Raw genomic sequence first — 72,089 nt, 5'->3', positions numbered from 1 at the left:
TTCAAGGATTTGACATTTAGACAATGTGACCATCACAGATGATGGACATGCTTTAGCCTTCAATGATCCCACTTTCCAAATCTTAGAGATGGCATCATTTAAATTTTCAGGGGGATCACGAATGTACACAGTGGAATACCAAACTTGTTGGTTTTGTAAGATGGTTCTGATGATTCTACCCAAGGCTTGATTTGGGCTGAGGAAAATTATCTTGTAATCTTGTAAAAAAATCTTTCAAACCATTATGATCATTTTTTTCTTCTTGAGGTTCTCTGAAGACATCATGCCTCCTTTCATCATTTGTAGAACTGCTGGAAAATTTACCATGAATTGAATGGAATTCCCATGGATTGGTGTCAGAAATACAATCTAAAAGGCAATCTTCAATGTTACAGGGGAGATGTTAAAAAGCACTGTACTATTTTTGCAGTGTAGATTGGGGCAACCAAAATTAAACAGAAGCCTGGTATACAAATCCAAATTTCATGGCACTATTGGAATTCTGCTGGAGCTTAGCATGCTCCAAATATTGGCCATGTATATTTTAAACCCCATATTAAACATTGTAAGGGTTAATAAGAAATTTCCAAACACGAGGTTTAGACAATCATTGCCAAAATACCTCTTCTAATTTGCAGTACAAAATAGTGTCATGCAAAAATACATACAGGGAATAGTTTGTTACATTTTACCTTCCAATCTTTATTGTTCAGACATGTTCCAACCATGAGGTTGTTTTAAATAAATAAGGTACGTTGCAGTATTAATCCAAAGTTAGAATTAAATTGAAAATAACATATTGCACACCTGCTTAATGAATGGCAATTTCTGAAGAATAGCAACAAGCTATGCCCTGCAAGATGCAAAGCTCAGCAAAGCAGTAACTGAACAAATGCTCTGGTCTGTAGTGAAGACTGATTAGGATCTGCATTCCTGTCTGATCTCAGGAGTCCTGAAGTCAAGTCTCCTCACATTCAGGCAGGGTTAGGGAGACTGAGAGATGCCAGCCAAAGAGATAATATTTCAGCACGTCGTGTGTGAGCAGATTAAGAATATAATGTGTTCTCTTGTTTAACACTTGGGGTCTGATGGCATGCAGTTAGTCATTAATAACAACTTCCTGAACTTCTGTCAGTTTGATGGAGCAGGCAGCTGTCACAGAAGTGGCATTTTGTAAAAATTGAAGAGCTTTAAGCAGAACATTTTTGCACAGTGATAAGTCATCTGGCATAAATGTATGTGCTATGTTATGAGGTCAATTCCCTTTACCAGATGCTAACGATGGGAAGTTATGTGCTGATTTATTTATGTAGATCACCATAATATAAACAATGGATCTACTTTATAAAAATAAATTACAAACATATAACTTACCCAGAATTCAGAAATAATAACAAATAAACTAAGAATCTCCAAGGGTTGGATTAATATTAGGGGAGTAGATTTGCAGTCTGTCAACACACTACCCTGTCACATAAGGTGCCTGAGTTCAGGTATGGTCAGAATGCTGCAAGCCAAGATTCTCCCTTGGTTCTGAGGTGCTTTTCTGAGATATGTACCTTAGTAAGACACCCTGTGCCATAATGAGTAAGGTGATAACAAGCCCTTACATGACAGTGAAAGTGCACAAATGAACCATTATCTGAAATTGCAGATGACACGTGAGAGAAATGAACAAACATTACAGAAGTGACCTCATCATTATAAATCACTCAGTGACAAAGTAATCCTCACTCTTTCCGGAATCTTTTCTGGCTTTGCACAAATTGCCAGTGGTATCAACTCGACTTGGGCATGTAAAATTGATTTATTCATTCTTCACAGGAGTATGTGGCCATGCATTAAAAAAACTACAACACATAAAGTATAAGGAACCCTGTGATAATGTTTTTGCTATGTTTTGTCTCATACCTAACATGCCAATGCACCTTCAAAAGACATGCTCATGATTTCATCATGGTATAATAGCATGTGATCTGAATATATAAAGGTCTCGGTCTGTATTTTAATGGGACCATTTGCAACAGGATAGACTGAGAGAAATGTGTAACAGTTTGTAATAAAATTGCTGAGTACTTTTACAGACATGGCAGTGCCTTGCTTGGAACATAGGCAGATACCAGGAGTTGCAGTAAAAGTCTATGAATCGTTCAGTACCACGTTATCCACGTCTCATGCTTATGTTCAGAAGACTATTGCCTCATCAGGGATAAATACTGTGTTGAAGGTAAACAGCCCAACAATGCATCTATAGTCGATCATAAGCTCAGATCAATTCAGTCTTCAACTGTGTAATTAACTTGTGCTGAAAATGAAGAAATAATTCACACCAGAATCTAGATTATTATGGTCTTACTGCAGACCAGTAAGTGGAGAAGCTCTTTCTTTCAATATTTCCACCCTCTCCTTTCAAGCCCATGTGATACATGGATTATCTACACTGATTCGAAGATGTCATGACTACAGCATAGAACCCTGAATTACTGTAACATTTTTGACATGTAATTTCAAAATGTACTTTGTAAAAGAGGAATTATACAGCCAGAAATGGCTACAATGTAAATTAAGTAGCTGACTGGAGTGAAAGACCCACAAACATCCCATTTATGAATGCAGAGGAAACTTCAAACAACAGGATGAATAGCCAAGGTATTTTCCCTGGGGTGGGGCAGTCCAAAAGCAGAGGACATAGGTTTAGGGTGAGAGAGGAAAGATTTAAAAAAGGCCTGAGGGGTAACTTTTTCACACAGAGGGTGGTGCATGCGAGGAACAAGCTACCACAGAAAGCGGTGGAGGCTTGTACAATTGCAACATTTAAACATCATCTGGATAGGTACATAAGTAGTTAGGGCTTAGAGCAATATGAGCCAAATGCTGGCAAATGGGACTGGGTCAGATTGGAATATCTAGTCAGTTCGGATGAATTGGACCAAACGGTCTGCATGATTTTATGACTATAACAGCCCTTCAAGGGAGGAAGGGCAAGTTAAAACAGACTGGACTATGATATTTGTGAACACAAAGATAAAGAAAAGTTAGTGACTCCTGCTGACCAGTAAGCAAACATTGTGAATTATGTTCTAAACTGCAGCCATTTCAGTTTACTTTGAAAAATATACAAGGATAGGTAGTAACTCTACTAGGGTGTACTAGAGGGACTCAGTGCTGTCATGTGTACCAGCCAGATTCAAAATCACACAACACCAGGTTATAGTCCAACAGGTTTAATTGGAAGCACACTAGCTTTCGGAGCGTCGCTCCTTCATCAGGTGATAGTGGAGAGCTCAATCCTAAAACACAGAATTTATAGCAAAAATTTATAGTGATGTAACTGAAACTATATATTGAAAAATTGATTGTTTAAGCCTTTCATCTGTTAGAATACCGTGATAGTTTCACTTCTTTCATGTGTAAATCACAAAACCTTTTTTTAAAAAGTTGCATTCTCGGGTTAGCTGTTAACAATGGTGATAGCTCCAAGCCAGCTTCAAGCATTCACATACTCTGAAACAATCAGTAGGTCATGCCATAAATGAGGAACTAATCAAAGCCCTAGTGATGTTCTGAAGATCTTGCCCAACCACATTGTAACTGGTGTTCAAAGGTGGAAACCTATATATGCAGTATTGCTTTTCAGACTGTACCAGTGCTCTCAATTACAAGGTATTCGGATAGACTGCTGGTGGGAAAAATAAAACCATGGAAGTCGAAAACAGGAGCAAACTAAGACTCAGATTCCCTGAAATCTTCTCATTGACCCCTAAGGCTGAATTGAGGAATAAGGAAGGAGCAATCAGTCAGTCTCAGTGTTATCAGTGAGGTCAGATGCAATGGGTTCCTTGAAAGTCAGCCTCATAGTGCTGAGAGCCAGCTCTCATGCATCCACACTTGTCCATCAGCCTTGCTTTACTCCATTCTGTCTGCCAACATCTCTCAGAAGGTTGGGAGTCTTGAGAACTTCTTACCACAGAGAGCTGTGGGGGCAGAGTCCTTGTGTAAATTTAGGGCTGAGATTCTTAGTGTCATGATGTGTAGGAGAAACAAGGGTATGGGGAAATGGCAGAAAAGTGGATATGAGGATTAGGACATGGCAGAGCAGACTCGACGGGCCAATTGGACTACTCCTATTTCCAGTTCTTAGAGTCTCTATCATCTAATCAGCTAGTGTTGTGAGAGACAGGACATTGATACTGTGGCATGATGTTCATATAATGTAACTCTCATAGCTGTATAGCTGGAGGTATTTTAATTATTTTTTTCACGGGTTGAGAGTGTTATTGGTGAGGCCATCATATCTCGCCCAAGCCTGATTGTCATTGAGAAATTGGTGGTGAGCTGTCTTTCTGAACCACTACAGTTGACTTGTGGAGAGAATTCGCACTGCTGTTCCAAAGGAGTTACAGGATGGTGACCCAGTGACAGCGAAAGAACAGTAAGAAGTCAGATACTGTGTGAACCTGCTCCCATGCACAGCTTTAGAGTTCTAGTCAGAGACTCAGACAGTGTATTAAAGCAGTGCACTAGCTCATCAACTCAGCACTAACCCACCTACACTATCCCACTTTCCAACACCTGGCCTATAGCTTTGTATCTTATAACATTAAAAGTCCAAGTACCTTTAAAGGTTGTGAGCTTTCCTGCTTCAGCTATCCTTCCAGGCAGTGCATTCCAGATTCCCACCACCCTATGGCTGAAGGAAACCTTTTCTCAAATTCGCTCAAAACCTCCTGCCCTCCCCTTTAACATTACGCCCCTTATTATTCACCATTCAACTGTGGAGGACAGCTGTTTTCTATCCATCCTCACCATGCCCCTCATAATCTTATACAGCTAGTGAGTAGCACAGTGGCTCAGTGGTTAGCATTGACTGTCGCATCTACATGGGAAGTCCAAAACAGGTTGTCAGTTATCACCACTCTGAGGAGGTTGACGGTCTCCACCTTCTCAAACTCAGCTCCATTGATGTAGATGACAGTTCTCCTCTTCTCCTCAAACGTGTTCTCCTCTTTTCCTTCTGAAGTCAATGATCAGTTCTTCAGTGTTGCCAACATTGAGAGAGAGATTGTTCTCATTGCACCACATCGCCAAGTCCACTATCTCCTTCCTGTATTCTGACTCGTCGTTGTTAGACGTCCGTCCTACTACAGTGGTGACATCAGCAAACTTGTAGATGGTGCTCATTCAGAATTTGACAACACAGCCATGGGTGTACAGGGAGTACAGTAGAAGGTTGAGAACGCATCCTCGGGGTGCTCCAGTGTGAGTGCTATTGTGGACGGGATGCAGTTACCAACCTTCACTGATTGCAGTCTGTGGGTCATAAAGCTGACGATTCAGTTGCAGAGGGTGAGCCAAGACCAAAGGTCATGGAGTTTTGAGATCAGTCTTGAGGGGATAATGGTGTTGAAGGCGGGGGTCTAGTCAATGAGCAGGAGTCTGACGTAGGAGTCCTTGTTGTCCAGATGTTCCAGGAATGAGGGCAGGGCTAGGGATATGGCATCCGCTGTGGACCTGTTACATCATTATGCAAATTGTGGGGGATCAAAGCAAGCTGGGAGACTGGAGTTGATGAGGGCCATGACCAGCCTCATGAAACACTTCATTATTACTGATGTCAGAGCCATTGGGCGGTCATGATTAAGGCACATTGCATGTGCTTTCTTAGGTACATAGATAATGGTGGTCTTCTTGAAGCAGGTGGGGACTTCAGCTTGCAGAAGGGAGAGGTTGAAAATGTCGGTAAATACCTCCACCAGTTGGTCTGCACAGGATCTGAGTGCTCGGCCGGGAACACCATCTCGGCCTGTCGCTTCCCTTGGGTTGACTCCCAGAAGTCTGCAGCAGTGACTGAGTGTACTGGTATGTCCAGGGCTGTTGCAGCGGTAACACCGCACCACTGGCATTCTGCTCAAACCGAGCATAGAAAACACTGAGCGGGTCAGGGAGACTTGTGTCTTTGGGAAAGGATTGAGCACGTCAGGCAGGAATACATCTTTGCTATCTTGCTCTGCTTCATTTTCTATCTTGTAATGTTGTTTCAGCTTTGCCACAGGCAGCAGGAATCTGAATGGTTGGCTTGGGCCTCTAACTTGGTCTGGTACTGGCATTCCTGATGGTTTTGTGGAGGTCATATCCAGATTTCCTGTAAAGGTCTGGGTCATCTGACTTGAATGCTACATACGTCATCTTCAGTAGCCAGTGGATTTCCCAGTTCATCCAAAGTTTCTGGTTGGGAAAAACTTGGATTTACTTCTTAGGTACAGAGTCCTCCACACATTTGCTAATGAAGTCATGACTGTGGTGACATCCTTGTCCAGGTTTTCTGCTGAGTGCTTGAGCATGGTCCAGTCCACCATTCCAAGCAGTCCCAAAGACAGTCTTCCACTGCCTTGGACCAGTGTCGAAGATCTTTCTCCGAAGGATCCTCCTGTTTCAGCTTCTGCTTATCAGCTGGGAAGAGGAACACAGTGCTGTGATCTGATTTTCTGAAGTGTGGACAGGAACTGGAGAGATGGTCCAGGATATTCAGTTCTCTAGTGGGGCCGGAGGTGTGTTGATGGTACTTTGGCAGCATCCTATATGTTTTCTTAACTATCCAAGTGAGCTGTCCTGCCACTTTCAGGGATCTGTGGATAAGCATCCCAAGACCCCTCACTTCCTCTGAGCTTCCTAGTGTCCTGCTATTCATTGAGCACTCCCTTTTCTTGTTCATCCTTCCAAAGTAGCCAACATGTCTATATCTTCCTGTAACCTAAGACTTCCTTCTCATGATTAATTACCTGACTAATCCTCGTGTCATCTGCAAGCTTATCATTTTACCATCCCCACCCCCAAACTTTCTTCTAAATCATTTATATATGCCATGAACAGTAAGGGACTCAGCACTGATCCTTGCAGTTCACCACTGAGCACTGGCCTTCAGTCACACAAAAAGCCTTCTACCACCAGCCTCTGTCTCCCATCAATTTGAAGCCACTTGCCAAGTTCTCTTCAATCCCATGTATTTTTATCTTTTTATCAGTCTCCTATAAGGGACTTTGAACTACATCAACTGCACTGTCCTCACCTACACACCTGATCAACTTCTCAAAAAATTCAGTTTTTTTAGGCAGAACTTTCCTCTGACAAAACCATGCTCACTTCCACTGCTGAAACATTGACTTTCCAAGTGGAGATTAATTCTGTCCTTCAGAACTTTCTCCAAAAGTTTCGCCATCACTGGTGTGAAACTCACTGGCTTGTAATTCCCTGGTTTATCTCTACTACCCTTCTTGAAAAGTGAAGTCACAACAGTTGTCCTCCAGTCCACTGACACCTTCCCTGTGATCAGAGAGGAATTAAAACTTTGGGTGTGAGCCCCTGTAATTTATTCCCTTGTCTCCCACAGCAGCCTGGGTTAGAACTCATCCAGACCTGGGGATTTGTTAAATATTAAGCCTGCCAAAACCTCTGATGCCTCCTCACTCCCTATATCAATCTGCATACAGAACCTTTCAGTCTCTTGTCCTGAATTCTGAGTGAAAAAGTGCTCATTTAAACATGATATGGAGGAGCAGATGTTGGGCCGGGGTGTACAAAGTTAAAAGAAATCACACAACACCAGGCTATAGTCCAACAGATTCATTTAGAAGAACTAGCTAGTGCTTTCAAATAAACCTGCTGGATTATAATCTGGTGTGCAATTTTTAACTTCATTTAAACAACCTGCCAATGTCCTCCAACTCTATGGACAGATTGTCCCCGTGGTCTTTAATGGGCCCGATTCTTTGCCTGGTTCATAGAATGCCTACACTGTGGAAGCAGCCACTTAGCCCAACAAGTCCACACCATCACCTGGACAGCATCCAACCCAGAACCCCCCTTCCCATAACCCAACGATTCCTATGGTAATCCAACTAATCTGCACATCCCTGGAGACTATGGGCAATTTAGTATGGCTAATCCACCTAACCTGCACATGTTTGAACTTGTGAGAAAAGCAGAGCATCCAGTGGAAACCCATGCCAATACCGAGAGAATGTGCAAACTCCACACAGTCACCCAAGGGTGGAATCAAACCCAGATCCCTGGCACTGTGAGGCAGCAGTGCTAACCACTGAGCCACCATTCCACCCTGTTATTCTCTTCCTCTTATAAAATTTCTTGGGATTCCCCTTAGTTTTACCCACCAGTGTTTTTACTTGCCTCTCGTTGCTCTCCTAACTGCTTTTTGAAGTTAACCCCTATACTTTCTTTGCTCCACCAGGACCTCTGTTAATTTCTTTCATTCCAAATGCTAAAAGCCTCTATTCCTTTTTATCTGAGTATACCCAGATATCCAAGTTTCTCTGGACTTGTTGCTCCTGCACTTCTCTCTAAAGGGAATATGTTGGGCCTGCAATCTCCCATTTCCTTTTTGAATGCCCCTCTCCCCTATCCATCTGCTCTGCCGTGGAGTTTTCCACAAGTAGCTGACTCCAGTCTACTTTGGCTAGATCCTGCTGTACTTTAAAGAAAGCTGCCTTCCCCCAATCCAGAACCATTCTTTTCAGACCATCTCTTTCCTTTTCTATAACAAACTTAAAATGCATGGGATGTTGTGGTCATTATCACTAAAATCCTCCCCTGCTGTCACCTCAAACATTGATCTAGCTTTGTTCCTCAAAATTAGGACCAGCATTGTACGGTCCCTTTTTAGACCACCAACATGTTGATATAAAAAGCTGTCTTGGATGTATTTCAAGAAATCCACCCCCTTTAAACCTTTTACACTATGACTATCCTAGTTAATGCTGGGAAAGGTGAAATCCCTAATACAATTACCCTATTATTGTTTTTACACACCTCCAACAAAATAGCAGCATAATCTAATCTTAGGCCCTTCGATACACGAGAAAAGTCTTGTATAAGATGTTCAAATTGGTTATCATAAAGAAGACCAAATAGATGTGAGTGATCAAACAGGTGAAAGTGAAGAGTTTTCCAACAAGATGGGCAAAGGCGAAGTATTGTTGAAGAATGGCATGGTCAGCTGTAAGGAAGGCTGTTAACAGCTTGAGGAGAACAAGAAAAGATACAGTCACAGGTGGAGATGGTGCTATTTCAGAGCTGCAGTAGTGAAAGAATTCTGACTGTAGACTGACAACATTTTTTTAATGAGTATTTGTAATCAAAAGAAGTTTAATCTGTTCTGGAATATATAGAACGTATAAAAATGAATCTCAAATTATCAAATCTTCCTCAAAAGATTACAGCATGGATGGTGTAAGTAATGCAGCAGAGGTTCTTTTCTGAAGTTAGACTGAAGATACGTCACTTATCATGTTTTATCAGATATCCAATAAAAAGGATCACAAATTCCTTTTCTCAGTAATTGTCTTCAGCTCAGAATCACTTCGCTGAGATCCGACTAAAATTTCACACTTCATGTTTTAAATTCACCCACAATTACAATTATCTCCAAGATATCAGTCAGTTCTCTCATCACATACTAAGATCCACATTTACCATTGTGACACAGACTCTGCATCTGAAAGGTGACAGGATCTACACTTTAATTTCAAACTTCCTCTCATCCTTCACTTGAACATAACACATTTTTCCCTTTAGATGTCAAATCTCCTAAATTTTAACAACTCATAGATACCAAAAGCCTTCTTCGTCTTCACTTTCCTCTGACACCAACCTTCTTCGAATCTCACCACTTGCCGTATTTTTATGATTGTCTCTGACCTTTCCCTCTCTAATGCTGGACAATCTTTCTTCAGCAGAGATTTTAATTTCTGTCATCATTTCTGTATATTCCAATATCCATAATAAGTGACTATCTCAATTCCCTGGTGTAACACTCAATGAAGTAAAATTCGGTAAACAAACAAAACGCTAAAAATATGCCCTTGGATCTGAAATAGAGGAAATAATTACTGAAGTGTGGCTATGATCCAGGAGTACAATGGCCCTTTTCAGATCCTCATCTATTACAATGTATTCATTTTCTATGTTAGAATGTGTTTAATCAGATTTGACCCCTCCACCTGGTCAAATGTATTAGCATCACTGGGTGCATTATCATTTGTTGCCCCTCCTTAATTGTCCTTGAGAGAGCGGTGCAGAGCCATTCTTGAACACCCGCTGTCCACCTGGTGTAGATATTCCCACCATGCTATTAGCAAGGTAGTTTGAAAATTTTGACTCAGGGACAATGAAGGCACGTTGATATAGTTCCAAGTCAGGATGATTTGTTTTGAAGAAACAGTGCAAGGTGAGCACCAAATCACAAAACTGTAGTCTATTGTTGTGCACCACTAAGAGGCATAGAGGCATAGAGGCATAGATAGAGTCGATAGCCAGAGACTATTTCCCAGGGCAGAAATGACTAACACGAGGGGTCGTAGTTTTAAGTTGGTTGGAGGAAAGTATAGAGGGGATGTCAGAGGCAGGTTCTTTACACAGAGAGTTGTGAGAGCATGGAATGCATTGCCAGCAGCAGTTGTGGAAGCAAGGTCATTGGGGACATTTAAGAGACTGCTAGACATGCATATGGTCAAAGAAATTTGAGGGTGCATACATGAGGATCAATGGTCGGCACAACATCGTGGGCTGAAGGGCCTGTTCTGTGCTGTACTGTTCTATGTTCTATGCTCTATGTTCTATTGCTCTTTGCTGTTTGAGATGCTAGCTAAGATTGCAATGCAGTAAGATGACAGACATGGCTGAAATATTTGCAGATCAGTTTTAAGTGCCAATGAATGAACTTCCCTATTAGGAACATTAGCCTATATAAAATGTGAGAAGGTCACTAGTCTCATCAAATGTTCCTGTCAACACACCATGTACAATTTGTGCTGTTATAGATTGTAATGTATCTACTCTCCCACGAGAAGTGAACAGCCACAGGTAAAACCTCAAAGGAGAATAAAGCATGATTTTTTTTCTCTTAAACTTGAAAGCAATCAAGCAAATACTCCAGGATATCATCCTGATGTTACAATATCCATTATTCATAATGAGATTTTTTTCTGCTATCTACATATTTTACCATTGTTTTCTTTACAGTTTTGGTGTGGTCCTTATATGTCCAGATAAGGGAGAATACAGCAATGAAACACATAAACACATTAAATTGCAGTGTTGAAGCTGAATATTTATAACTTACTGCTGTTTTGAGATTGCTCACACAATAGAACCAATCTCATCCTCTTTCAGTTACAATAGTGCAGGCTACTTGAAAGACAGAATGTTATAAGTAGCAAAGCACAGACAGAACAGTGGCAGAGGGTAAAGGAAGAGAGAAATAACGAATGAAATAAGAAAATAAATCCATCCAAATTATACAACATGTTGTGAATTTTGTTCAAACAACAAATCCTCATTACCTAATGTGGAAGGCAGTGTTATGCAATCATGTCCAATACTGAATTAACATACATTTTGAATTGTATAATCACAGAAATGTCATAGGTTGATGATTGTACAGGCTAAATTATCATCGGCTCTGAGACACTTTTAGCAACATATACAATCCACTGTTTAAAAAGCTGCAACTGACCTAATCTCTAAAAGAAAAATCATCAGTTCCCTTCACGCTCTGCCAGCAGCACTAATCACCTCACATAAATAGATTAAGAGAGCATGGCTAGATTCTCTAATCATTTGCCTCCACATTCCTTTCCTAACACATACCATTAATTGCTGCTACTACATAAAGTCAATTGATGCTGTTGAAACAATTGTGGAAGTAAAGGGCATTTTGGGAGAATGGTTAGGGTTTGGTATCATTTTGCTTGCATATTGGTCTATTTAGTAGTTTAGAGAGTTAGTGAGCACTGAGGCTGGTAATTTCATTCAGTATTGTTTAAAGCATTGCATGAGTTGCCTAACAATAATCTGACTGATTTTATTCTATTAAGAGAAGGATGTGGCCATAGAAGAGGCGACATTGGAGTTGGATATCAAAGGAGGCATCTGTTTGTACATGATCCTACTCATCTCAACTCATGTTGAGATCAAAGAGGTGTTGAGTGCTGAGTTCAGCTGACTGAGGGGAGAAAAACATTAACTGCTATCTAAACCCACCAGGAGACTCACACATCAGTGCTAAGCCAAATTTCTTTGCACTTGAATTGATGGAAAAATGATTCCTTCAAAATCCCATGATACACCTGTCTCATTTCTACAACTATGTAAGGCTTTTGTTCTACAGCTACCTATCCAGAATACAATTCCAACCACCTTATATTGTTAGCCACCCAGAAAGCACCCAAAATGATTTACTTCATAATATGACATGGATCCCAGACCAAAGGCATGTACCTTCAAGACCATTAAATAATATCACAGCATTTGGTGTTCTGTTATAAAAGCATTCTAGTATAAATTGATATCAAAGCTGCATTCGATAAAGTGTGGCCTCAAGGAGACCTAACAACACTGGAACTAAGTGGTATCGGGGACAAATAGGTTAGAATCATACCTGACACTTCGGAAAACGGTTATGGTTGGAGGTCAATCATCTCAGCCTCAGGGTATCTCTGCAGGAGCTCCTCAGGATAGTGTTTCCACCCAACCATCTTCAGCTGCTTCATCAATGACCTTTCCTCTATCATAAAGTCAGCAGTGGGGATGTTCACCGGTGATTGCAAAATGTCCAGCACCATTCGTGACTCTTCAGATACTGAAGCAGGTTCATGTTCATATGCACAAGGTCAGGACAATATCCAGGCTTGGGATGATAAGTGGCAAGTAATTGTGTCACACAAATGCCAGTCAATGACCATCCCCAATAAGAGATAATCTAACCACTGCCCCTTAATATTCAATGGAGTTACCATCACTGAATTCATCCCCCCTACTATCAACATCCTGGGGGGAGTTAGCAAAGACCAGAAACTCTACTTGACTCATCATATAAACACAGTGGCTACAAGAGCAGGTCAGAGGCTATGAAAACTGTAGTGAGTAACTCACCTTCTGACTACCCAAAGCCTGTCCACCATCTACATGGCATAAGTCAGGACTAAGATGGAATATTCCACACTTGCCTGGATGAGTATAGCTCCAACAACACTCGAGAACTTTGATGCCATCCAGAACAAACCTCAGCCCGCTTGTTGGCAATACACCTACAAGCATCCACTCCCTTCACCACCAATTTTCATTGGCAGCATTATGTACTATCTACAAGATGCACTGCAGGAATTCAGCAAGGATCCTCAGACAACACATTCCAAACCCATGACTACTTCCATCTAGAAGGACAAGAGCAGCAAATATATGGGATCGCCACCACCTGTAAGTTTGCCTCCAAGCCATCACCATCCTGACTTGGAAATAAATCACTGTTCCTTCACTGTCAAAGTGCTGGAACTCCCTCCCTAATTGCATTGTGGGTCAACCTACTGTATGTGGACTATAGCAGTTCAAGATGGCAGCTCACCACCACTGCCTTCTCAAGGGCACTTCGGGGCAGAAAACAAAATGTAGCCAGCCAGCAATGTCCATGTCCCATAAGTGAACAGAAAAAGAGATAACTGCCTCACCTTCACTCATTGTGTAATGGAGTCGGTCTAGACAGTAATATACAGTAACTTCAGTAAGCATGGGATTGAGATTACATTTTAATATTTTATTTTGTAGTATTTTAATTTTATAAAATAGTTTTATAAAAAAACTCCAACTGTCTGTGTGGAGTTTGCACATTCTCCCCGTGTCTGCATGGGTTTCCTCCGGGTGCTCCGGTTTCCTCCCACAGTCCAAAGATGCGCAGGTCAAGTGAATTGACCATTCTAAATTGCCCATAGTGTTAGGTGCATCAGTCAGAGGGAAATGGGTCTGGGTGGGTTACACTTCGGAGGGTCGGTGTGGACCTGTTGGGCCGAAGAGCCTGTTTCCACACTGTAGGGAATCTAAAAACAAAATAGAGACGTAAGCATGGAAACAGACCCTTCGGTCCAACCCGTCCATGCCGACCAGATATCCCAACCCGATCTAGTCCCACCTGCCAGCACCCGGCCCATATCCTTGCAAACCCTTCCTATTCATATACCCATCCAAATGCCTCTTAATGTCGCAAGTGTAAATTTGACTCAACAGAACCTGGCTGCCTGTAGTTTGTTTAACGCTTGTTAAAATAACAATTTCCACTTTACAAGTTTCATAATCTGCCCTGCTCTCCCAACCTTCACGACTCTAAATAGACATCGGCGTTGTCAACTGGTGAACAGCACTATCCTCTGCAGCCATAGATAATAATCCCAGTGAGGTTAGTGCTCATGAACGGGTGACAATCTGAAGTCCATGTCATTTTCTTAAATGTTATACAACAAATTATTTGAATTATTTTAATTATCAAGTCTCATTTTAGGTGTATGGATAAATCTAGTGGAGCCCTACAGTATTGAACATAAGGATACTAAACCGAAACATAAGTTTTGTATTATAGTATTGTGTTAAGATTGCTAAGAGAAAGTGTTTGCTTCCATCTGAAGTTGATCATGTACCGGAGAAGGTGAAAGTCCTTACTGTCCTTACAGCCACACTAGGGAGAAAATAATTAGCCTGTGTTTTTAAAAAAACAAATGTGGAATCATCAAAGTTAGTTTGGATCCGTCTGTCTTCTTGAAGTATTCCTGAGTGACAGTGAATCGTGCTACACTATACCTTTACTTATATTATTGAATTGCTCTGAGAAAAGGCATCTGATGCATGACAGTGAAAAAGCAGGTGAATACAAAAAGTGAATTTGATGGATTGAGGCAGAGGAACGTGGGACAGAATCTTTGATGTGCTTGTCCTTGACCTTCTTCTTTTCTTCATTATCATTCCGACACTTCATCATTGTCACAGGTGATAAGGAAGAAGGTTTCTCTCTAATGTATTCTTCATCTTCCTCCTCATGATCATTATCTGGAGAAAGGGATATCAGAAGCTAACAACAGGTGAGTATAACTTCCTTCCAATTATGGAGGCAGAAGAATGTGCAAGCTTATGGATATGCACTGGTCTGCAAGAATGCATCAGAAACTGTTGTTATGGGAGACACACATTGGTTGTAAGTACTCAGCATCTCAGTCATGAGATTCATCAAGTGATGAGTTAAGTGATTCCTTTATTATCTCTTCCTTCTCTGGTTTCAATTTAATAAAACAGGTCATTGTAACCCCTGAAACTACTGTCAGTATATTTGTTATTTTATGTGCCTAAGTCTGTTATCCACCTAAATAAAGACATTCAAGTCCTTTTATCCAACTTCTGGATACTGGCTCTGCCCCAGAATTTCCTTGTCTCACATAGAACATGGTGCCTCACCAGACCTGCTTCACATCAGAGCTGAGCTCCTTTGTGTCAGGAATCCCCAGACATCTCAAGTCCCCACTTACAATATGAGCTCACATAGTAACGATTTTGAGAGGCAATACCTCCTCCCATATCTTTCCTACTTGAGATAGAATGAGAGCCTCCTTTTACTGGGAGTCCATTTAACCTCCGCCTTGCAGAATATCTACACATTTAGTGACTTATTTGCCTCATAGGAAGATGGATACCAAGCTCCTATAATGCTAGCCATAGGGCTGGCTTACTCTTAGAATACCACTGCATTTCTAGCCTGAACTCCTGGAGATAGCATGATCCTAAGATGTAGTTGCTGTACTATGTATTTAATGTCATCTCTAACAAACGCTACATAATGCATTCGAGAACAAATCTAACAGTGTTTCCAGGCCAGTTATGGATATGTTAAGCAATTATCAATCAAGAAGAACAAAAGTCTATCTGGACTTCTGTGTTCTCTAAAGTCTAAATCCCATTAGATTTGAACCATTTTTGCCAAAAATAAAGTGGTGTTATTCCCTCTTAAAATGTCTTTCACAATTCCCAGCTCTATAAGTGAAAGGAAGTGCAGACTAGGTGTTATTAAAAACCAAAAGAATAATATTACATGGACAGCTTCCAAAAAGAAATCTGTTATAATTTGCCAATTCCAGGCTGAGAAAAAATATTTACCTGAAAGCGGTTTATCCAGTTCAGATCTTTGTTCTGAGAAACAGCTACTGAAGAGAAGCAATTACATTCATTATGCAGGTAACCTTATCCAGTCACAGTACAGAAATTATTCATGAATTCAGACAGATTTTCTCGATCCAGAAATAAATGGAAAATCTATCAGGCAATCTCAAAATGAAAAAATTGTTAATAACAGTCTTTCAACTGAGCAAAGCCTTTTTTGTTTCTTGATATGAATGCTTGAAAATTATTCTTTTTTTTTCCCCTAGTTTTTGCAGGTTTCAGCATCTGTCATTCCCAGGTTAGGGTTCATGTGAGTTTTGTGCAGAGGCATGCACATTGCTAAAGACTCTCTATCTTTTGCAGCTGGACTATGCTTACAAGTATCAAAATCACTGAGTTGCCTACTATTAATTATGCCAATGATACAACTTTCCAAATACAAAACAAAAAGATCTTTCCACCATTCACTTAAAATCAAGTCTGTTTAAGCTATCCAATCTCTCCTACATCTTCCTTTTTTTTTCATTACGCTTTTGCATTCCTTGTTCCATTCCTCTCACAATCTCAATTTTTTTGCTCTTCTCTTCTCATCCTTCCTGTATGAACTTAGATCTCTTTTTATGTTAGTCATTTATCTGTTTTCTCCTCTGATTCTTATTCATCTCTTCTGACCTCTCTTCTCTCCCTCTTTCCATGCACTTCTGTTTCTCATCCCATCATTCTTTCATTTCTATTACACATTTTTTTTAAAACCACATATTCTCTAGCCCTCTTCCTCTCTTCTCTTTTCAGATCATAGCACTTCTTTGCAAAGGGTCTATTCAAGAATATAACCCCCACATTAGGGCACATCCTTTGTGAACAGAGATGGTGTCAGAGGTCAGACTGAGGCCAGTGAAGCAACAAGGTGACAAAGAAGCAGACTTCAGTCCTGCGAATGTATTGATCCTGGAGGATTTGTAAAAGGCTGCTTTAGTGGGAAGAATTGCACCAATCAACAGAGAGCCATGCTACAGTTTTCCTCTGTGTTAAAAATACTGAATTCAGTTTTGTGTATGAACAAAATGGCAAAAGGAACCATTAAGAACTTTATAAGCCAACATAAAAGCTGTCACTGCCTCTTGAACATCACTGTGTTAAGGGTCAAGACAGCTCCAACAAATAAACAGTTCCAACTGTTCATTGGAACATTATTTTCAACACCAAATTTCTTTCTGACTTTCCAAGTTCAGTGTGAATTCAGTGTAATTTAGAAATTTAGGACACCTTTCTTTATATGATAGATCAATGACACAAAAAGCTCTTTTTACAATAATTTCATTCTCTTTCCTCATATCCATCAGTGAGAGGAAACACTTATCCAGACACTTTAATCTGAATTACAATTCAGTTCTCAGATGTCAAAGTGTGATTGTTTACTCACAGTAATATTCACTGCAGCTGAATATACATTACTTTCAAGTTGACACCAGCATAAAATATAAGTGCTTATAGTAAAATCAGTTTTAGCATTTTGCAATAAAAAATGTTTTTTACTCATATGGCCTTACCAGCTGCCAAGAAATATAGGAAATATATTTTGTTTTTCGCCAAGTTTTTAAAGAACCATTCATGAATTGATAGTAAAATGTTTATATGCAGCATGACACTCAGCTTTTATTGGCATGAGATACACAATAATTTCAGTGATAAAGAATAATATGAAAGATTTTGGGACAAGATTCTTTCCTTTAAAAATGTGTCATCTTAAAGCAGCACATACTGATAGTGGAAGGAAATTATGATTGGTTCAGGTAAAACTATATTTGGATCTGTTATGTTAATCACGGTCCTTGAATAAAGACAAATAAATCTAAACAATAGCTCTGATGAATAGTCATCATGATTAAACATTGGGCTGAATTTTGCTACCACTCCTGTATTTCCAATGTTGGGACAAATGAGGCTATCATGTCTTAATAGTTTAACATAGCATCATTCAAACAAGCACATCACATCCCTGCTTTTTTCTCCTTTTCCATTCCTTGATGGGATGTCAATGTGCATGTGATGTCCATTCCTAACTGTCCAGAGGGCAGTTAAAATGCTTCACATTGTTGGGTCTGGAATCACAAGGTGACAAGACCAGGTACGAATGGCAGATTTCCTTCCCAAGTGTTTTTTTTAACAACAATTGGCAGTGGTTCTGTGGTTGCTATTAGGATAGTTTTTCATTCCAGATTTTCATTTAATTCAAATTTCACCATCTGCCATTGTGGGATTTGAACACCTGGTTCTGGGATTTTAGATAACTAATCTAGGGACTTTATATTATCTTGTCGGTAAGTGGTCTTTTCTAAATTTGCTATCCTATACAGTACAGTAAGCTTTCAATGAGGCCAGCCTTGGCAATACCAATGGGAGGTGTGAGCACTGCTGTGGCAAGTTGGGAATCAGAAGGGTCACTGATTAAGGAAGTACTCCAGGGGCATGGCTAGAATTAAAACATAATTGGGGTGAAGCTGTTAGGGCTCCAGTTTATTACCTCTTTCCACAAATGTTGAGTATCACCTCTATTATCTTTTTCTAAAATTTGAGATTTTGAACTAAATAGCATTTTGCTGTTGCAAATAAAAAGTAAACATTGCTAAATAAGCAGATGAGGAAAACTACCAATCAATGACAAGCCTCTGAAAAGACACTTTAATTTTGTCAAAATTATTACTAAGCCATTAAATATTAAAAATCTATTCATTCATTCAAATACGTGTTAACTGATTTCTACAGCTGACTAATTGTAATTTTTCGGATGCATTGGTTGTAACCCTTCATAATTCCCTAGATTCCAGAAAGATCTGAACACATTTTAAAACTGCAAATATAATGTTCTTATTCAAGAAAGAAGGAAGACAGAAAGTGAGAAATGACAGGTCAGCTCGCCTAACAACTGTTAATACTAGAATCCATTATTAGGGAATTAATAGCAAAATATTCAGAAAATCAAAATACAATCAGATCGAAACAACATAGTTTTTTGGAAAGAAGGTCACGTTTGAAAAAAATTATAAGATTCCTTTAAGGATGTTGTAAGCAAGCTGGATAAAGGTATGCCACCGGATGTAGGGTATTTGGATTTCTAAAGCACAATTGATAAGATGCCGTGGAAAGATCTCAATGCATGTTAAGAGCTCATGGTATTGGGAGTGATTTATTAGCATGAATAGAGCATTGGCTAACTAAAGGCAAACTTTAATTAATAGGTGTTACAGGGATTACTGATGATGAGTCAACTGTTTGCCATTTATGGTAATAGGAGAGTTGAAGGGGCAGACAGCATAGCGCAGTGTATTGTAGTTGAATTTGTTGACACTACAAAGAGAGGTGGGAAAGCAAATTGTGAGCAGGACATAACAGGCTAAGTGCTTCTGCTGACACAAATAATCTGATATACGTTGGACCTCAGGTCACAGGCACACATAGGTTGTGGTGAGATTACGCTTTTAGTTTCACAAATAGTCATTGATTATGTGGCTAATCCCAGGGTTGCCATTCTGGTAAAGACAGTCACCTACACAGAGAGCTACGGATGGGTCAGAGGACCAGTTGCTCAGGAGCTTCTGCAGCAACACCATACATGAAGGCTGGTGATCTGCTCCATTCAACAGGTAAGGAAAGAATGATTTACAACATTTCAGATGCTCAGCATGTTAATGGAGAGGAGTCCCCTCCCTCTGAAAAAATCATTGAGAAAGCACAGCATTTCACAACTCCAGCCTCCTTTATCAATCTAAAGAAGAAAATTTATCCTCAAGCCACCTGCCTGGGATGGATAGCCTGGCCAATCCTCTAACAGCTATCAGTCAGAAAATCCAAAGGTAGGTATAGTTTGGGAGCCAAGCTGCCATAGCCAATTTTACCTCCCCCTTTGCCTCAGGTGAAGTTAGCTATTTCATGCTGTCACTTTGCTGTAGCAATGCAAGTGGTGATCACCACAAACTAAATGCTACTGTCAAACCAAGTAGACATTCTGTCTGTCACAAAAATAAGAAATGTGATCCATGAATTTAATTGCTGGTGTGATGATAAAAATGTAGTCCAAACATCCCAAAGGCCCTTGAGGAGTATAAAGGAAGTAGAAGAGAACTTAAATAACAATTTAAGAGGACTAGAAGGAGACATGAACTGACCTAGACAGGTAGGATTAAGGAGAATTTCAATTAATTTTATGTATATATTAGGAGCAAGAGGGTAACTAGGGAAAGGGTAGGTCCACTCAGCAACAAAAGAGGGAGTTTATGTGTGAAGTCAATGGAACGAGTTGGACCAAAGGGTCTGTTTCCATGCTGTACATCTCTATGACTCTATAAATGGGTGAGGTTCTTAATGAGTACTTCACATCAGTACTTAAGGAGAAGAACATGGTTGATGATAAGTTTAGAGAGGGGTTTGTTGATAGCCTAAGGCATGGCGATATTAAAACGGAGGAGGCAATGGGTGTCTTGAGAAACATTAAGATAAATAAGTCCTCAGGATCTGATGGCTTCAGTCACAGGATATTGAATGTGGCAAGGGAGGAGACTGCTGGGGCCTTGACAAAAATCCTTGTATCCTCTTTAGCCACAGGCGAGGTCCTGGAAGACTGGAGAATAGCCAATGTTGTTCCTTTGTTTAAGGAGGGCAACAGGGATAATCCAGAAAATTAACCAGTGAGGCGTACATCATTGGTAGGGAAGTTATTGGAGAAGATTCTTAGGGACAGGATTTACTCTGATTTGGAGAAGAACGGACTTTATACAGGAGAGGTCTTGTCTCTCAAACTTGATTGAGTTTTTTGAAGAAGTTACAAAGTTGATTGATGAGGGTAGGACAGTGGATGTTAACGGCATGGTTATTACTAAAGGATTTGACAAGGGTCCTTATGTAGTCTGGGCCAGAAGATTGTCACATGGGATCCATAGTGACTTGATACGTTGGATACTAAATTGGCTTGGTCATTGAAGACAGATGGCTTTTGGAATGTGTTTTTCTGAATGAAGGTCTGTGACTGGTAATGTTTTGCATGGATCAGTGCTGGGACATCTGTTTTTTGTGTTTTAGATGAAAATGTAGATGGTCTGATTAGCAAGTTTGCAGGTGACATGAAAGTTGGTGGAGTTGTGGATAGTGAGGAAGGTTTTCAAAAGATACAGCAGGATATGGATCAGTTGAAAAGTTGAATGGAGAAATGGCAAATGAGATTAACCTGGACAAGTGTGAGATGATGCATTTGGGAGGTCAAATGCAAGAAGTACGTATACTCGCAGCATTCTTAGGAACATTGATAATAGAGAAGGATCTTGGGATTCAACTCCACAGCTTCCTGAACATGGCAACACAAGTGGATATGGTGGTAAAGAAGGCATATGGCATACTTGCCTTCATCAGTGGCACACTGTGTATAAAAGTTGGCAAGTCATGCTGCAGCTGTATAAAACTTTAATTAGGCCACATTTGGAATATTATATGCACTCTGGTTGCCACACATATGAAGGACAGGATGCAAAACAGATTTGTGCTTGGATTGGAATGTATTAGCGAGAAGGAGGGATTGGAAAAACTTGGATTGTTTTTGCTCGAGCATCAAAGGCTGATCGGTGTACTCATAGAAGTATATAAAATTATGCAGGGCATGGATAGGGTGTCTTTTTCCCAGGCTAGAAATTTCAGATATTAGGGATATAGTTTTAAGTTGAGAGGGGGAAATTTTAAAAGAGATGTTTGATGCAAATTTTTAACACAGAAGTGACAAGAATACGCTGCCAGGTGAGGTGATCAAAGCAGATATGTTAGCAAAGTTTAAGCGGCATTTAGACAGACACACGAACAGGTAGGGATTAAAGGGATAGACCATGTGCAGGCAGGTGGGATTAGTTTAGAATGGTATCATCGGCAGCACAGATATGGTGGACCCAAACCGCCTGTTACTTTACTGTGTTGATCTATGATCTGTGATGGATTGTACAAACAGCATATTGACAGCAAACTGGGTCATAATTTCACAATAGAGTTAGACAATTTTTTTCAAAGACAAAGGAATTAAGTATTATATGGGGCAGACAGGAAAATAGAGTTGAGCCCAAAATCAAAGCAATTAAGATTGGCAGAGTAGACCTGGTGAGCAGATGGCCTACTCCTGCTCCTATCCCTTACATTTTACCTTGTTACATCAAGTAAAATGTACAATTTATAAACATAGGTATAATGTTTCAGAAATGTTAACTCCTAGAAGGGGTTGTGGGATTGAGTTACTTTTGAAGGTTCTGTTTTAAAGCTGAGTGGTGTCACACAGCTGTATGAAGAAATGCCATAGGCTACAGACATTGAAGAATGTGTATTAAAATCAGATCAACCAGTTCTGAAATGTCACAATGCTCAGTTTATTACAAACTGGTGCAATGAGTATCCATTGTTTCATCTCAAGTCTATTAGCCAGGATGAAGAAGCAATTTGTCATCTCATTTGCAGGTGGCCAAACAGATAGCTACACCCATTGTATGGTCATCCATATTCTTTACATAACAGAGTGGACTCACAGCACCTAATTTCAACATTTATGATAGCTTAACCCTGAGGTAAAACAATGGTACTCCATATGCTCAGAACTGGATAGTTTTACTCTTCATATATACATTCCAATCTTTCACAGAGTTGACTTGCAAGAGGAAAATAAATATATGATTGATGCTGAAATATGCTCAGAATACTCAATAGGTTAGCTAGCATCTGAGTTGAAAAAGTGAGGCGCTTGAAAAAGTACAGCAAGTCAGGAAGCATCTGAGGAGCAAGAGAATTGATGTTACAGGCTTAACCCTTCATCAGGACTGAATATTGTGTGCTTTTTCCAGCTCCACACTTTATCGACTCTGACTTCTCCAGTATCTGTAGTCCTCACCATCTCCGAGCCAGCATCTGTGGAAAGAGAAACACAGTTAACTTATCGGGTTGATGATGTTTCAATAGACTTCTGTTTCTTTCTCTACAGATGCTGCCTGACCCTGTCAAGGTGGGCGGCACGGTGGCACAGTGGTTAGCACTGCTGCCTCACAGCGCCTGAGACCCGGGTTCAATTCCCGCCTCAGGCGACTGACTGTGTGGAGTTTGCACGTTCTCCCCGTGTCTGCGTGGGTTTCCTCCGGGTGCTCCGGTTTCCTCCCACAGTCCAAAAGATGTGCAGGGTCAGGTGAATTGGCCATGCTAAATTGCCCGTAGTGTTAGGTAAGTGGTAAATGTAGGGGTATGGGTGGGCTTCGCTTCGGCGGGTCGGTGTGGACTTGTTGGGCCGAAGGGCCTGTTTCCACACTGTAATGTAATCTAATCTAATCTAAAGACTTATAGAGTCAGAGAATCATAGAGATGTACAGCATGGATACAGACTCTTCAGTCCAACTAGTCCATGCTGACCAGATATCCCAACCCAATCTAGTCCCACCTGCCAGCACCCAGCCCATATCCCTCCAAACCTGTCCTATTCATATACCCATCCAAATGCCTCTTAAATAGTGCAATTATACCAGACTCCACCACTTCCTCTGACAGCTCATTCCATACACGGACCACCCTCTGTGTGAAAAAGTTGCCCCTTGGGTCCCTTTTATATCTTTCCCCTCTCACCCTAAACCTATGCCCTCTAGTTCTGGACTCCCCGATTCCAGGGAAAATACTTTGTCTATTTAGCCTCTCCATGCCCTTCATAATTTTGTAAACCCCTATAAGTTAACCCCTCATCCTCTGACGGTCCAGGGAAAACAGCCCCAGCCTGTTCAGCATCTCCCCATAGCTCATATCCTCCAACCCTGGCAACATCCTTGTGAATCTTTTCTGAACCCTTTCAGGTTTCACAACATCTTTCCGATAGGAAGGAGACCAGAATGCTTGCAATATTCCAACAGTGGCCTAACCAATGTGCTGTACAGCCGCAACATGACCCCCCCAACTCCTGCACTCAATACTGTGACCAATAAAAGAAAGCATACCAAATGCCTTTTTCACTATGCTATCTACCTGCGACTCCTCTTTCAAGGAGCTATGACTCCAAGGTCACTTTGTTCAGCAACACTCCCTCGGACCTTACCATTAAGTGTATAAATCCTGCTAAGATTTGCTTTCCCAAAATGCAGCACCTCGCAGTTATCTGAATTAAACTCCATCTGCCACTTCTCAGCCCAATGGCCCATCTGATCAAGATCCTGTTGTAATCTGAGGTAACCCTCTTCGCTGTTCACTACACCTCCAATTTTGGTGTCATCTGCAAACTTACTAATTATACCTCTTATGCTCGCATCCAAATCACTTATATAAATGACAAAAAGTTGAGGACCCAGCACCGATCCTTGTGGCACTCCACTGGCCTCCAGTCTGAAAAACAACCCTCCACCACCATCCTCTGTCTTCTACCTTTGAGCCAGTTCTGTATCCAAATAGCTAGTTCTCCCTGTATTCCATGAGATCTAATCTTGCTAATCAGTCTCCCTTGGGGAACCTTGTTGAACACCTTACTTTAGTCCATATTGATCACATTTACTGCTCTGCCCTCATCAATCCTCTTTGTTACTTCTTCAAACCATTCAATCAAGTTTGTGAGACATGATTTCCCACACACAAAGCCATGTTGACTATTTCTAGTCAGTCCTTGCCTTTCCAAGTACATGTACATCCTGTTCCTCAGGATTCCCTCTAACAACTTGCCCACCACCGACAACAGGCTCACTGGTCTATAGCTCCCTGGCTTGTCCGTACTACACTTCTTAAAGAGTTCTTTGCATTTTCTGTTTTGCCTGAAAATGAATTGAGAAACTGATATAAATTAAGCTGTGTTAACTTGTGAAGGCTCCTTTGACAACACCTTTCAGATCCACTCCCTACTTGAAGGACAAGGACAGCAGATTATGGGAAAACCACCAGGTTTACCAGAAAGCCGCCCATCATCCTGACTTGGAAATCACTGTTCCTCACCTATGACTGGGTCAAAATCCTCGAACTCCATAAGAACTGTACCCATGACACATGGGCTGCCTTGGTTCAAGAGGGCAGTATCTCATCACCTTCTCAAGGGCAATTAGGAATATTCAATCAATCTTCACCAGTGATTCCTGCATGCAGTGAAACAATGAATTTTAATGTCAAAACCAAGCATTGTGAATGCTATGGAACTGAAATAAAAATAGATCGTGCTGGAGAAACTCAATGGGTCTGGCAGCAACTTGGAGAGAAAAACATTGGACTGGCAAAGTTAGCTCTGCATTGCTTACCATAGATGATGCCAGACTTGTTGAAAAAAATAATAATTTCTGCTTTATATCATAGAAAATGCATATACAAAGCAATAATAATGATTAATTTAGTTCAATCTGTACAAATTCTCTATGAACAATGATACAAAATATAAGTAATACAAATAATAGAAATACACTTAGTTTCTCCATGGGAGTAGGTCATCCAGCTTGACATACACAAAATAGCTTTGAACTATATTCCAACATGTGTCTTCTGTGCTGAGCCAAGTCAGTCTTTGCTTCTTGCTACTTTAATGAACTGACTAACATCCCGTACCTCATATCTGAATTTTCATAGCAATGGAGAAACACAATCCCAACATAGTTTAGAGAAGCTGATGCTATTCTCCATAGAGAAGGTACGGTTAAAGAGACATGTGAATGGTTTTATTACAGAGTAGAGAGTGAGAGAGACTCTGGTAGAATTGGTGGAAAGATTGAGAACTAGAAGACATTGATTTCAAGTGATTGACAAAAACAAACAAAAGAAGACATAAGGAAAAGTTTATTTACCATGACAAGACTCAGACATGGAATGTGACACATGATGGTATGTGGAAACAGGTCCAAACGTAGAATTCAAAAGGGAAGTGTATATTAGTACTGAAGAGAAAACAATCGCAGGGCAATGGGGATATAGGACAAGAAATGTTTCCTTCAGAGAGAGAACTTCCTTCTTGCTGTAACCATTCTATGATTCAATGATTTTTATTATTCAGTGACAGGATGTGATCATCGCTGGCTCGACCAGCACTTATTGACCATAACTATTTATGATGGAAAAGATGGCAGTGAGCTGCCTTCAGAAACATCTGCAGGTCAATTTGTTGCAAGTTTACGCACAATGCTGTTTGGGAGGGAGATCCAGGATTTTCACCCAGTGATACTGAAAGAGCAGTGATACATTTCCAAGTCGGCATAGATGGAGTCATAGAGTCATAGAGATGTGCAGAATGGAAGCGGACCTTTCGGTCCAACCCGTCCACGCCGACCAGATATCCCAAACCAATCTAGTCCCACCTGCCAGCACCCGGCCCATATCCCTCCAAACCCTTCCTATTCATATACTCATCCAAGTGCCTCTTAAATGTTACAATTGTACCAGCCTCCACCACTTCCTCTGGCAGCTCATTCCATACACGTACCACCCTCTGTGTGAAAAGGTTGCCCCTCAGGTCTCTTTTATATCTTTCCCCTCTCACACTAAACCAATGCCCTCTTGTTCTGGACTCCCCGACCCCAGGGAAAAGACTTTGCCTATTTATCATATCCATGCCCCTCATAATTTGGAAAACCTCTATAAGGTGACCCCTCAGCCTCTGATGCTCCAGGGAAAACAGCCCCAGCCTGTTCAGCCTCTCCCTATAGCTCAAATCCTCCAACCCTGGCAACATCCTTGTAAATTTTTTCTGAACCCTTTCAAGTTTCACAACATCTTTCCGATAGGAAAGAGACCAGAATTGCATGCAATATTCCTGACAGTGGCCTAACCAATGTGCTGTACAGCTGCAACACGATCTCACAACTCCTGTACTCAATACTCTGACCTTTAAAGGAAAGCATACCAAACACTTTCTTCACTATCCTATCGACCTGTGACTCCACTTTCAAGGAGCTATGAACCTGCACTCCAAGGTGTCTTTGTTCAGCAATACTCCCTAGGACCTTACCATTAAGTATATAAGTCCTGCTAAGATTTGCTTTCCTAAAATGCAGCACCTCACATTTATCTGAATTAAACTCCATCTGCCATTTCTCAGCCCATTGGCCCATTTGGTCCAAATCCTGTTGTAATCTGAGGTAACCCTCTTCACTGTCCACTACACCTCCAATTTTGGTGTCATCTGCAAACTTACTAACTGTACCTTTTATGCTCACATCCAAATCATTTATGTAAATGACAAAAAGTAGAGGACCCAGCACCAATCCTTGTGGCACTCCACTGGTCGCAGGCCTCCAGTCTGAAAAACAACCCTCCACCACCACCCTCTGTCTTCTACTTTTGAGCCAGTTCTGTATCCAAATAGGAGAAAGTGAGGACTGCAGATGCTGGAGATCAGAGCTGAAAAATGTGTTGCTGGAAAAGTGCAGCAGGTCAGGCAGCATCCAAGGAGCAGGAGAATCGATATTTTGGGCATTCTTGAAGAAGGACTTATGCCCGAAACGTCAATTCTCCTGCTCCTTGGATGCTGCCTGACCTGCTGCGCTTTTCCAGCAACACATTTTCCAGCTCTGTATCCAAATGGCTAGTTCTCCCTGTATTCCGTGACATCTAACCTTGCTAATAAATTTTTCATGGGGAACCTTGTCGAACGCCTCACTGAAGTCCATATAGATCGCATCTACCATTCTGCGCTCATCAATCCTCTTTGTTACTTCCTCAAAAAACTCAATCAAGTTATTGAGACATGATTTCCCATGCACAAAGCCATGTTGACTATCTATAATGCCTTTCCAAATACATGCACATCCTATCCCTCAGGGTTCCCTCCAACAACTTGCCCACCACTGACATCAGGCTCACTGGTCTATAGTTCCCTGGCTTGTCCTTACCACCCTTCTTAAACAGTGGCACCACATTAGCCAATCTCCAGTCTTCCGGCACCTCACCTCACCTCACCTGACTTTTGATGATACAAATATCTTAGCAAGAGGCCCAGCAATCACTTCTCTAGTTTCCCACAGATTTCTAGGGTACACCTGATCAGGTCGTGGAGATTTATCCATCTTTATGCATTTAAAGACATCCAGCACTTCCTCCTCTGTAAAATGGACATTTTGCAAGATATCACCATCTATTTCCCTACAGTCTATATCTTCCATATCCTTTCCACAGTAAATAGATGCAAAGTACTCATTTAGTATCTTCCCCATTTTCTGCGGTTCCACACAAAGGTCGCCTAGCTGTACTTTGAGGGGCCCTATTCTCTCCCTCATTACCCTTTTGTCCTTAATGTATTTGTAAAAACCCTTTGGATTCTTCTTAATTCTAATTGCCAAAGCTATCTCATGTCCCCTTTTTGCCCTCCTGATTTTCCTCATAAGTATACTCCTACTGCCTTTATACACTCGATTCACTCGATCTATCCTGTCTATCCCTTACATAAGCTTCCTTCTTTTTCTTAACCAAACCCTTAATTTCTTTAATCATCCAGCATTCCCTATACCTACCAGCCTTTCCTTTCACCCTGACAGGAATATACTTTCTCTGGATTCTCGTTATCTCATTTCTGAAGGCTTCCCATTTCCCAGCCATCCCTTTACCTGCGAACATCTGCCTCCAATCAGCTTTCAAAAGTTCTTGCCTAATACCGTTAAAATTGGCCTTTCTGCAATTTAGAACTTCAACTGTTAGATCTGGTCTATCCTTTTCCATCACTATTTTAAATCTAATAGAACTATGGTCGCTGGCCCCAAAGTGCTACCCCATTGACACCTCAGTCACCTGCCCTGCTTTATTTCCGAAGAATAGGTCTAGGTTTGCACCTTCTCTGGTAGGTGCATCCATATACTAAATCAGAAATTTTTCTTGTACACACTTAAGAAATTCCTCTCCATCTAAACCCTTAACACTATGGCAGTCCCAGTCGATGTTTGGAAAGTTAAAATCCCCTACCATAACCTCCCTATTATTCTTACAAATAGCTGAGATCTCCTTACAAGTTTGTTTCTCAATTTCCTTCTGACTATTAGGGGGTCTGTAATACAATCCCAATAAGGTTATTATTCCTTTCTTACTTCTCAGTTCCACCCAAATAACTTCCATGGATGTATCTCCAGGAATATCCTCCCTCAGCACAGCTGTAATGATATCCCTTATCAAAAACACCACTCCCCTTCCTCTCTTGCCTCCCTTTCTATCTTTCCTGTAGCATTTGTATCCTGGAACATTAAGCTGCCAGTCCTGCCCATCCCTGAGCCATGTTTTTGTAATTGCTATGATATCACAGTCGCATGTTCCTAACCATTCTCTGAGTTCATCTGCCTTCCCTATTAGGCCCCTTGCATTGAAATAAATGCAGTTTAATTTATTAGTCCTACCTTATCCCTGCCTGCCCTGACTGTTGAACTCACTTCTGTTTTCAACTGTACCAGTCTCAGATGAATGACTTGGAGCTGGTGCATGGTGATGTTACTATTTATCTTTTGCCTTTGTCCTTCTAGATTGCAGTAGTCATGGTTTGGAATATATTGATTAAAAAGCCTTCGTGAGTTCCTCCAGTGCATCCCGGAGTTCAATCAAATTGCTGATATTATGCGTCAGTGATGGAGAGAATGGATGTCTGTGGATATGGTGCCAGTCAAGTGAGCTGTTTTGTTCTGGATAGTGTCAACATTTTTCAGTGTTGTTGCAGGTGTTTCAGAAGGCAGCTCACCGCCACCTTTTCCATAGGAAATAGTTTTGGTCAATAAGTGACCACATCCTGTCACTGAGTAATAAAAATCATTGAATCATAGTATGGCTACTGCAAGAAGGATGTCCTGTCTGAGAGAAATGTTTTTTGTCTTATATCCCCACTGCCGTACAAATCATCTCTTCAGTACTGTTATGCAGTTCTCTTTGAAATTCTATTTTTGGACCTATTTCCACCATACCTTCAGGTGGAACATTCCATGTCTGAGTCGTGTTGCGGTAAAGAAACTTGCCCTTATGCCTTCTCTTTTTTTGTTTTTGTCAATCATTTTAATACAATGCCTTCTAGTTCTCAATCTTTCCACCAATTCTACCAGAGCCTCTCTCACTGTCTGTACACTTCCAGATAAATGGGGCATATTCCATCACTCTCCTGACATGTACCTTGGTTTTGGTAAGTTCCCTGCTGCAGTATTTGTATGCCTATAGATTGCAATTTACAGTAAGATATTGGTAGGCTAACTAAGTAGACAAAAAGTTGCCAAGTGTGGGAAATGTGGGAAAATGCAAAGTTGTTCATTTTGGGAGAACAAAAGGACAGAGTGAAAAACTGCAGCAAGCAGTTAACACAAAGGGACTTGAGGCAGTATTTGTGCAAAAAACAGAAATCTAGCACACAAGTGCAGCAGGTATTCGGGGTGGGGGGGAGCTGCGAATGTTGATCATTATGTCAAGGCAGTTGGAGTACAAGATAGGGAAGTCTTACTGCAGCTGTACAAGGTGTTTTCTTGAGACCACATCTGGAGTACTGTGAGCGGTTTGGTCCCCTTTAAGGAAAGATTTCATTTCATTGGAGGCAGATCAGAGCACGTTCACTCGGATGATCCACAGTGTGGAGACACAGGCAATACAGGTCAGGACCCCACTCACTGAAGTTTAGAAGAATGAGAGATGATCTCATTGAAACATCGATGATTCTTAAGGGGCTTGACAGGGTAAATGCTGAGAAGGTGTTCCCTCTCCTGGGAGAATCTACAATCAGAAGGCAAAGTCATAGAACAAAGAGGCATCAGTTTAAGGCTGAAATGAGGAAGAATCTTTTCTTTCAGAAGGTTCTGAATCATTGGAGCTCCTTACCACAGAGAGCTGTGGGAGTTGAGTTCTTGTGCATATTTAAGTTCGAGATAGATAGATTCTTGATCAGTCAGGAAATCAAGAGTCCCAAGGAAACACCAGGAAAGTGGACTTGAGGGATGTTGGATCCCACTGAATGTCAGAATAGGCTCAAGTTGCTGAACGGCCTACTCCTGTTCCTGTTTCTTATATGATCTGGTAGCATCTGACCTGTCTTTGTAGCAGTGTATTTATGGAATGTCCAGTTCAATTTCTGCTCAAACCCAAAGGATATCTACAGTGTGGGAGTAGGCCATTCATCTCATAGAGTCCACTCCAACCATCCAAAGAGCATCCCACCCAGATCCATCCACCGACCCTATCCCTGTAACTCCGTATTTCCCATGACTAATCCTGCGCTGGAGCACCCAGAGGAAACCCATGCAGACACATAGAGAATATGCAATCTCCACACAGGCAGTCACCCGAGGCTGGAATCCAACCAGGTCTCTGATAGTCCACTGAGCCACCGTGCTGCCCAGGTAATCCCCAGGATGTTGATAGTGGTTGATTCACTTCGTCAGCCTTATCGTTTGCACTGATATGGATAATTGAGGAAAGGACTATTTGTGTAGCTTCCTCCTCTTTCAAGGAGTTATTTAACTGTCTGCTGCCATTCAGAACTGGATATGATAGGATTGCAGAGTGTTGATTGTAATTACAGATAGGATAACTGATTGTTTAGCATTTAACCGCGCTTTGTGATAACAATATCATGCGCTTTTTATCCATCCTTTACCTCCAAACTCATTTTTTTAAACGTGGGGCAAGACAATGTTATATTGAAAACCAAAACTGTAAATCCAGGTGATCCAACCTTTTCGAGTGGGGTGGGTAGGGAAGGCAGGGAATATTTGAACTATTTTGTTCACTTAGGAGGTGGTGAGCAGATTTCAGGAAGATGAATTTTGTCACAATAATAAATGTGAATTTCAGGAAAAAATGTCCAAAACGATATACTCATTTCAATAAAATACCCGTTGAAATGTACCTCTAGCAGAGCTAGCTCTTAAAAACATAATTTTCCCTTGTTGATCGAGAAGTAGAGGTTGAAAAAACAAAGGCAAGGCCATACGTCTTGGTCACCAGGGAAGCCGATGGAGATCTGGAATGAACTAAGGAGTTGAGTTTAACTCACCCTGACCTTGATTCACCTCTAGAAGGGTACAATCTGACTTTGTCACAAATCACACACAAGTAGGTTTTGAAAGTGGGTTATCTTTCAGCCTCTCTATTTCTCTGCTCCCAACCTATTTTGTGGACATGTCTGTGGAGGGACAGGAAGAAGAGGAAGCCAAGGAAAGGGGAGAAGAGAGAGTGTTAAGTTCAGTCCCACTCACTCATCCGACACCCATCCCTGTGACTCACGCCACCCACAGACAGTCACTCAGAGCCTCCAATGTTCACAAATTGCCATCACCCCCCTACTCACTCATTGCTCACTCACAACCCTCCCCAACCCATCTCCTCCCCACCCACCATTACTGTGGATGGAGGATCAGGGTCCAACAAACCTTCTACCAACCACCTCCATCAAACCTGGCAGCCATTTCCCTCCTCCCCAAGCCAGAATCTTGAGTGAACCTAACATGGGCAATGCAGGAAAGAAGTCACAGCTAATTGGAAGAGCAGTTCCTTTCAACATCTTCAATCTACTTTTTTCTGTGTGTTGAACAAATGGCTAGTCAGCCAGACAAACCCCCTCCAAACAAGCATTATTCACAAACGTTTTCTGTGGGAAAATGATTGAAAAACCTTGAAACATAAGTTGGTTTGTTCTGACAGATCTGTTGTCAAGTCACAGTACAGATGGAAATCCCCATTCCTTCCTGCACTCAGCATTAACAGGAAAACAAAAGAAAGCACATGCTCAGCAGGAAATTGAATTTTGAACGAAATGACAGCCTGGGTCTGGAAGTGTGACAGCTCAAGTCTTTCCAGAAAGTCGTGAAGTCACCCTGACAACAGGGCAGAGTGTGCAATTTATTGCCATTCCTCATTTTCAAGGAGAGAAAGAAGAGAGACCTGCCCTCTGTGATTGCTATAGCAACATGGTGATTTGCATCTGGCTTTTGCTGATCAAAAGCTTTGGACGATCACGCTTGAGAATAGTTATACCAACAGGGATGATTTACAACACTACCGAACATAGGTGAGGTAGGATAGGAGTTTATGTTATGTCTCAGAACAGGTACAGCTGATATTCCTTTAAGGCACATGCTCACAATATCATCTTAATATTATGGCATGGGAGCTAATGGTATAAAGCTCTTGGTCTCCATCTTTCCAAGTTGCATCCTCTTGAAGCCTGACACACTACAGGAAGTATGCTACAGCACGTCTGCAGTTGGGCCCAGACACACAAGTGATGGCACCAACAAAGTTAAATTTTAAGGGGGGAGGAAACAGTGTGTAGGTTTTGTGTTGGTGAGGGGGATCAGCAAAGCATTGGAACTTTTCCTCAGGACCATCTGAAAATGAAAGGCAGGCAATTATACAGCAGGTGCAGAAGGCAGAGGAAACAAAGCCAAAAAAAAGATAATAATGGAGGCTGGTTTGAAAAATGATAGATATCAATGAAAGGAGTCAGTGAATAACACGACTGAGCTGAAGGCACAGCTAGAAAAGTGGAAAATTGATATCATCACTATTACTGAAAAGTGGCTTATTGTAGATGTCAGCATTTAAGTTGCCCTTAGAAACCTCCAAAAATCATGTGAAAAATAAGTGCAACAAGTATTAAACATAAACCATGTCAGTGTGGGTAGATACCAATTGAAAATTGAATAAAAGCAGTTAAATTAGAGTACTTTCATATTATTATGGCACAGATTATTGAAAAACTGTATTCTTCAAAAGTACCTTGAACAATGAAAGCATCTTAAAGTCAGAAGCATTCATCATTTTTTGGCACCTGACACAATAGGCTCAATCTTCTGAGGAGTGACAGTTATAGTCAGGTTGTCACTCAGCTCCTCCTTCTTAATTACCCTGTCACACAGCTCTGCGTTTCCAGCCCAAACCTCCGACTTGGGCCATTTCAGAAGGACGCAGCATAGTGTTCAAGGAGCATGCTCCAAACAGCGCAGGATTAGTGACAGAGGTGTTCCATGTCCTCTTTTATGGCATTAACTGCTATACCTTGGGGTTTAACTGTCCACAGCTTCTTTAATAAGAAGAGGAGTTACGTATGTGAGGGCAGTGTAACAACTGGGTAAGGGACTAGAATGCTTCTACTATTCCTGGGTAATTATTTAAGTTACAAAAACTCAATTCTCTGGAGTTTCCAACACTAAATTACAGTTAAAGAACCTTTCTTAGAGGGTTCCAGATGTGATGTATATGCCTTTTGAAGCTTCCTGGGCAATTAGCACATAGTCAGTGCATTGAACCTCTGAGGGCCCAATAGCGGACTGGGTAGGCCAAGTATCAGAATATCTAGGGACTGGACAATCTACACTAAAGGGTTAATTTAAGTCACTCTAAATCACTTTGGCGATTGCATCCAAGGAACATAGATGGTTTCCTTCAGTTGTCCCCAGCATTTCAGTTACCAGTCTTCAGCCATTCGATTCACTCCATATCATAACAAGAAAAGGTTGGAGACGCTGGATATTACAAAGGCAATGGGCCCTGACAGCATTCCAACAATACTACTGAAGACTTGTGCCCCAGAACTTGCAACTTCCCTAGCAAAGCTCTTCCAATACAGTTACAGCACTGGCATTTACCGGACAATACAGAAAATTGCCCAAGTATGTCCTGTACATAAAAAGCAGAACAAATCCAACCTGGCCAAATAACATCCTATTAGGCCACTCTCAATCACCAATAGAGTGATGGAAAATGTCATCAGCAGCACTATCGAACAGCATCTGCTCAGCAATAACCTGCTCAGTGATGCTCAGTTTGGGTTCCGCCAGGGCCACTCAGCTCCTGACCTCCTTGGGTCACACATGGACAAAAGAGCTGAATTCCAGAGGTGAGGTCAGAGTGACTGGAAACAATGGGAATCGGGAGCAAACTCTCCGCTGGTTGGTGTCATACCTGATGCATAGGAAGATGATCATCGTTATTGGAAGTCTGTCATCTTAGCACCAGGACATCTCTGCAGGACTTCCTCAGGCTAGGGTCCCAGGCCCAACCACCTTCAGCTGTTTCATCAATGACTTTCCCTCCATCATAAGGTCATAAGTAGGCATGATCGCTGATGACAGCACAATGTTCAGCACATTCGCAACTCCCCAGATACTGAAGCAGTCCATGTCCAAATGCAACAAGATCTGGACAATGTCCAGGCTTGGACTAACAAGTAACATTGGCACTACACAAATGCCAAGCTATCGCCATTACCAATGTGAAACAATCTAACCACTGCATCTTGACATTCAATGATGTTACCATCACTGAATCCCCCACTATCAATATCCTGGGAGATATCATTGGTTAGAAACTAAACTGGACTCACCATATAAACACAGTGGCTACAAGAGCAGGTCAGAGGTTAGGGATACTGTGGCAAGTAACTCACATCCTGACACCCCAAAGACTTTTCACTATCTACACGGCTGAAGTCAAGAGTATGATGGAATACTCTCCACTTGCCAACAACACTCAACAAAGTTGACACCATCCAGGACAAATCAGCCAGCTTCATTGACATTACATCCACAAGAATCCATTCCCTCCACCACCGATGCTCAGTAGCAGCAGTGTGTACTATCTACAAAATGCATTGCAGAAATTCACCAAAGATTCTCAGACAGCACCTTCCAAACCCATGATCACTTCCATCTAGAAGGACAAGGGCTGCAGATACATGGGAATACAACCATATTCAAGTTCCCTTCTAAGCCACTCACCATCCTAACTTGAAAGTATATTGCCATTTCTTCACTGTCACTGGGTCAAAATCCTAGAATTCCTTCATTAATGGCATGGTGGGTCAACCCACAGTAGGTGGACTGCAGCGTTTCAAGAAAGCAGTTCATAACCATCTTCTCAAGGGCAACTAAGAAATAGATATGGCAATAAATGCTGGCCACCTCGCAATACCCACACCAGTGGGTGAATGGGGTGAGCGGAGAGTGAACTGGGGAATGGACAGATGGGAGAGGGAGAGGAGTGAACCTGGGAGAGTCTGAATGTAGCAAATTTGTTGCTGACACCAAGAGCAGGTGGAGAGGTTGAGAAATATAGATACGGGTTGACTAAATGCACAAAAATACAGCAGATGGATTATAATGCGAGTAAATGTAGCTTTGCCTATTTTTCACAGAAAACTACCAGAGCGGTACACTATTTAAACAGAGAGAGAGAGAGAGAGAGACTGTAGGATTTGGTGTTACAGTAGGATCAGTCTGATATGTGAATCACCTTAAGTTAGTTTGCAGGTACAGTAACTGATTTGGAAGACAAACGGAATGTTGTGTACTGCTCGGGGAATGGAATGTGAATGTAGGGAAGTTTTAACCACAGCTGTACCAGGCTTATTTCAAAAAAGATATTATTGCTTTAGACACTTCAGAGATGCTTTACTAAACTCACTCCTGGGATAAATTACATCTCATAAAAAAAGATAATATAGATTAGGTCTATATCTATTACAGTTTAGGAAAATAAGATGTGATCTTATTGAAACATGCAAGATCCTGAGTGGACTGGACTACGTCGATACTCAAAGGAACTTTCCCCTTGAAGGGAGACCAAAACTAAGGTGACATAGCTTAATGATAAATCTGGATTAGTGGTGCTGGAAGAGCACAGCAGTTCAGGCAGCATCCAAGGAGCAGCAAAATCGACGTTTAGGGCAAAAGCCCTTCATCAGGAATGATTTTACCTTTAATGATAAATCTCTCTTTTCAGGCAGACAAAACAAGAAGAAATTCTCTGAGATGGTCATTCAAGTTTGAAATTCTACTGCTCACAAAGAAGTGAAAGTTGGGTCTTTAAATTTATTCAAGGCTAAAATACATTGATTATTTTTTGATAGTCAGTGGAGCAAAGGATGATGTTGCAGACAGGAAGTGGAGGTGAGACAACAACCATATCAGCCATGATCTTTTCACATGGTGGAGTAGGCTACTAGAATGGACGACTCCTGCCTCAGTTTTTATTTTTTTTTTAATGAGGCTGGCCCATTGTTTTAGATTATATATAGTTGAGAACAGTACTGATCCCTTTGAGTTTACTCCAGTTTCAGTTTGCTATGAATAAAAGATGTTAGCTCTACTGAAAACAAAAATGCTAGAGTTCACAGCAGGTCAGGCAACATCCATATCTCTACTTTCTGCTTCCTGTTGGATAATCAATCTTTCATCCACATCAGTATATTACTTCATGTTATTGTCCTGTACAGTAATGTTTAATGTAACATTTTATTATTTTGGAAATTCAAATGAATCAGATCTACCAGTTTCCCTCTAGCCACCATGAATATTACTTTTTCAAAAATCTGATTATTTATAATTAATTTCCCTTCCACAAAACTATGTTAGTTCTGCCTCCTGGCATTGTGATCTCCTAAGTTATAACTCCCTCAATGATGGCTTCTAACACATGCACCATGGTAGATGTTAGGATAATTGGCCTATAGGTTCCTGCTTTCTGCCTCCCTCCTTTCTTAAGTGATGTTGTTACACCTGATGTTTTCCAATCGACTAGAATGCATCAGCTGTTTGAGCTGTCCTTCTTCAAACACCCTCGGATGCAGGCAATCCAGTCCAGGGTAATGTTCCAGACAAATAAGTTGTATTCTTTGTGTACAACGCTGGAATGCCAATTCAACATCGTCAAACCATAACCTCACTCACCCTCAACCATCCAATAGTTGTCATGGAGATGCAAAACACTCCTGCAGACAACTTGATTTTCTGCATTGCTTTATGTTTCAAAATCATCATAGGCCTTATCTCATTTCTATTGACATTAAAAGCTCATATCACTATGAATCTTACCTTCTCAAATCCTTTGGTTTTCCCAAGAGCTGCTTTCCTAGTTTCTATTTCACGCTTCATTGCTGGGCATATTGAAATTCATATTGAGGTCCAGTTCTGAAGAAGAGTCATACCAGGCCCCCAAAATATTGACTCTGTTTCTCTGTCCACAGATGCTGACAGACCTGCTGAGTTTCTCCAGTATTCACTGTGTTTGTTGCATAATGAAATAGTCAGTCCCAGTTGTTGATGTATAAGGAGAGCTTATGTTTTTGCAGCTGTTTGATGATGAGTCACTGTGAACTAATAATTTTGGCATCAAGTTCTTTGGATAACCTCTGAATGCTCCTGGCTTCTCACTGTACAAAGAGACATTTTAGCTTCATCAAGTGACAACAACAACAGCTGTTCCTATGAAATCTTTGTTAGACTTGGGTTGATTTGTTCCTCCTATGTGTATGTATATGTGAGCATTATATTTCTCGAAATACTATAACAATTCTGATGACTTTTGAAGACATGCTTCACATAATCCAGCCAGTGGTTGATCCTCGTGCCCACAAACACTTAGTCAAGGAAATCTTCAAGGGGATACTTTCATCTCAAACTAGCTATTCATTGACACAAAATTTATTTTCTGTTGCAGTTCTTCAATGAGTTAACAAATATTATATATTCCTAACTTGTAATTAACTTCATATTTCATTCATTCTGTATGGAGATTCAGTTCTCTTTGACATTTGCCATGTGGTTTTATTCTGTGGATGTAGGTAAAAACAATGACTGCAGATACTGGAAACCAGAGTTTAGATTAGGGTGGTGCTGGAAAAGCACAGCAGATCAGGCAGCATCCGAGGAGCAGGAAAATTGACGTTCCGGGCAAAAGCCTTCGGTCATCAGCCCTTCACCTGTGTGGATGTGTCTTAACCTACCGTGTATCTTTGCAACACTACCCACATTGTGCAATCCCTTGTGCGACCATTTTATTAATATGCCTATTAATGAAGTGAGTTAAGAAGTGCATTTGTTGGATTAAAAATTAAGACTGATTATTACTGCGACTGTAACCTATTATGGTTGAAAATGTGATGTTAACTTACAGGGGAGTAGCTTTCATTTCTGAGTCCATTTGCAAGTTGATTTGTACACAAATCAGAACATAATGTAAGACAATACAAAGCAACTGTTTTTAAGAACAGGAAATGTTTGACGCTTTAACAGACCTTCAAAGGGAGGAAAGGAAAGTTAAAACAAACTGGACTGTGATCTTTCATGAATACAAAATACAGTATAATCTGTTTTTCAGACTGAGGTTAGAGTGGTGCTGGAAAAGCACAGCACAGTTTCATCAGGAATGTGATCTCATTCTTGATCAAGGCTTCCTACCCAGAACGTCGATTTTCCTGCTCCTCGGATGCTGCCTGACCTGCTGTGCTTTTCCAGCACCACTCTAATCTTGATTCTGATCTCCAGCAGCTGCAGTCCTCACTTTCGCCCTGTTTTTCAGACTGTATCAGTTCTCCCAAATACAGGTAATCAGGATGAAAATACAGATGGAAAAAAAACATTAACCCATGGAAGATGAGAAAATGAACAAACTAAGACTCAGATCCCCTGAAATCTTCTCACTCACCCCTAGGACTGAGTTAAGGAATAAGGCAGGAGCAAACAATCACCCTCAGTGTTATCAGTGAGGTAAGGTGCAATGGGTTCTAGTAAAGTCAGCTCCTTGGACAGACATTTAAACTCCTTGTGGGGGATTGCGCCCATAAGTAAGAGTGTTCATAAGTCGGATGTTCATAAATCAGGGACCCCCTGTATATGCCAAACATGAGCAAAAATGTGACTTTTGGTATTGCAAAATGGGGTTGTCTTACAGGTCGGGTCTCCATAGGTGGGAACGACCGATCAACAATTGTGGTTACAGAGTTTTCAGATGGAATTTATATGGAGATAAAAATCAAGGCATTTTCAATATTACTGAAAGAAAAAGTTACAACTGAGAAGTAGGATGACATAATTGAAGAAAATAGAGATTGAACTGAAAATCCAAAAAAGTGATGATGACTGCTTGGAGTATCTGATAGACCCACAAATAGCCAAAAGGATTTGGAAGAATACAGAGTAAAAGATTAGCAATAACAATGCTTTGACAATAGCTACAGAGCATGTGCAGAAGGAGCTAGACCATGATGACTGGATTGAAGAAGGCACTGGTTAAGCTCTGCTCTTAGTGAGAAATGTTGACAATTTGTATATCTTTATGTTCAGTCCTCGTAAACATTCCTTTTCTGAGAAAGAGTAAGTACATAGAATTCTGAGAACTCCTGTAACAAGAAGGCAGTGATAATGGGAAATTTCCTTTAATTAAATATTAATGGGGATAGATTCAATGTAAAAGCTATAGAGCCCCAGATTTTTTAAGGTCTCTTCAGGCTAATTGTTGTAACCAGTATGTAGCGAATTCAACTTCAAGAAAAGGGCCTGTTCTGGATTTTCCTTCAGGAAGTGAATCTGAACATGTAACAGGAATATCAGTGACAAAGCACTTTCATGAAAATGGTCACAGTTGAGTTAGATCTCAGTCCATTACGGAGATGGACAAAAATAAACCAAGAGACAAAAAAAAATAAAATATTGCAAACTCTTGAACTCTGAAGTGAAAGCAAAAACTGTTGGAAATACTCAGCAAGTCAGGCAATATCTGTGGAGAGAAACAGAGTTAATGTTTCAGATTGAGGTGGCCTCGGTCCTCTCTGAAGAGAAAATGAGGTCTGCAGATGCTGGAGATCAGAGATGGAGATCAGACATGAACTCGGATCTAGGAACCCTCCAACCACAAGGGATGAACTCGGATAACGCACATCCCAGATGGCCTCCTTCTTCAAGGACCGCAATTTCCCCCCCGACGTGATCGACGATGCCCTCCACCGCATCTCTTCCACTTCCCGACCCTCCGCCCTTGAACCCCGCCCCTCCAACCGCCACCAGGACAGAACCCCACTGGTCCTCACCTACCACCCCACTAACCTCCATGTACAGCGCATCATCCGCCGTCATTTCCGCCACCTCCAAACGGACCCCACCACCAAGGATATATTTCCCTCCCCTCCCCTATCAGCATTCCGTAAAGACCACTCCCTCCGTGACTCCCTCGTCAGATCCACACCCCCCACCAACCCAACCTCCACTCCCGGCACCTTCCCCTGCAACCGCAGGAGGTGCAAGACTTGCGCCCACACCTCCCCTCTCACCTCCCTCCAAGGCCCCAAAGGAAACTTCCATATCCGCCACAGATTCACCTGTACCTCCACAAATATCATCTATTGCATCCTCTGTACCCGATGTGGCCTCTTCTATATTGGGGAGACAGGCCGCCTACTTGCAGAGCGTTTCAGAGAACACCTCTGGGACACCCGGACCAACCAACCCAACCACCCTGTAGCTCAACATTTCAATTCCCCCTCCCACTCCACCAAGGATATGCAGGTCTTTGGACTCCTCCATCGTCAGACCACAGCGAAACAACGGTTGGAGGAAGAACGCCTCATCTTCCGGCTAGGAACCCTCCAACCACAAGGGATGAACTCGGATTTCACCAGTTTCCTCATTTCCCCTCCCCCCAGCCTGTCTCAGTCAAATCCATCAAATTCAGCACCGCCTCCCTAACCTGCAATCTTCTTCCCGACCTCTCCGCCCCCACCCCAATCTGTCCTATCACCCTCACCTTGACCTTTTTCCACCTATCACTTTTCCGACGCCCCTCCCCCAAGTCCCTCCTCCCTATCTTTTATCTTAGCCTGCTGGACAAACTTTCCTCATTCCTGAAGGGCTAATGCCCGAAACGTCGATTCTCCTGTTCCCTAGATGCTGCCTGACCTGCTGCGCTTCTCCAGCAACACATTTCCATCTCGGTCCTCTCTGACCCAACAGTAACATCGCCATCAAACCTATTAACCAGCTTTGTGCTGTTGTTGACTGGCATAACTGACTTCTATCCTTTTACTTTCCAATGGAACATGGGGCCAGGACTGAACATCCAATCATTCTGTCCATGACTATCACTAAAATAATAACCTGGTAATGTTCCCTCCACAGCCACCAGCATCAATATTCCCCAAACCCAAATATTCTGCCTTTCCAAAATCCATAAACAAGGCTGTCCTGATCACAATTTTCTCAGTCTGTTCCAGTCCCACTGAACTTATTTCTTCGTATCTCTACTGCATCTTTTGTACACTTTCTCCCATCTACATCAGGTAAAAGTTTTAAAATTGGGAAAGACCAATATTAAAACACTGAGAAATGATTTAGCAGAATGGCATAGCACTTCAACTGGAACAACCCATCCATCCTAGGACAGGCAATACAGAGACATGCACTGGAATTCAAACCAGAACTCCATCAATAAACACATTGATTTGGACCCCACTTACCAACCTCTGAGTAAAAGAACTGGAAATGATATCACCCACCTTAAGAGAGCAAGACACATAAACAGAAAGCAGGACAGAAGACCAGCGCTTCACTGGAGCTCACTGATGATGTGGTGATGAAACATCTGAGAACAAACTGGCTAGCTCAGCATACAACATGGAGGGTTTCCCTCCATGAACTCCAGTTGGTTTTCTCACACAATGTTATGCTGCTCATTTCAACACGTGAGCTTTACATTTACCCAGCACCACTCTCACACTAACTTGGTCTCACCAGTGGCAGAGGTGCTTTTCAGTGTACAAACCTTCTCACCATCAAGAACAAAAAGGCCTGTTTTCCACCCAAAATTTGAACAGTGAGATTAGATTCTCACCAGTGAACAATGAAAGGTGTATGTGCTTGCATTTACAGCTCATTAATACTTAATCCCTGGTAAACACAGAAAAAATATTCATGATGAATGGGGAGTCAGAGCCAGAGATCACAGTTTAAGCATTCGTGGTACACCACTTAGGACTGGGATGAGGATACATTTCTTCACCCAGAGATGGGTAAGTCTGTGACATTCTTTGCCACAAGAAGGACTTAGACATGGTTCTTGGGACTAAAGGATTAAAAGGGTATGGGGAGAACATAGGAACAGGGTTTTGAGTTGGGTGATCAGCCATAATTATACTGAATGATGGAACAGGCTCGAAGGGCCAAATGGCCTATTCCTGCCCCTATTCTCCACATTTGATATCTCACCTTATTTCATTTCAATGTCCTATCATCGCACACGGCAGATGGGAGCAAAAAGATGTTAATTCCTGATGTGAATGGGGAAGCTCTAACTCACTGCTTTCTTCTTCAAGTTCCCATCCTGCCAGCAATCTCTAACACATCAGGTCAGGCTCCTCTGCACCCTCCCATCCAGGGAGGTTTGGATTTCTCTCCATTTGCTACCTGGCATGCTGAGTTTCTCCAACAATTCCTGTTTTTGTTTAATTTCAGCAGTTCTCCACCATTCACAATGTTTTTATTCCATGCCAGTCATGTCTTATTCAGTTGCTTTGACATGGAGGTCTCAACATCACCACCAGACCTGTCACAGTCCCCTTCTTTCTCTCTTCACAAGGGAACAGAGACAAATAGTGGGTGTGGCCCTCTCTGCCCCATTATGGAAGGAGACAAAGGGAGGGATTGAATGAGATGAAAGTGGAAGGTACATTTGTTAGTGCTGGTGCTATGTGGAGGATAAGGTGGTGAGCTGTGCTAAATCAGTGAGTAGGCTGCACAGATGGAATGCAGGGTTAGTAATCTGGGACTTGAGTTGAGTAACAGCCAATAATGGATGCTGCTGCTTGCAGTAATGAGAATGGTAGACTGTAAAGCTGGCTGTGAGGTAGTTGCAGTAACAGTGATAGAATGAGTATGAAATGACAAGAAGATGGAGACATTTTTATGGGATTGGAGAAAGTCATTAACTTTCTTTGTGCACCTCTCTGGATCATGGATGTCGCAATGATGCAAGTGGCTGCTTCAAGCTGTCAGAATCTGGTGCCATGGTTTCCTCTGGTGGTCCTGAAATAAGGGGGTGGCCCTTTTTTTCACACTGCCCCATCTACCAGGATATCCACATTGCTGTCACCAAACATGCCTCCGGCAGTGATTTCTGGGCATTTGTGTCAACACTGAAACTGGGAAGGACATTTTTCTGTCTGCAGTAATTGTCCTGGTCTACTGCTGGGGTTTAAACATGGCGCTGATGGTGGTAATCCAAGAACGTCACAGTGGCAAGTAGTTCTCCCACTGGAGAGCGCATTATCTGATGTGAGTGACACCATGGTGACACATACAGAATGAGGTGAGCAGCATAAAATTGCATGAGATAACTCATCACAGCTCATCAGGAGAAATCCCATGAAACACCCCCAGATTGCCTCTTAGCCTGACTGCATCTGACTTCATGAAAAGAGGAAAAGAATTTGTAGTTTAAATTATATGAGATAATCATGAAATATTAAGGTATTTAGCATCCTTAAAAGTCATTGAATTACCAAGCCCGGATTTAAAAAAAAGAGTATCCCTGGCTGTTAAGAGGAAATAGTGGAGTTTCTGGACATTATTTTTCAATCCTCATTGGCTACAGACATGGTGCAGGAGGACTTCCAGCCTTGCATTGTTGTTTGAAAAGGGGTGGGGGTGTAATGGATAGATCAAATACTTGAAGGTCAGACAGTCTAACATCAGTGATGAACTAATTGTTGGAAAAGATTCTGAAGCATTAAATGTCATTTAGAAAGGCATTGATTAATCATGGGCTGCCAGCATGATTTGTTAAGGGAAAGATGTGTCTAACTAATGTGCTTGAAATTTTGGAGGTGTTGTTGATCCTAGCAGGTTTGAGCTAATCAAAATGGATCTCAGGAAATGAAGCATGGTTTTATGAGGGCTGGTTTGTAAGGCTAAGTACTGAGTGTCTTGCTACATAATTAAAATGTTTACTGGTAACAATAGATTAATTAGGAGAAAGTGAGGACTGCAGATGCTGGAGATCAAACTCAAAAGTGTGAAGAGCAGGATGAAGAACTTATGCTCAAAACATTGACTCTCCTGCTCCTGCTCGGATGCTGCCTGACCTTCTGTGCTTTTCCAGCACTGCGCTTTTGACAATAGATCAATTGCTCATCTGGATGATAGTGAGGAAGACATCTTTAGATTGCAAGATGATATCAAAGGACTGGCAGAATAAAAGCAAATATAATTCAATTCAGAGAAATGTAATCAATTAGAGGTACTGAAATAAAAATCACACACCACCATGTTATAGTCCAACAGGTTTATTTGAAAACACTAGCTTTCGGAGCGCTGCTCCTTCATCAGGGGTTTGTGGAGTATCGGATTGTAAGAAACAGAATTTATAGCAAAGGTTTACAGTGAGATGTAACAGACCATTTAAAAGTTACATTCCCATGTGAACTTTAACAATTGGTGTCATGTTGACCCAGAGAATGCATTGAAGGTGTGAGGTGCCCTGTGCCCCACTGGTCAGACTGATTCTAATCTAAAAAATGGATGTACAGAATCTTACATGGATTCATGCAGTTTTTGAGCAAGGTAAAATGTAATTCTGCAAGTACAATGTAATGTTTAAATGTTCTGCGATTTATATATAAAAGAATCGAAACCAACATGTTCATTCTAGAAGATGAGAGACTTAACAAACAATCCAGGTCTTTTTCAATGTATAATTTCAGTTGGATCACACTGTAAACGTTTGCTATAAATTCTGTGTCTTAGGATCTTATACTCTACAACCACCTGATGAAGGAGCAGCTCTGCAAAAGTTAGTGCTGCTAAATAAACCTGTTGAACTATAACCTGGTGTTGTGATTTTTAACATTGTACACCCCAGTCCAACACCAGCATCTCCAAATCAAGGATGCTTGAGAGATTCTGAGAGGAAGTGGAAGGTTTGTCCAGAAAACCCCAAGAAATAGAACCAGTAGATAAAGTGATTAAGGAGCATACGGTATTGTTTCCTTTACGAGATGAGGTGTTGAGTTTAATAAAAGAGATTATGCTGGCTTTGTATGAAATACTAGGTGGACCACAGTCTGATCACTGCATTACAGAAAAGATGTATTCAGACTAGATAGGTTACTTAGAAGATTTATGAGAATGATGTTCAGGCATGGATTTAGTTATGAGAAAAGATCGAAAAGATTGCAGTTGTCTTCTTTGGAATAGAGGGAGCTGATGGGAGATAATAATTTCTCACGAGATATGCTGGCTGCTTTCCTCTCTCAGTATCTAATCCAAATGACTTCTCATCTTCCATGATCTCAAACAATATCTTAGCCAATCAAGTTCTCTCGCCTCTGAGACCATGGCTGTCTTATCCTCCATGTAAACTCCCCAATTTATTTTCACAGACATCCTCCACTGGCTATCTCTTCTTGTAATGCTAATCCCATTGTCTCAACCACAGAGAAGGCTATCTCTAATCACTTCCTTGCCTCACTCACCACCCACATTCTCATTTCCATGACCTAACCCTATCTATTTCTATATCCATTCCCAGAAACACCGTATCTCCAGATGAAATAACTGCACAGAGGCTGGTATCCCAGTGCAACTTGTGCACAGTGACACTGGCTGTGGCCTGCCAGCTTGGAGTCAATCCCCTGAACTGAACAGATTCCAATCTCCAGGTTATATTTTCTCTCCCTGGTTATACTCTTAGTCAAAATTCACATACATTACAGTGTCAGGCACAACACATAACATCAGTCACAATACATCAAGAACAAATCCCCAAAAACGGTGACGTTAACAAACAACATTCTACAAAAAACACTCAGTTCCAACAGTAAATCAAAGTTCACATAAGATAACATTGCCACAAACACAACGATGACAAAGTATATAGGACACTGGAAAAAGCACGTCACATTGCAAACAGAGAGTTCCAAGTCCACATAAAGTTATAGTGTTTCAACACAATAAATGGCAGTCACTCTACATCAGACAGTGTGCTGAAGAACAGAAGCATTGACATAAAACATCATGTCGAAGCACATCTCATATCAATCAGTACAAATTTTACATACAAACACATGTTCCCCGAGGCTATGGGTCGGCCTACACATGGGTCAGGCTCTCTGTTGGCCTACACAAGAGCCACGTTCTATGTCGGCCTACACATGGGCCAAGCTCTCTGTCAGCCTACACACTGGCCAAGTTCTCTGTCGGCCTACACACTGGCCAAGCTCTCTGTCGGCCTAAACACGGGATAAGCTCTCTGTCGGCCTGCATACAAGCCAAGCTCTCTGTCAGCCTATACACCGGCCAAGCTCTCTGTCAGTCTACACACCGGCCAAGCTCTCTGTTGGCCTACACACGGGCTAAGCTCTCTGACGGCCTGCATAGAAGCCAAGTTCTCTGTCAGCCTACACCCAGGCCAAGCTCTCTGTCAGTCTACACAAGGACCAAGTTCTCTGTCGGCCTACGCACGGGCCAAGCTCTCTGTCAGCCTGTACAAGGATCAATCTCTCTGTCAGCCCACACACGGGCCAAGCTCTCTGTAGCCTACACATGTTCCAAGCTCTCTGTCAGCCTGCACAAGAGCCAAGATCTCTGTCGGCCTACACATGGGCCAAGCTGTCTGTCAGCCTACACACGGGCCAAGTTCTCTGTCAGCTGACACATGGGCCAAGCTCTCTGTCAGCCTACACACGGGTCAAGTTCTCTGTCAGCTGACACACGGGCCAAGCTCTCTGTCAGCCTATACACCGGCCAAGCTCTCTGTCAGCCTACACACTGGCCAAGCTCTCTCTCAGCCTACACATGGTCCAAGCTCTCTGTCGGCCTACACAGTGGCCAATCTCTCTGTCGGCCTACACATCGGCCAGGCACTCTGCCAGTCTACACATGGTCCAAGTTCTCTATCAGCCAACACACTGGCCAAGCTCTCTGTCGGCCAACACATGGGTTAAGCTCTCTGTTGTCCTGTGTACAAGCCAAGCTCTCAGTCAATCTACACATGGGCCAAGCTCTCTGTCAGCCTACACATGGGTCAAGTTCTCTGTTGGCCTACACACTGGCCAAGCTCACTGTCGGACCTACACATGGTCCAAGCTCTCTGTCACCCTGCACAAGAGCCAAGCTCTCTGTCAGCCTACACATGGGCCAAGCTCTCTGTCAGCCTACACAGTGGCCACACTCTCTGTTGCCCTACACAATGGCTAAGCTCACTGTTGGCTTGCGTACAAGCCAAGCTCTCAGTCAGCCTACACATGGACCAAGCTCTCTGTCAGCCCACACATGGCACAAGTTCTCTGTCGGCCTACACACTGGCCAAGCTCTCTGTCGGCCTACACACAGGCTAGGCTCTCTGTCAGTCTACACACAGGCTAAGCTCTCTGTCGGGCTACACACTGGCCAAGCTCTCTGTTGCCTACACACCGGCCAAGCTCTCTGTAGGCCTATACACTGGCCAAGCTCTCTGTCGGCCTACACATGGGCCAAGCTCTCTGTCGGCCTACACACTGGCCAAGCTCACTGTCAGCCTACAAATGGTCCAAGCTCTCAGTCAGCCTACACATGGGCCAAGCTCTCTATCAGCCTGAACAAGAGCCAAGCTCTCTGTCGACCTATACACATGGGCCAAGCTCTCTGTCAGCCTACACATGTTCCAAGCTCTCTGTCGGCCTGCACAAGAGCCAAGATCTCTGTCGGCCTACACATGGGCCAAGCTCTCTGTCAGCCTACACACTGGCCAAGCTCTCTCTCAGCCTACACAATGGCCAATCTCTCTGTCGGCCTACACATGGGCTAAGCTCTCTGTTGACCTGCGTACAAGCCAAGCCCTCTGTCAGTCTACACATGGGCCAAGCTCTCTGTCAGCCTACGCACTGGCCAAGCTCTCTGTCAGTCTACACATGGTCCAAGCTCTCTGTCGGCCTACACAGTAGCCAAGCTCTCTGTCGGCCTGCACATGGGCCAAACTCTCTGTCAGCCTATGCATGGGCCAAGCTCTCTGTCAGCCTATACACAGGCCAAGCTCTCTGTTGGCCTACGCATGGGCCAAACTCTCTGTCGGCCTAAACATGGGCCAAACTCTCTGTCAGTCTACACATGGGCCAAGTTCTCTCTCAGCCTACACACCGGCCAAGCTCTCTGTCAGCCTATACACCGGCCAAGTTCTCTGTCGGCCTACACACTGGTCAAGCTCTCTGTCAGCCTACACATGGTCTAAGCTCTCTGTTAGCCTGCATACAAGCCAAGTTCTCTGTCGGTTAAACACTGGTCAAGCTCTCTGTCAGCCTACAGATGGGCTAATCTCTCTGTCGGCCTGCACAAGAGCCAAGCTATCTGTAAGCCTACACATGGTCCAAGCTCTCTCTCAGCCTATAGACTGGCCAAGCTCTCTGTCGGCCTACACATGGTCCAAGCTCTCTCTCAGCCTATACACTGGCCAAGCTCTATGTCGGCCTACACATGGGCTAAGCTCTCTGTCAGCCTATACACAGGCCAAGCTCTCTGTCAGTCTACACATGGGCCAAGTTCTCTCTCAGCCTACACACCGGCCAAGCTCTCTGTCAGTCTACACAAGGGCCAAGTACTCTGTCGGCCTACACAATGGTCAAGCTCTCTATCAGCCTACACATAGGCTAAGCTCTCTGATAGCCTGCATACAAGCCAAGTTCTCTGTCGGCCTACACACTGGTCAAGCTCTCTATCAGCCTACACACGGGCTAATCTCTCTGTCGACCTGCACAAGAATCAAGCTCTCTGTCAGCCTACACGTGGGCCAAACTCTCTGTCAGTTGACACATGGTCCAAGCTCTCTGTGGGCCTACACACTGGCCAAGCTCTCTGTTGGCCTACTGCTGTGCTCTTCCAGCACCACTAATCCAAGCTCTCTGTCAGCCTACACATGGTCCAAGCTCTTTGACAGCCTCCACACTGGCCAAGCTCTCTGTCGGCCTACACATGGGCCAAACTCTCTGTCTGCCTACAAGCGGGCTAAGCTCTCTGTCAGCCTGCAAACGAGCTAAGCTCTCTGTCAGCCTACATATGGTCCAACCTCTCTATCAGTCTACACACGGGCTAAGCTCTCTGTTGGCCTGCATATCATCTAAGCTCTCTGTCAGCCTACACATGGTCCAAGCTCTCTGTCGGCCTACACACTGGCCAAGCTCTCTGTTGGCCTACACATGGTCCAAGCTCTCTGTTAGCCTGCACAAGAGCCAAATTCTCTGTCGGCTTACACATGGTCCAAGCTCTCTGGCAGTCTACACATGGGCCAAGTTCTCTGTCAGCCTGCACACTGGTCAAGCTCTCTGTCAGCCTACACATGGGCTAAGCTCTCTGTTGGCCTGCATACAAGCCAAGTTCAGTGTCAGTCTACACATGGTCCAAGCTCTCTATCGGCCTAAACACTGGCCAAGCTCTCTGTCGGCCTACACATGGTCCAACCTCTCTGTTGGCCTATACACTGGCCAAGCTCTCTGTTGGCCTACACATGGTCCAAGCTCTCTGTCAGCCTGCACAAGAGTCAAGCTCTCTGTCAGCCTACACAAGAGTCAAGCTCTCTGTCGGCCTACACTTGGTACAAGCTCTCTGTCAGTCTACACATGGTCCAAGTTCTCTGTCAGTCTACACACTGGCTAAGTTCTCTGTCGGCCTACATATGGGCTAAGATCTCTCGGCCTGTATATGAGCCAAGCTTTCTGTTGCCTACACAAGGTCCAAGCACTCTGTCAGCCTCCACATGAGCCAAGCTCTCAGCCTACTCACTGGCCAAGCTCTCTGTCAGTCTACTCATGGGCCAAGTTCTCTGTCGGCCTACACACTGGCCAAGCTCTCTGTTGGCCTACACACAGGCTAAGCTCTCTGTGGGCCTGCACACAGGCTAAGCTCTCTGTCAGCCTACACATCCTGGGGTCACGGTTCTCACCCTGGGGGGGGGGGGCGGGGGGATGGTCCATACACTCGGGGCACAGTCCATATCCTGGGGTCGTGAATCTCACCCTGGGGGGCACAGTCCACATCTTGGGGGGCACGGTTCTCATCCTGGGGTTACAGTTCTCACCCTGGGGGGCACAGTCCATATCTTGGGGGGCACAGTTCTCACCCTGGGGGGCACGGTTCTCATCCTGGGGTCATAGTTCTCACCCTGGGGGACACAGTCCACACCCTGGGGTCACAGTTCTCACCCTGGGGGTCACAGCTCTCACCCTGGGGGTCACAGCTCTCACCCTGGGGTCACAGTCCACATCCTGGGGGTCACGGTTCTCACCCTGGGGGGCACGGTTCTCATCCTGGGGTCACAGTTCTCACCCTGGGGGGGCACGGTCCATATCCTGGGGGTCACGGTTCTCACCCTGGGGGGCACAGTCCACACCCTGGGGTCACAGTTCTCACCCTGTGGGGCACAGTCCACACCCTGGGGTCACAGTTCTCACCCTGGGGTCACAGTCCACATCCTGGGGGTCACAGCTCTCACCCTGGGGGCACAGTCCACACCCTGGGGTCACAGTTCTCACCCTGGGGGGCACAGTCCATATCCTGGGGTCATGTTTCTCATCCTGATGGGCACAGTCCACACCCTGGGGTCACGATTCTCACCCTGGGAGGCGCAGTTCTCACGCTGGGGGGGGCATGGACCTTACCTGGTCCTCACTCCAGGGGCACAGTTCTCACGTGGAGAATCGGTCTGCGTGTGAGGACATGGTCCACTAAAATAGCATGGTATTCACATGAAGGCATGGTGCACATCCATGAAGGCTCAAACTCTTTACAAAGCTTCAGTCCGGGACCCACATCCCAATACAGCAGCACAAAGACCAGGGCCTGTCACCAAGTCATCCTGTAGTTCACTAGTTCTCCACAGTAACACTGGCTGTAGCCAGCCAGCTCAGAGTCAGTCCCTGAACTGAGGAGATTCTAATCTCCTGGTTATATTTTCTCTTTTACTTGTATATTTAATAATAATAATAATACATTGATAATACCACATTCTGCCACATTCCTCCCTTGTACGAAGCTACCTGATCCTACTTTCTTTAAAGCTTCTCTTAGTCCTGAACTTACATCTTTTTCTAAGTTCTCTCCTATCTCTTTTCACCCCCTCTCTGATTTCATCTTGACCATGAGACCAACTTTATGAACCTTATTCCCAAAGTCAACAGACATCTCCTCCTGGTCCCCATGGTAAATGGTTTTGTAAATTGTTCTTTGGCCTCATTTGTCTTCTTTAAATATGTCATCATCATCCTCTTCTCCAGGAAACACCTTGAGGCCACCATCCGATCTCCAACCTCCCTTTGCTCTGAAAAATCCTTGAATTACGTTGTCACTTACTAAATCCATTCACATCCTCCCAACTATCTGCTCTGGCTACAGTAACAAAACGGCTCTTTTCAAAGCCACAAAAGACATCCTTTGTAACGTTGACAAAATGCAGACTTTCCCTCTTCATTCTCTCTAACCTGCCTGTGTCTTTTCACATGATTCACGCATCATCTTCCAAATCTGTCCTTCTGCTGGAGAGAACTACTCTCAACTTATTCCATTCTTATCTCCCTAAGCCGTAGGATCACTTGTAATAGCTTCTGTTCATAACCTTGCACAGTTACGCCTGATCTCACACAAGGATCTATTGTTCATTCCCTGCTATTTCTTATCTACGTGTTACCCCTTGACATCACCCAAAAACCTAGTACTAGTTTTAAAATATCATCGCATCTTCATCACATCTCTCAAATCCTCTGCTGTTGCTAAAATATCAGACTACTTGTATGGCAACCAGTACTGGATGAGAAAACATTATCTAGGATTAAATGTTGGAAATATTGAAGCTAATTGGAAGGAGAATTTGGAAGAATACACTGGGAGTGAAAAAATAAAATTCTCAATTTTAAGAATAATTGGCCCTTTGGGCTTACTCTGCCATTTAATAAGATCACGGCTGAACTCATTTTAACCTCAACTCTGCGTTCCTGCATATCGCCACATATCCATCTCCTTGGCAATCAAGTATCTCCCTAACTCTGTCTTAAAACTATTTGAAGATTCGGCATTCAATACCTTTTGAGGAAGGGAATTCCAAAGCCTCTCAACCCTCAGAGATTTTTTTTTTTCTCTCATCTCTGTCTTAAATAGGCAACATCTTATTTTTAAAATTATGACCCCTTAGTTGCAACATCCTTTCAACATCCATCCGGTCAAGTTGCCTCAGGATCTTATCGGTTTCAATTAAGTCACTTCTGACTCTTCTAAACTCCAGAGGACACAAGTTTAACTTGCTTAGCCTTTCCTCAGAAGGCAAGCTTTTCCTTCCAGAAAGGCGGGAATTGTGCCATTAAATGGTGAGGATATTATTTCCAATATTTTCATCTCAACATTAGGTGGCCTTGCTTCATTTCTATGCAGATCATGATTTTCCCAGATGATTATGAGAAATTAGATGGCGTCAATCATTGAGACTTGATTGTTTGAACAGCTCCCTGTCTGATGAAGATCTCTGGGTGCTTCTCTGGGCCTCCATGTCACCTCCATTCACCAGCATTTTAGGCCACTCTCCAGGGATAATAACTGCCTCTACCTCTCATCCATTGTGATTGGCACCTTGCCCTTACACGTTTCATCTCATCAACATCTTACATTGCAGTGCTCCTGCCAGGTGACTGTGCGCACAGAGACACACACTCACCTCATACATCCACACAGACATCATTAAAGGGATCTCAGATTGTTTTCTTAGCACTTCCTTACTTTTGCATCCACAACATCTCTGCTTTGCCATTCAGCACATAGCCCTTTCAGTCAGACCTTAGAGTATCTCGAGCTTGATTTGCATTTTAGAAAGCCAAGCAGCTTGTCATGATTGCCCATCCCTGGTTGCCCTTGAGAAGGTGGTGATGAGCTGGATTCTTCAACTGTGCCGATCTGTTGATGTCAGTACACTCATGTTGCTGAGAACGTTCCTGGATTTTGTCACAATGACACTGAAGGGTAATATTTTTCCTGGTGTTTGACCTAATATTTTTCTAAATAGATGGTGAGAGGCTTGGCAGGAATCTGCATGTATTCCCATATATCTGCTTCTCTTGTCCATCTAGATAATAGTGGTCATATGTCCAGAAGGTGCTATCAATGAAGTTTTGGAGAATATTTCCAGTGCACCTCCTCGATGGAGCATATTTCTGCTAAAGAGCAGGTGGGGCTAGCAGGGCTGAGTGTATTTTTATTGATGTGAGCTACTCCACTGGCTTGGATGAGTGAAGCTGAAACAGCACTCAAGAAGCTTAATACCATCTGGAACAAAGTAGCCCTTTTCCTCCTGTACCTCTCTGAGGAAACCAATGTGGAAATTCTCTGCCTGCAAAATAAAGGGGCAATTTTATCAATATGTGCTCTAAAGTTGAATTTTCAACCCAAATCTCAGTGCATTGCACAGACTTTCCTCAGAATTAATGTCAATGCATTGGAGTGCTTACAGGAGCGGAACACCCTACACATACAAATATGTATGCTGTGTGGCTGCGGCTGAGGAAGCTGGAAAGAAACAAAGACATTTTAAAGAACAGAGATAACATTTTTATCTTGTCTGTAAGCAACAGGTTCTTGATTAACAAGGGATTGAAATACTATCAAGGATTCGCAGAAATATAGCTTTGTAGTTAAAATCAGATCAGCTGCGATCTTATTGAATGGTGGAGCAGGTTTGAAGAGATTAGTGGTCTACTCTTATTCATTGTTTGTTTGTTTGTAAAACAACATGGGATTAACTCATATCAATAAATGTTTGATCATTTGAAGGCTAAGAAAGTGTATTTTTCATGAAAAATACTGTCCATATTTGTTCTAAGGAAGAGATATTCTTTCTCACTGTAAGTTAAATTTAATGGGCAGGAGTGGGGCTATGTAATACTCAGTGTTCACTGTTCACCCTGTTAGATATTAGACAAGCCAAGTGAAACATGGTCACCCTGCAGCAATAATACACACCAAGTGGTCTTCAGCAGATAAAAGTGGTACTTCCCCTCCTTCATTGGGAGGAGATCCCAACATCAAGAGTTGCTGGCCAACCCGATTGCAACTTTAGCAGTCTCAGCAACACCAAAACTCACTAGTGGGAGCTGTTGTAACTGCAATCAGGTCTCAAGCCTAAGATCACCATGGAAATTGAACCTCAGCAAGTCTTGATGATGGACATGGAAGGATCCGAAAGCCAAGGGAAGAATGTTCTGGCCTGTCTGCATTTTCCAACTTATTATGTATGGTGTAACATGATAGTCTGACCATTTAGCTTGTTACAAGTTCAATAAGTTAATTATCATTTTAAAAATATGGCGAGTGGGTAGCTGAAATCAACACCCACCTGCTCACTGTTTTATGGGGATTGGGAAAAGGGTGGGTAGGGAAGGGATATTACAAGTCTCCTTCTCTCCTGTGAATGTACTCCAAACAGGGGTTATAAAATCCAGCCCAATCATCTCATGCATAGGCAAAATGACGGTAAACTTCAATAAGATTAGATTAGATTACTTTACAGTGTGGAAACAGGCCCTTCGGCCCAACAAGTCCACACCGCCCTGCCGAAGCGCAAACCACCCATACCCTACATTTACCCCTTACCTAACACTATGGGCAATTTAGCATGGCCAATTCACCTGACCTGCACATCTTTGGACTGTGGGAGGAAACCGGAGCAAACCCACGCAGACACGGGGAGAATGTGCAAACTCCACACAGTCAGTCGCCTGAGGCGGGAATTGAACCCGGATCTCTGGCGCTGCGAGGCAGCAGTGCTAACCACTGTGCCACCCACGAAATAAGTTTGAAAACAAATAATTGAGAAGGAAGTTTTGCATTCAAATAACACTATTGTTTAATGACAAATGTAGTAGCTAATTTGCACATGAATCAAAACAAGATATTGAAAGAAAAATCTGTTTAGCTTTGTTAAATATGGGTTAAATATTGGTCAAGCATCCAAAAGAACTCCTCTGTGCCTCTTCAAATAGTGAATTACAATCTTTTACATCCACTTGAAAATTAAGGTATTTATTGTCTCACCCAAAAGATAACACCTCCACAGAATCCCTCAGTCATTTGCTACCCAAGTTTATATGTTCACATTTCTGAATGGCTCTTGATCCCCTAACCTTGTCACTCACAGTAGGGTTTGTGCATTGATGTGATTCCAATCTAAAGATTTGTCCAGTATTCTTAATAAGATAAGTCTGTTTATTATGTGTTTATAACAGAAAAATGTTACTCTTTTTGCTTTTCTGCTCTACACTGTCCAAAGCTAAAAGGTTGAAAAAACATCAAGGCCACCACCCTATGCACAGATTCTAGAAGTTCATATGAGTAATGCAGTGTGATATTTTTCCTCACTCTAAAAAGATGGAACTGACCTTCACTTTAAATATTTCTTAAAACCAAATAATTGAGATCACAACATCACCATGTGAGATACATGGAAGAACACCTTTAACTCTGGCAAAGTTCATCTAAAAGTCAATATGTTACAGCATTGTGCTGACTCCACCAACATTCAAACTGTGTCCTTAAAATAAAATGTTTGTCTCTCTCTCAGCCATAATCACTCAATTATGAAAATGAAAGCTAACTGCTCTTTTTTGTAACTTAGAAGGAACTCGGTAAGGTCTTTGTAAAGTAGCCTTGTGCATTGCAGCACATGTATCTTTTTCATAAGCTTCTTAAAATTCTACAAGATGTATCACAGTGACTATGAAAGAGGAGGTAAAATGAGTTTCTTCAAAAAATTCCACATAAACAAGTGCTTTCTTCTTCACAACAATTAAACCATCCATCATTTTGAAACTTGTTCTTGGCCAGTTTCTCATTGACATAAAAATGTTGATATGAGAGACTCTTGGCATTTGCCCATACCTTATAGAACCAGGACATAGCAATATATAAGTATCAAGGTGTAGTTCAAAGTGCAGAAGCATAAGCACCACATATCAGGTTTCAAGCTATTAAATGTAATTTGATGGACCAAAATAAAGGAGCACATTCCTGAGTGAAATTTGTTCAATACAATGCCTGTGGCAATAATCAAGATTCAAATGAATGATCACAATAGCCAATGTGATGTTAAACCTTCAAGGTGTGCCAGGTGGAAAATTTAAGACAACAGTCTTGGATCTTGCATTTTAAAAGCATTGCTTCGGATTTTCTACACAGCGTGTAGGAGGCTCATGACTCAAGGTCCAGGCCCCCTTAAAACTTACTCAGGGAATGTCAAATTAAATTGCTCTTCCATCCCCTAAAATCCTGTCGTTACATGTCAGTGCATGGTATTATTCAAGAGATATCTTTTTGGCTGAGCTTCCACCATCCCACTTGAGACAAATGTAAGCAGGACTGAAAAGAAAATAGCCCATACATGGCTAGAATGACCCTGTTGATTCTGTCCTTGTCTATTTTCCCAAGGATGGAGTCGTGAGAGGGGTTAAGAACTTCCCACTGCCTGTAGTGGGGCAATTGACATGCTTGTGGGCATAAGGCCTGAGGCAAGGATGTCAAGTGGTGAATGTTGAGGTGGCACCTGTTAAAAGGCATCTGTGTGCTGAGGTATTGTTCAAATTCTGTTGGCTGTGTTAGGGCCCCTAACTCAGGCCTCTCATTCCCCTCACTCTACCTCAACCACATGCTTCCTCATGTCTGTACCCAGCATATCATCCTCAAACCCAAACATCCTTCTCCTATCCCCATAAAAATTCTTCAATTTCCCAAATCACCTTCCCTCCCATATATCCTCATTGTCCCATTTCCATGCTTCTCCTCATTCCATATTCTTAAACATCCATTCTTCCCCAAAACGTCTCCTCCTGCCCTCACCTCTCCCATATATCCATATTCGCTTCAGTCTTCCTTACCCCCACTCAACAACATTTCCTATCACTTCAATCTCACATAACGCTTACCTCCAATCACTAACTGGTGGGCGGCACGGTGGTACAGTGGTTAGCACTGCTGCCTCGCAGCGTCAGAGACCCGGGTTCAATTCCCGACTCAGGCGACTGACTGTGTGGAGTTTGCACGTTCTCCCTGTGTCTGCGTGGGTTTCCTCCGGGTGCTCCGGTTTCCTCCCACAGTCCAAAGATGTACAGGTCAGGTGAATTGGCCATGCTAAATTGCCCGTAGTGTTAGGTAAGGGGTAAATGTAGGGGTATGGGCGGGTTACGCTTCGGCGGGTCGGTGTGGACTTGTTGGGCCGAAGGGCCTGTTTCCACACTGTAAGTAATCTAATCTAATGTAAGTAATCTAATCATATCTAAGAAAGCGCACCAAAGTCCCTATTTCCTCAGAAAGTTAAAGAAATTCAGCATGTCCACAATGACTCTCACCAAGTTTTATAGGTGCATCACAGCTTGGTATGGCAACTGCTCTGCCCATGACTGCAAAAAATGTCAGAGAGCCGTGAACACAGCCCAGTTCACCACGCAACCAGCCTCCTATCTATTCAATCCGTCTATACTTCCGCTTGCCTTGGGAAAACAACCAACATAATTGAAGACCCCTCCTACCCCTATTATGCTCTCCTCTACCACTTTCATCAGGGAGGATATACAAAAGTATGAAAACATGTAATAACAGATTCAAGAACAGTTTCTTCCTTGCTGTTACCAGATTTCTTAATGGACCTCAAATATATTGAATTTAATCTTTCTTGGCACCTTCTCTGTAGCTGTAATACCCTGAACAGATGCCAACTCCTCAGAAATCTGATGCTCTCTCTCCTGCACTCATTCTCCATCCAAATATCTAATTAATCAATCTTTCTGTTCTTATGCTTACTGGCACATAGCACTGGGCATAATCATGAGATGACTGCTCTTGAGATTCTGCTTTTTTATTTCCTTCTTACAGCCCTGAAATCTGCCTTCAGGACCTAATCCCTCTTTTGACATATATGGGTAGCACCATAACCTCTGCCAATCTTCCTCTCCCAGAAGGTTGGTCTGCAACTGCTACATGACATCAGAGAGGCAACACACCACACTGGAATCACATTTCATGCCACAGAAATAATTGTCTAATCCATTAATTATACAATTCTGTATAACTATACGTCTTCCATTTTCTTCCTCTTCTTTGAAGTGCTGAGTGACTGTTGGTGCCATGGTGTCTCTGAGGAACTCGACTGAGGAGCTTCTGTCCTCTTCAGTAGTGAGGGAGACACTGGCCTAATGGTATCATCACTGGACTGTTAGTTCAGAGACTGTTAACCAGGTAAAGTTCTAGGGACATGGGTTTAAGTGCTGCCATTGCAGATTTTGGGATTTGAATTCCATAAAAGTCTAGAAGGAAGAATCTAATGATGATCATAAATACACTGCCAATTGTTGGAAAAACTCATCTGGTTCATTAATGTCCTTTAGGGAAGGAAGCTGCCATACTTACCTCATGTGGCCATGTGGGCTCCATCTACTGCCTTCTGAATTCTGACAAAAAATTATCAATGAAGCAGATCCAAAGAACTACATGGCTGGAGTGAGACAGAAACTATTTCCTTTCACACTCATTTCTCACTCTGGAGACTTTATTTTTTGTCAAGACACCTTTCTCCCCTTCTGCACTTAATTCCCACTTTGAACCTAGTTCCCAGATATTCACACATGTGACTCCAGATGCAAAGCAATGTGATTGAGTCTCTGGGCAATTGGAAATGGACAATAAATGCTGACTTAGCTAGCAATGCCCCCGTCCCATGAATGAATTAAAAAAGAGTAATAGCAGTTTGTGGGAGAAAAGTAAAGCACTTTGTCTGCCCACGACTTGCTCAAAGAAACCATGTTGTTTTTAGCCAAAGAGAGTCTACCCATAATGCCATTGGCACCTCAACTTGACCACACTTAGCTCAGGAACTAACAGTGAAACAAGAGATTACCTAAGCAGTTTCCCAACTGAAGGAATACAATAACGACATGATTTGCTAACTGGTTTTCCTACGTCACAAAATTATCCCCCCTCCTAAAGGCATTCCCTGTCACTCCAGGTACTCAATCCCCACTAACCCCACACAGTCTAAGTGGCACCAAGTTACCTGACAAGAATGAACCACTACCCTAAGGACCTATCAAAGCCAGGATTCTAGCCATTAGATTAGATTCCCTCCAGTATGGAAACAGACTCTTCGGCCCAATAAGTCCACACCGACCCTTCAAACAGTAACCCACCTAGACTCATTTCCCTACCTTTACCCCTGACTAATGCACCTTACGCTATGGGCAATTTATCACACCCAATTCACCTGACCTGCACATCTTTGGACTGTGGGAGGAAACCAGAGCACCCGCAGGAAACCCGTGCAGATGCAGGGAAAATGTGCAAACTCCACACGGACAGTCACCCGAGGCAGGAATTGAACCCGGATCCCTGGCACTGTGCTTCCCTTAGCACCCATTTCTGTAGATTAGCTAAACCTCCAGTTACGATAGTTAACTGATGAATCCTGCTGGACAAGCAATTGTATTCCATTAACTATAACCGAAACTGCATTGTCTTGTAATTAACATTACACTGCTGTAACCCTACAAAACTGACTGCACCTAGTGCTCGGGGAGAAAAATCCTTGACTTAACTGTGCAAAATGTCCATTTTGTACTAATCCAGTCAATTTCTCTACCCCACAATATCGTGAAAAATAAATCAGTGCTCATCAATTTCACAAGATCAGTGTGTCGCCTCTACTTGTAATTGGACAATTCTCCGACACAATTATCAAACAAGATGGACTCAGGGGACTCCTATATTACCTGCCTGGATTTCTTAGACTGCAATGTGACCATCTCCTGCTGCATGATACGCACATAGTCCTCTGCCTGGCAGATACACTCAGTGTCTCCAGCTGCTGTTCAAGTTCTGAAAATCAGAACTCAAGCTTGTGCAGCCAGTGACCATTCCTGCAGGATGTGTTTGCATGGGACATGTCCTTGGTATCACATATACTGCAAGATATCCATTCCACTTGGCCCTTTTGACCTGCAATCTAAGAACTCTATAAACACTCCTATAAAAGCTATTGTTATCCTTAGACTATGTATGAACTTCCCTGAAAATGTAACAAGCTATTTCTCAGATGTATAATAGAATAAAAGACTGGAGACTTAAACACCAACTAAATATCTAACATTCACTTGAAATGTTAGAAATACTGACCAAACCTGCTCACCCCTCAGCAGATCCACCTGCATCCGTGACAATACACATACGTTTCATGGCCTGTCCCCTATTTCCTTTCCCATTCAACTCTCTCTCTGGAGATTTTATTTTTTGTCAATGCATCTTTCTCCCCCCTCTGCCCTTAATTCCCACTTTAATCCAAATTCCCAAATATTCACTCTGTCTCTGTCTCACACCGGCCATGTGGTTCTTTCGTTCTGTATGTTGTTTAGTCAGAATTCAGAAAGCGGTAGGTGAAGTCCACATTACAAGATTCTTATTGTGAAGTCATTGAGTTTCCTGAACAGAAAGGAATAGCACTCCTTCAACATTAACACTTCTATGGGATCAAAATTATATGCTAACTTCAACAGAGCTGTCAGAATACCTTTAGAGCTTGAGACTGTAAGTATAATTAGATCTTGACTGATCTTTTAAATCAACTAGGAGAAAGTGAGAACTGCAGATGCTGGAGATCAGAGCTGTAAATGTGTTGCTGGAAAAGCGCAGCAGGTCAGGCAGCATCCAAGGAGCAGGAGAATCGACGTTTCGGGCATAAGCCCTTCTTCAGGAATGAGGAGGGTGTGCCAAGCAGGCTAAGATAAAAGGTAGGGAGGAGGGACTTGAGGGAGAGGCGTTGGGAATGCGATAGGTGGAAGGAGGTTAAGGTGAGGGTGATAGGTCAGAGTGGAGTGGGGGCGGAGAGGCCGGGAAGAAGATTGCAGGTCAAGAAGGCGGTGCTGAGTCCAAGGGTTGGGACTGAGATAAGGTGGGGGGAGGGGAAATGAGGAAGCTGGAGAAATCTACATTCATTTCTTGTGGTTGGAGAGTTCCTAGGTTGAAGGTGAGGAGCTCTTCCTCCAGGCGTCGTGTTGTCATGGTCTGGCGATGGAGGAGTCCAAGGACCTGCATGTCCTTGGCGGAGTGGGAGGGGGAGTTGAAGTGTTGAGCCACGGGATGTCCCAGAGGTGTTGGTTGGTGCGGGTGTCCCAGAGGTGTTCTCTGAAACGTTCCGCAAGTAGGCGGCCTGTCTCCCCAATGTAGAGGAGGCCACATCGGGTGCAGCGGATGCAGTAAATGATGTGTGTGGAGGTGCAGGTGAATTTGTGATGGATATGAAAGGATCTCTTGGGGCCGTGGGGGGAAGTGAGGGGGGAGGTGTGGGCGCAAGTTTTGCAATTCTTGCGGTTGCAGGGGAAGGTGCCGGGAGTGGAGGTTGGGTTGGTGGGGGGTGTGGACCTGACGAGGGAGTCGCGGAGGGAGTGGTCTTTCTGGAATGCTGATAGGGGAGGGGAGGGAAATATATCCTTGGTGGTGGGGTCCATTTGGAGGTGGCGGAAATGACGAAGGAAGATACGATGTATCTGGAGGTTGGTGGGGTGGTAGGTGAGGACCAGTGGGGTTCTGTCCTGGTGGCGATTGGAGGGGCGGGGCTCAAGGACGGAGGAGCAGGAAGTGGAGGAGATGCGGTGGAGAGCATCGTCAACCATGTCTGAGGGGAAATTGCGGTCTTTGAAGAAGGAGGCCATCTGGGTTGTATTGATCTTTTAAATCTCCTGCCCTATCATCACATCTCTTGACTTTCTTAGTGCCCAAATATCAAAATTACAAATATATTCATCAAATGAACATCATGTCTTATGGGATTCCAGAGTACGACATCTATTCAGCAAATATAAGGGGAGGTGGTGGCATGGTGATAATGTCACTTGACTTGTACTCCATAATGTCAGGCAAATGTTCTGTGGACATGGGTTTGATTTCCAACATGTTGGAAGGTGAAACAAAGCACAGAGAATGCTGGAGAAACTCAGCAGAGAAACAAAGTTAATATTTCAAGTCTGATATGATTTTTCTTCAGAAAAAGTTCAGATCCTCTGGTGGACAGGGTGTGACTGTATTTAAATGGATCTTAGTTTCACTGTTAAACACATCAGCACAACCTCACTATAATCAGACACAGTCAATAAGTGGAACAGTACTAGGCGAATAAGATTTCAGTGACTTGCTCAGTCTGGGATAGGGTGGAGTCAGGGCAGTAATACGTTCTGTCTTTCTGAGTATTGCACAGTTTTGTGATTCATAAAAAAGTAGGGTTGCTAATACATAATTAGATATTATAAATCCGATATCCCACCAGGTAGTTCAGAATGAAATGAGAAGATTGGAAGAGGATTTGTGAAGAGTAGCAAGTAGAGAATTTCATATCATAAGAAAATATTAGAATGAAATCTGTTAAGTTTATAAACATGGAAGATACAAACATGGTTATTTTTGTTTCTGTATTGTTAACTAGGTCAATTAAAACTATTTCTTGTGGAATCCCTGTCTCATTGCAGTGCTTACTTCTTACAGTCAGACATTGTCTTAATTATTGCTTTTACTGTGACATTTCATTGTACTCAGATCTAAAACTTTCTTTTCTGAAGAGATTTACTGTGATTCATTGGGATGCTTACTTCTTACAGGGAGTCATTATATTATTCCAGAGTATTCGTTTTTGCTCATTACCGTTTGACATGTGGCTGTTAATTCTCTCATTTCTTGCAGAAATTCACCAGGATGCTCATTCCTTGCAGACCAATTACGAGCAATCACACAATCGTTGTTTCGTTTTCTCCAGCTCTGAGATTCATCACATTATTTCTAAACAGAGCAGCCATAATCACCTTTTCTCCACTGCATGACGTGGACTTCTAATGATTCATTGATTTTCATTGCTCATATTTCTAAAAAGGGATGTACACGAGGCTCTCATTTGTTTCACAGCTCTGCTGCAAAGGCTCTTGTTTGTTGTAATGATTCATCACCATGTTTATGACTCTTTCAGGTGTTAAATATTGTGAAGCTTTATTTAATGATTTGCTGTGATGTGTTCATTGAGGCTCACTGAGATTCTTTTGCTTCCCAAAGGATTTGATCAGGCAGTCATTTCACACAAGTTACGGAAATGTTCTCATATCTCACAATGATTTAAATATTCCACATTTACTTCAGCATAGGTACCATTCCGGCATAAATACCATTGACTTTGTCCTTTACACTTGGATGATTTTTTATGCCTCTTTTTCAGACTAAATCTTTCTTCAAATAAAATTGATGAATGTGTATTTATTTAACTAAGCTTTGCATGTCTGTTTATACCCCCGTTTTTATGACACCAATCATAATTTTTTCGTATTTCATACATCAACAAATTCTGGGATCTCTGTGCTCATCTGACTATGGCAAAAATTAATAAGTGGAAGCCATTTCCCTATCCTACATTTACCCCTGACTAATGCGCCTAACCTACACATCCCCAGACACTATGGGCAACTTAGCACAGCCAATTCACCTAACCTGTACATCTTTGGATTGTGGGAAGAAACCAGAGCATCCAGAGGAAACCCATGAAGACACGAGGAGAATGTGCAGATTCCACACAGACACAGTCGTCCCAGACTGGAATCAAACCCGGGTCCATGGTATTGTGAGGCAGCAGTGCTGACCACTGAGCCACTGTGCCACCCCAAAGTCCCGTTTACATGGACTTTCAGAAGGCTTTTGGTAAGTCCCACATAAAAGATTACTGTGTAATATTAAAGCACATGGGATTGGGGGTAGTGTACTGACATGGATAGAGAATTGGCTGGCAAGCTGGAAACAGACAGGAATAAATAAATCTTTTTTGCGAATGGCAGACAGTGACTTGGGGGTACTGCAGATATCGGTGCTTGATCTTCAGCTATTCATATATTAATTATTTAGATCAGAAACTAAATATAATTTCTCCAAATTTCCAGATGACATAAATCTGAAAAGGAGAATGAGCTGTGAGGGCGATGCAGAGATGCTTCAGTACAATTTAGGAAATTTGTAATATTAAAGTGGGCAAATTTGCAGCTGATGGAATTTAATGTGGATACATATGAGGACATTCACTTTTGTTGTAAAAGCAAAAAAGCAGATTATTATAGATTGGTAAGAGGGAGATACAATGAGACCTGGGTGTCCTTGCACACCAGCCACTGAAAGTAAGTGTGCAGGTACAGTAGGTGATAAAGAAGGTAAATGGCATGTTGGCCTTCATAGTGAGAGGAATCAAGTGCAGAAGCAAGGATGCTACAGTTTTACAATGCCTTGGTGAGATCACACCAAGAGTATTGTGTGCAGTTTTAATATCCTTCTCTGATTAAAGATGTTTTGGAAATGGAGTCTTGGAATGGCAGGACGAGTAAATGAAAAGAGATTGGAATATGTTCACTAAAGATTAGAGGAATGAGCGGTGGAGATGGAATGGTCTCAAAGAAACCTGTAACATTCTAACAGGATGAGAGAGTGTAATGCAGGAAAAGTGTTGCTGATGATCATGAAGCAGGAACTAGGGGTCACAGCTTAAGGATAAGGAGTAGGCCATTTAAGACTAAAATTTAGAAAAATGTCTTCATCCAGAGAGTGCTGAGCCTGTGGAATTCTCTATCACAGGAAGAGACTGAGGACCAAACATTGAATGTTTTTAATGAGGAAATATAGTTCTAAATGCTAAAGGGATCAAAAGGTATGTGGAAGAACTGGAAGTAGGGTTGGATGCTCAGTCATGATCTTATTGAATAGCGGAACAGATTCAAAGGGCCGAATGGCCCACACTTAATCCTTTTCTTACATTTTTATAACAAGGTTGCAGCTATATATTCAGAGCACTGAAACCTTCAAGATGGTGACCATGAGACTTTTTACATGAAAGGATATCACACTAACAGGTGTCTGTGGCAGGGTCCAAGTTGTTTTTTCAATTTGTGAGACCGAAACTGCAACTTGTTTTTACTTAATGCTTTTGATTGGGTAAATGGTATAATGCATTATCTGATGGATCAGAGTTAATGTTAGAATTGATCTAGCCTCAGTCTGTGCAATGATTATGTTAGAGAAATTGTCTCGTCTGGGAATGGATCTGAGACAAGAGGCTATTAACACAATGGGAAAGGAGGGATTGAGGGTTGTGCTGGTGAACTTGGTGTTATTACAGTACATATGAAACTTGACATAATTTCTTCAGATGGTATTGGGAATGGACAATATATGACAACTAGTGAAAAATAGGTGGGGCAAACACATGGTTAATTCAAAGGCAAGAAATTTTCTTGTTGCCACATATAGAGAAGCTGGAAAATAACTTTTAAAACGATTGGCTAATTTAAAGAAATTGCAAAGTAATTAATATTTTGTTTGCTTTTAAAATGATGAAACCATGATGAAGGACGAATGAGTATCCTGAAAGGCATCATGTTGGTTAAAAAGAGTAGGTGAAAAGATGAAATGTATGATTCATCTATTGAACACTCCTAGAGAGGAATGACTTTCTTAGGGTGTAGTGGTTGGGAAATCATAGCTCATAAATTTTAGCTCTCACCAAGCCAGGTTCATTCAGGAAATCAGTCCTTCCAAACATTTGCCTGAAATGTTACATAGCTCTAACTGTAACACAAATGGTTGACTTTTCAATGTTCTCAGAGGAGCTAGGTGCATGCTGGGAAATATATGCAAAATTTGACATCAGAAGAACAAAGCTTTAAAAGCAGACTCCTTTTCGGACACTGCTGACAGTTCTTAGCCTATTAATTCTCATTTGTTTGCATGTGCTATACAATTTCCACATATACAAGTATTAGTTAGATCTATGCTATTGTGGACAATGGCAGAAAAGGAAAGAGAATAAATATTACTTTATGGTGCATCTTCACAATCTAACTCCCTGCTTACCCTTGATCAGGGAGAGAATATGAGACCGAAAGATATAGGAAAAGAAGTACATTATTCAGCCCATCAAGTCTGCTGCATCATTCAATGAGATCATCACTAATCTGATCATCCTCAACCCTGCTTTCCTTTCTTTTTCCACATAATTCTTGATTTCCCTTACAGTTTAGAATTAAGTCTATCTCAACCTTGAATAAAATTAACATCTTAAACCTCAACAGCTCTCTGCGGTAATGAATTCCACGATTCCACAAAAATAAATCCTCCTCCTTTCTGGTTAAATAATCTCTGTCATTGCCTTGACATCATGTCCTCTGATCCCAGACTCTCCAACAAGGGAGAAATAACCCCTTCGCACCTAGTTTATCAAGCCCCCTAAGAATCAGTGAGATCTATCATTCTCTGAAACTCCAATGACTACAAGTCCAACTAACTCAACCTCTCCTCATAAGAAAATCCCTCCATACCTGGGATTAATGTAATGATCTTCTTTGGACTGCCACCAATGCCAGTATAACCTTTTCTTAGATAAGGGGACCAAAACTGCTCACAGTATTCCAGCTGTGGCCTGACTAATGCCATGTACATTTGCACCAAGAGCTCTCTATTTTTTATGCTGCATTCCCTTTAAAATAAACAACCATCTTTCCATTTGCCTTCTGTAAGCTTCTTTTGTACTCAGTAATTTGCTGATTTCAGCTGGTTTGAATCACCCCCAGATCCCTCGTTCTAGACATTGAACTTATTTGGGAATGTGAAATGAAGAATGTATTAGACAGCTGTATAATCTCTGCATTTAGGTAAATACAAAGAGGTAAGTATAATGCAAGAAGATAACGGTCAATGCAATAAGCAGTGAAATTAATACTATCAGCTATACAGCCAGCAGTAATTAGATACACTATTAAATTAATCACAGATTAAACATTATTAGAATCTAAACAGTAGGTTTAATCACAGAAAAGTTAATCATGTTTTCTACCCTTGGTGTTCCCTACATTGTCACCTCCCACCTTCTCCTCCTTGCTAGCTCGGTCAGATACTTTGGGGTCTTGGGAGTTTAAGCTCACCATTGGGTAAAACGTGATTTTGAAGTACAGTTGGCTGTTCTCGCTTGCCATACCCTGTGCCTCGGTGAAGACTTTGGATTGCCTAGGCCTTCAGTCTAAGTTGAGTCTGCTGATGTGATAGGACATGTATTGGATTTATTGAGTAAGTATTTGGTTTTCCTTACTTTCTAGTGGTTTTGTGGGCAGGTTTGCACCTCAAAATGTGTCTGAGGCTTTGTGGTATTGGTGAGGTCAATGGTGTTCCGAGATTGTTGGTTCTTAGGTCTGCTGGTCGCTGTTGGCTGCTGTTGGTCCCCTTGTACGGAACAGGCCTGTGTCGGCAGTTTTCACAATTGCTGTCGGAATCCCTCTTCTGGTGATAGCTCTTGGAAAAAGCCACTGGAATTAGCTGTTGGAATTCATCTTTGGGGATCTCTGTTTGGAATGCCTCCTAGGGAATAGCTGCTTCAGGTGAAATCAGTGCATACAATTGTACTGATTGCAGGTCCTTATCTTCGCACTAAATCTTGCCAATTCCCTTTCCAGTGTTCCCTTTGAAGTCAGTTGGCTTCCTGGTAGTTAAGAAGTGTGTGTGCATGTGTTTCAAATGAAGTTGAATGCCCAATATATCTTTGAGTTAATTTTGATTGATGTTGAATGTTTGAAAATGTGTTGGCCACTCATTAACTGTACTAGGTAGCCTGAGGTGTAAACACTAGTTCCAGTCGGGAGTACAAAGTTAAAAATCACACAACACCAGGTTATAGTCCAACAGATTTAATTGGAAGCACACTAGCTTATAGAGCGCCGCTCCTTCATCAGGTGATAGTGAAGGGCTCAATTCTAAGGCACAGAATTTATAACAAAAATTTACAGTGTGATGTAACTGAAATTATACATTGAAAAATACCTTGATTGTCTGTTGAGTCTTTCATCTGTTCGAATAGCATGATATTCTTTCATGTGTAAATCACAAAACCATTTTTTAAAAAAAGTTGCATTCTCAGGTTAGCTGTAACAATAGACAATATGTTGGAGGTGTTAGCCCCCTGTGTTCTCTATCTATGCCATGATGTTTAGATTAATTCTAATCTAAAAAGTAAGATAACAGAGTTTTACATGGATTCATGCAGTTTTTGAGCAAAGTACAATGTAACTCTGCAAGTACAAATTCACCCCACAAAATATATGTGTGCATGTGGGTCTTTGTCTGTCGGTGTGTGTGTGTCTGTCTGTCTGGGTTTGGGGTTGTGAGTGTTAGAGAGAGTGTATATATGTGTGTAGTGAGTGTAGAGTGTCTTAACTCTGTGAGAAGGTGTGTGTGTGAGTGTGGGAGTGCGTGTGTTCCCCAACTGGGAGGGAACACTCCTGTCTGTTGAATGTTGTGCAGTGCCCATTCATCCATTGTCATAGCCTTTGCTCAGTTTCCCCAATGTACCATGCCTCAGGGCATCCTTGCCTGCAACATATAAGATAGACAACATTGGCTGAGTCACATGAGGTATCCCCATTGTAATGGTGGTATCTATGTCCACACGCTTGCAGCGCCTACCATGACAGGGTTGACAGTTCCCGCCTCAGGCGTCTGACTGTGTGGAGTTTGCACATTCTCCCCGTGTCTGCGTGGGTTTCCTTCGGGTGCTCCAGTTTCCTCCCACAGTCCAAAAATGTGCAGGTTAGGTGAATTGGCCATGCTAAATTGCCCGTAGTGTTAGGTTAAGGGGTAAATGTAGGGGAATGGGTCTGGGTGGGTTGCGCTTCGGCGTGTCGGTGTGGACTTGTTTGGCCGAAGGGCCTGTTTCCACACTGTAAGTAATGTATGGAGTTGTCCTGAGAGCCGGGCAGCTTGCTACGAACAATGATTTCTTTGAGGTTTGGCGGTTGTTTAAAGATGAGCAGTGGAGATGTGGGGAAGGTCTTGGCGAAGTGCTCATCCTCATTGATAATGTGTTGCAGGTCAGTAGTCCAGGACATTTGACTTTGGACCTTCGGGTGACCATCCTCCAAGGCGGACTTTGGGTCAGGCAGCAGAGAAAAGTGGCTGAGCAGAGGCTGATAGCTAAGTTCAACTGGGACCTTGGGTTCATGACACACACACACACACACACACACACAGAATTAAGACACTCTACACTCACTACACACATATATACACTCTCTCTAACACTCACAACTCCCAAACCAGACAGACACACACACAGACAGACAAAGATCCACATGCACACATATATTTTGTGGGGTGAATTTGTACTTGCAGGGTTACATTGTACTTTGCTCAAAAACTGCATGAATTCATGTAAAACTCTGTTATCTCACTTTTATATTAGAATCAATCTAAACATCATGGCACAGACAGAGAACACAGGGGGCTAACACCTTCAACATATTGTCTATTGTTGCAACTAACCTGAGAATGCAACTTTTTTTAAAAAATGGTTGTTTTGATTTACACATGAAAGAAGTGAAACTATCAAGCTACTCAAACAGATGAAAAACTCAACAGACTATCAAGATATTTTTCAATGTATAATTTCAGTTACATCACACTGTAAATTTTTGCTGTAAATTCTGTGCCTTAGAATTGAGCCCTCCACTACCACCTGAGGAAGAGGCGGCGCTCCGAAAGCTAGTGTGCTTCCAATTAAATCTGTTGGACTATAACCTGGTGTTTGTGATTTTTAACTTTGTACACCCCAGTCCAACACCAGCAAATCCAAATCAGTCAGGAGTGTTAGGTTTGGTTGATTGTTCTCTTAGAGAAGGTGTAAATTGGAATTCCTGGCTGAACAATGACTCCAAGGAGAAAGTGAGAACTGCAGATGCTGGAGATCAGAGCTGAAAATGTGTTGCTGGAAAAGCGCAGCAGGTCAGGCAGCATCCAAGGAACAGGAGAATCGACGTTTCGGGCATAAGCCCTTCTTCAGGAATAAAGGCAGTGAGCCTGAAGCATGGAGAGATAACCTAGGGGAGGGTGGGGGTGGGGAGAGAGTAGCATAGAGTACAATGGGTGAGTGGGGGAGGAGATGAAGGTGATAGGTCAGGGAGGAGAGGGTGGAGTGGTAGGTGGAAAAGGAGCTAGGCAGGTCGGACAAGTCCGGACAAGTCATGGGGACAGTGCTGAGCTGGAAGTTTGAAACTAGGATGAGGTGGGGGAAGGGGAAATGAGGAAGCTGTTGATGTCCACATTGATGCCCTGGGGTTGAAGTGTTTCGAGGCGGAAGATGAGGTGTTCTTCCTCCAGGCATCTGGTGGTGAGGGAGCGGCGGTGAAGGAGGCCCAGGACCTCCATGTCCTCGGCAGAGTGGGAGGGGGAGTTGAAATGTTGGGCCACGGGGCGGTGTGGTTGATTGGTGCGGGTGTCTCGGAGATGTTCCCTAAAGCGCTCTGCTAGGAGGCGCCCAGTCTCCCCAATATAGAGGAGACCGCATCGGGAGCAATGGATACAATAAATGATATTAGTGGATGTGCAGGTAAAACTTTGATGGATGTGGAAGGCTCCTTTAGGGCCTTGGATAGAGGTGAGGGAGGAGGTGTGGGCACAGGTTTTACAGTTCCTGTGGTGGCAGGGGAAAGTGCCAGGATGGGAGGGTGGGTCTATAACTTTCTGCAGTCTTTTTCCATTTAAAGACCGTTCACCTCCTCTAATCTTTCAGCCAAAGTGCATCACCTCACATTTCGGAATATTATATTCCATCTGCTAAGGTTTTGTCCACTCAATTAACCTAACTTGACCCCACTAGAGACTTGTTCTGTCATCTCAACTGCTTGCATAGCGTTATCAGATAAAAGCACAGTATTCCAACAGAAGATATGATAAAAAGAGAAATATCTCAGCTTTATATTTGCATATATACTCAGGCAAAAGCTTCACAAAAGATTAATAATCCAGCTAGAAAATATGCCTTGCAAAAAGCTGTTTGCATTATGAATACATTAAAAATGATTAACTACAAAGCTTATCACTTTCTATGCACATTACACTTAGGTCAGGCAGCTTTTACTTTGCAGCCTAGTTGACCACATTTCATCCTGCATGTTTTTCATCCATAAAAATGACCTTGTTCCTGAGCAGTTAAGACAAAAAAAAGTCAGATTGTTGCTTCTACGTTAGTGAAAGCCAATTAAATCTCAGCTTGGATGATGACTTGATCCTGGTGGCCTAACTGTCAATTGTCCGAATAATTTTCCTTGACGTAAGCTAGGAAATGTTTTATTTAACCAACAAAATTAATATCAACATCATCACCATAATCTTTCATCAGAAACGTTATTCCAAGACATCTAAAGCAATCCAAAGTGAGAAAACGTTTGCTACACTTTTGTATATGTTTGCCCTTTTCTTCAAGTTGGTTTCTAATGTATCCATCAAAGGAATTAAGAATTTCACTCAAAACTTGTCTCTTGGATAAAAGGTTTCATCTGCATCAAATTC

At 42.4% G+C, this 72,089-nt stretch overlaps 1 long non-coding RNA gene across 1 annotated transcript; it reads right to left on the bottom strand.

Moving 5' to 3' along the window:
* Window positions 1-17,285: 17,285 nt before the first annotated feature.
* LOC148152151 (uncharacterized) lies at window positions 17,286-37,869 on the bottom strand. The gene is made up of 3 exons (XR_015758477.1): window positions 37,758-37,869; window positions 24,955-25,091; window positions 17,286-22,911 (listed from the first exon to the last, which is right to left on the bottom strand). It is a non-coding gene; the product is annotated as an uncharacterized LOC148152151 (long non-coding RNA).
* Window positions 37,870-72,089: the final 34,220 nt, after the last annotated feature.

The sequence above is a fragment of the Chiloscyllium plagiosum genome, unplaced genomic scaffold, assembly GCF_037043375.1.
Source record: "Chiloscyllium plagiosum isolate Xiang-an unplaced genomic scaffold, Cpla_swu_hap1 HiC_scaffold_1, whole genome shotgun sequence".
Taxonomy (NCBI): Eukaryota; Metazoa; Chordata; class Chondrichthyes; order Orectolobiformes; family Hemiscylliidae; genus Chiloscyllium; species Chiloscyllium plagiosum.
Note: the sequence above shows the minus strand (reverse complement) of the source record. Positions and strands in the feature narration are given on the sequence as shown.